The 66,782-nt window shown below is 32.8% G+C and overlaps 7 protein-coding genes across 14 annotated transcripts; 4 read left to right on the top strand and 3 right to left on the bottom strand.

Annotated features, from left to right (window-relative positions):
- Positions 1-6,978: 6,978 nt before the first annotated feature.
- Positions 6,979-12,907, top strand: LOC18056038. Of its 3 annotated transcripts, none has more exons than XM_006453224.2 (11): positions 6,980-7,495; positions 7,994-8,502; positions 9,258-9,356; positions 10,506-10,606; positions 10,708-10,779; positions 10,958-11,048; positions 11,188-11,268; positions 11,806-11,865; positions 11,951-12,073; positions 12,231-12,269; positions 12,363-12,907. In XM_006453224.2, the coding sequence occupies exons 2-11, from the start codon at positions 8,122-8,124 to the stop codon at positions 12,489-12,491; spliced, it is 1,176 nt and encodes a 391-aa protein (XP_006453287.1). In that variant the 5' UTR covers positions 6,980-7,495; positions 7,994-8,121; the 3' UTR covers positions 12,492-12,907. The 3 variants fall into 3 exon arrangements, with proteins under 3 accessions (XP_006453285.1, XP_006453287.1, XP_006453286.1); XM_006453223.2 differs by having other exon boundaries at positions 6,980-7,795; XM_006453222.2 differs by lacking the exon at positions 10,708-10,779 and having other exon boundaries at positions 6,979-7,795.
- A 1,242-nt stretch (positions 12,908-14,149) lies between these two features.
- LOC18056037 lies at positions 14,150-19,707 on the top strand. The gene is made up of 8 exons (XM_024177924.1): positions 14,150-14,154; positions 14,237-14,471; positions 14,766-14,870; positions 15,237-15,337; positions 15,436-15,507; positions 15,615-15,705; positions 19,340-19,462; positions 19,531-19,707. Exons 1-8 carry the CDS (start codon positions 14,150-14,152, stop codon positions 19,705-19,707), a joined length of 909 nt encoding a protein of 302 aa, XP_024033692.1.
- A 4,651-nt stretch (positions 19,708-24,358) lies between these two features.
- On the top strand, positions 24,359-25,767 carry LOC18056036. The gene is made up of 5 exons (XM_024178404.1): positions 24,359-24,436; positions 24,565-24,639; positions 24,815-24,937; positions 25,499-25,537; positions 25,638-25,767. Exons 1-5 carry the CDS (start codon positions 24,365-24,367, stop codon positions 25,764-25,766), a joined length of 438 nt encoding a protein of 145 aa, XP_024034172.1. The 5' UTR covers positions 24,359-24,364; the 3' UTR covers position 25,767.
- A 4,432-nt stretch (positions 25,768-30,199) lies between these two features.
- Positions 30,200-34,514, top strand: LOC18056035 (uncharacterized protein At4g15970). Of its 3 annotated transcripts, none has more exons than XR_002903881.1 (5): positions 30,200-30,925; positions 31,335-31,706; positions 32,627-33,105; positions 33,610-33,753; positions 34,443-34,514. XR_002903881.1 is itself a non-coding variant. In XM_024177539.1 (5 exons), exons 2-5 carry the CDS (start codon positions 30,914-30,916, stop codon positions 33,698-33,700), a joined length of 954 nt encoding a protein of 317 aa, XP_024033307.1. In that variant the 5' UTR covers positions 30,204-30,702; positions 30,891-30,913; the 3' UTR covers positions 33,701-33,919. The 3 variants fall into 3 exon arrangements, 2 of the variants coding, with proteins under 2 accessions (XP_006453280.1, XP_024033307.1); XM_024177539.1 differs by lacking the exon at positions 34,443-34,514 and having other exon boundaries at positions 30,204-30,702; positions 30,891-30,925; positions 33,610-33,919; XM_006453217.2 differs by lacking the exon at positions 34,443-34,514 and having other exon boundaries at positions 33,610-33,919.
- A 520-nt stretch (positions 34,515-35,034) lies between these two features.
- LOC18056033 (pentatricopeptide repeat-containing protein At5g57250, mitochondrial) lies at positions 35,035-39,609 on the bottom strand. Of its 4 annotated transcripts, none has more exons than XM_024177538.1 (4): positions 36,246-39,609; positions 36,079-36,170; positions 35,756-35,988; positions 35,035-35,121 (listed from the first exon to the last, which is right to left on the bottom strand). In XM_024177538.1, exon 1 carries the CDS (start codon positions 39,552-39,554, stop codon positions 36,330-36,332), a length of 3,225 nt encoding a protein of 1,074 aa, XP_024033306.1. In that variant the 5' UTR covers positions 39,555-39,609; the 3' UTR covers positions 35,035-35,121; positions 35,756-35,988; positions 36,079-36,170; positions 36,246-36,329. The 4 variants fall into 4 exon arrangements, with proteins under 4 accessions (XP_024033306.1, XP_024033305.1, XP_024033304.1 ...); XM_024177537.1 differs by having other exon boundaries at positions 36,079-36,145; XM_024177536.1 differs by having other exon boundaries at positions 36,079-39,609.
- Positions 39,610-63,261: 23,652 nt separating this feature from the next.
- Positions 63,262-63,948, bottom strand: LOC112095777 (protein FAR1-RELATED SEQUENCE 1-like). The gene has a single exon (XM_024177923.1). The coding sequence runs from the start codon at positions 63,946-63,948 to the stop codon at positions 63,262-63,264; it is 687 nt and encodes a 228-aa protein (XP_024033691.1).
- A 54-nt stretch (positions 63,949-64,002) lies between these two features.
- Positions 64,003-64,902, bottom strand: LOC112095776 (protein FAR1-RELATED SEQUENCE 5-like). The gene has a single exon (XM_024177922.1). It carries the CDS (start codon positions 64,900-64,902, stop codon positions 64,003-64,005), a length of 900 nt encoding a protein of 299 aa, XP_024033690.1.
- Positions 64,903-66,782: the final 1,880 nt, after the last annotated feature.

Here is a 66,782-nt window from a genome sequence, read left to right as displayed (position 1 = left end):
GAATGTTGAAAAAATTGTTTGAGTTTGGCTTAGAAGTCTAATTGAGGTGATAGATAAAAGTTTTAACAATAATATTTAAAGTGAGACTCACAAGTTTTTTCCCGTGAAACATGAGACTAAAATTAGTGAAAATATTAGTAGGATTTGTTTTTTCCACTTTATATAATGGCATATTTGACAAAATAAAAAATTGAAAAGCAACACGCAACTACTGCAACACTGAGATTAATGAACGGAAGTAAAATTGTTGAAATAAAAAACCTAGCCATTTTATTGAATTTCTCTGAACTTGTTTTCGATTTTGATACTTCAGAAGTAGAAATTTAATTCAAATTTGCAAGTTAACAAAAGGAAGGTCAATGCAGATTTTATATACAAAAGGAGAAACAAAATATAGCAAAGAATATATATTATTTTGATTTTTAAGACACGAATTGGGTTAAATAAATTTAATTAGAATTCAGCGATGATGAAGTAAAATATGATTTAGTTAGAAGTAAAATAAATTGTGACATAAAAGGAATTGGGTTAAATAAATTTAATTAGAATTCAGTGATGAAGAAGTAAAATCTCTCTGCAAATCAATATTTACGATTCTAAAATATGATTTAGTAAATATAATCTCATTTTTATTTTCCTTAATTTCAATTGATTTCAAGAAATAAGACAAAATCCCACTTGTTACATTTTAACCTCACGCAATAGAATATATTAAAAGCAACCCGAATAGGAATGTGTGCTTAACTACGGGCCCGGGTCCAGCCCCATACCCAGAGACGACATCTTTGCGCTGTCATTTATTTTATTTTATTTCATTTTGTTGAATATTCATTTGATTTAAATTTAAAGTTGACCATTTATTCCAAATGAGTGGCCGACTTTCGACAATTCCAAGGCCTGACTAAAATATTTAATTAAAAGTCTTGTTGTTAATTCTTAGAAAAGAGACAGCAAATTAAAAATTTTAATTAACTTTTATTCGGACTTATTTATTTTAATTTTCAATGGAGATGGTAACATATTAGCTCCTAAAAAATTATGCTCAGTGATTAAAAATATACCTAAGAATTAAACCTATAAATGTTTATCTTTTTTTTTTTTTAACGTTGTTTGTAACGAGAAAAGTGATGTTGATGGTGATAATAATAGTGACAATAATAATTGTCAGGGAGTCGGCATATGGTTTAGCTTGAGGATTGGGAACAAAATCACGTTGGAATCAATTTTATTTTATCTTAATCACATGCTAAGTTAATAAATTATCTTTGCCAATGATGATATGTTCATTGGTTGACTATAAAATTATTTGTATTAATAGTGGTTGATGCATATTAATTAAGCTGATGATCCACATAGTAATTAATTTTTAATAATTTATTGAATATTGTATGGGGAAACAAGAATGGAAGTAATAGCCTAACTTTGGTTGGAAGTATGATTGATTCACAACTAGATAATGGTTGGTGAGAGAAATAATAAAAGCATGTACAATACGGTGTAGTATATTTGACTTTCCACTATTACGTTCGTTTTTTTAATGTACACCTTCAACTATAAATTGATATCATAAAAGTTAAAACTAATGTTACTACTAGGTAGTAGCTAGCCAAATCTTTTAGAATTTTGATTGTTAGAAGCCACTCATTAGTAAAAATTACTTTTATTTTCACATATGTGAAAAATGAGTTTAAGTTCTTTCATATACATATGTAAAGAAGAATTTTATATACTTCAAACGTATCATTCCTCAAAAAGTGATGACACTTCTAATTAGTTGATTTGTTGAGTTTTAATGTGTATCGAGCATGTTTTTTCTTTCTCTGATAGTTGATTTCTTGATAGATTTCAACTGTGATATATCGAGGTAAGTTTCAACAGACTTCTCCTACATAAATTGAACCGAATTTTAACCTATAAGACAATATAATTTTAAAAAAATAATAGTAATATCAGACTTTCTCCTGCAGCAATGGATGAGTTAAAAACAGGCCGGCTAAGCTTTTCATTTTTGGTTTTTAAGGAGTTTTATGATCTGATCGTGATATAAATAATTGTATAAAATAACTATAAACGCCTAGAGTGATGCAGGCATTTTGAAGGGCAAGTTGCTTGTCAACAACGAAGCAAATTTGTTAATTAATTAAACAATTAACATGGATATGGGATATATTCAATGACTCAATTGTCACTTAGTTTTATGATTTTGGTGACTAATATTTGTTTAAACAAAGTACCAGTTGGAGATTTAATTAAATACAAGGCCATGAAAGTTTTGCCACCTACTCTGTTGCAGAGTCAAGCTTTGCCTCTAATTATTTTAAGACGTTATATTAATTGAAAAGGGTTAATAAAACTGTGAGTATTCCACGAATTTTTTTTTTTTTTGTTGCCACGAGTTGCTCAAATGAAAGTAAAAAAATTTAACGTGTTTAATTTAGTACCAACTACATTAGACTATTTCATTGAGTATGAAAGACGACTGGGGGCTTAAAATGTGTCGTTTCAAGTTACCTTTTTAAAGTCAAAATAGTTTAATTAAAAAAAAAGTTAGGAGCTAAAATTACTTTAGTCAAATAATGACTATAATATTATTATTTGTTTGGCATATATGCACGTCACACAAAAACATAGACAAGTATACTTTTCTTCTTTTTGTTTTTTTCTTCCTTAAAATGATAAGTAAATATAAAAATAGACTAGAATGTTGAATTGGAAGGCTGAGACCCACTGTATTTCGAATGTATTAGTGACATTTGGAAAGAGATATACTTAGTTCTTAAAATGATTAGAACACTTTTGAAGTTTTGGCAAATTAGTCAATTTTTTTTTAATGTTTCGAAACCGATTAATATTGTTTAAATTGTGTTAATTTTTAATTTATTATTTTATTCTTATTGTGCTGAATTCCACCATTGATTACTAACAAACGCGTAGATTAGTGAGTACGGGATTGTTCTATCTTAATCAATGTCTTCGATTCGAAGAATATGAATGTATCTACGTTAAATATTTGTTAGGAGAGATTTACCGATTTAATAGTCTTACTCGATTTGAATATGAATTAGTCGGAGTTTAATGTAATATTCGAATAATGATTTAATAAATAAAAAAAATCCCACACCATTGATCAATAAAAATCTATAATAATCTATAATGATAAAACAGTAAAAGCACAGAAATTAGAAGTTAACAACTTTTTAAAGTTGTAGGGGTTTGATTTGAAACACAAAGGGAGAGAGACAGAGTTTTGACAAACAACAATAGATATTGACCTTTGATCATTGTCTCTAGTCATTTGTCAAAATTTTATTAAACTGATTTTGAGTTTTCAAAATCAAATTTAATTAACTAATAAAATTTTAATTGAAAACACTAAACAAGCATATTTTCAGTCTTCTAGGTGAGCAATAAAGCAATATTGAGGAAAATGTTCTAATCTTCTGATGTGCATATGTAGGAAAACAATATATATAATTAAAAAGTTGATCCAACAAACTTATAATCGAATATTAAAATTATAATAGAATTTAGGATCTTTTTGTAATTCTAATTGCAATATCACATAACGAGATGATGTAATAGCTTGTCTTAAAACAAAAGCACAAAACAAATCTACTTTTTTTTTTCCCTTTTTTTTTTATAAACTATTTTTTTTCCCTTTAGATTTGAATTAAAAAATCATCTTAGTTCAGGTCAGCAACTCACCTCCCACGTGAATTCGTGAATTTATTTTTTTGCCTACGTGGACCACGACATTAGCCGCTTGTGCATTTCCATGCCAGATTGTAAAATGGCAACCAAAAAATAATAATAATTTTCCGGGAACTTTCTGTTCAGACAATGTGATTGGACCAACTCATCAGCAAAACAATATTTCTTAGAAAATGAACCGGTAATATTGAGGAGGGTATATATGTAATTGAGATTCTTATTATCTCCCACTCTCATGAAAGAGATGGGCAGTCTCGTAATTAACGAAAATTTTAAAATTCTTATTTGTTGATTATAGTATTTAATTATTTAATTATTTTTCTGTTGGTAGCCTACACGCCTACCAAATGGCCGATGGCCATTGGCCAGTTGGGAGTGTGTTGACCAAGACCATAAAGAGAAGAAGAGTCAATAACTAGATGTGATACGCTAAAACCGTAGGTATACGTCGTATCGACCCCGAAAGCTTGAGATCACGCGCGTTTTCGCGCGTGATAGACTAACAGTTAGACAGTTAGTGGATGAACTCGAATATTCTTCTGTATGGTTGTATTCCATTTTCAGACAAATTTTATCTTCCTCAAGAAATTGTAAATATAAATCCACTTTGCATGAAATTCCAATATTTAAAATTTAACATGGATAACTAATTTAATATGGTTAATAATTAACCTCATCATTATTAGTTATATTGACCATAATTTAACTATTAATCTCTTCTTAAGTGTTAATGTGATTTCGGTTTGAATTGCAGTTTAATCAGTAAGATTTCTTATAATGTTATAAGAATTTTATGATTCAAATGTATTCACATAAGTGAGGACAAAATTTAATTATCATTATGCTATCCAATAAAAATAGTGGCTTTATTATGTATTCTAAGGGTTTTTAACAAAAATAAATAGATTATAAGTATCTATAAAATTTACTTTCAATAATGAGCGTAAATATTTAAAAAAAATCTCTCTCTCTCTCTCTCTTTTTCTTTTTTACTACTGCTCTCGTTATGTTATTATATATACATATCCAATGTACATTGCTCATCATTTGTAATGTGCTTTGTGTCTCTCTCTCTCTCTCTCTCTATATATATATATATATATTCGCACACCGTAACTCAACCAACACTTCATATGCAAACACTAATTTAATAACTTTCCCTTATAAGATTATTGCAAGATCCAAATCAATTGGACTATCTTGTTTTGAATTCCTAAGATATTTAACTAGATCTTTATTCTTAATCCTAAAATAAGGGGGGGCCTAAATTACAAATTCTATTACTAACAGATCTGTTGGTGGACAAAAATCCTACATCTGTAAAATAAAAAGAATAAAAAATTAAAAAAAAGATAATGATACTGGTAAACAGTGGATGGTGTAGGGGCGAAAATTTTTTTGTTACTAACAGATCCGGTAACATAACAAGGTCCCTAAAATAAAGTATCATTACCACTAAATAACTTTGATCCATCATATATTTTTTTTTTTTTTAAAAAGATGCAAAGACTTGCTCTTTTATGGTCAACTTCCAAATAATTCAGCCTGCAATATTAGTCGTTGCCGGTCGTTTTTGGCACATTTGTACTTGAGCTTGCATAATAAATTTTAATCCAACAAATTCTTACGTGCAATATTGAAAAATAAACACAAACAATACATGCGTTGTAATTCCCTTATTGACCAAACAATTGAGTAGAGCCGTCAATGTTGTTTCCTTGTTAGCCTTGCCGTGTGTGTAGGAACAAGTCATGGGAGTGGCCAAGCTAGCCTTTCGTACCATGCCTACACAGCATTAATTTATTGTCCAAACCCAACTATAAAAAAATAAAGGGAAAATGACATTCAATCCCCCAACGTTTAGGAAAAGAAATAAAAAATCCTTCAACATTTCAAAAAGGACTTATAATCCCATTTTCGTTAACAAACACCGTTTGTTTTAACAGTAAATTTATTTTTAATTTTTAATTACTATTATACCCTTATAATAAATTAATTAATATATTAATTTGAGATATATCACAATTAATAATTTTTTAAAACTAAAAATTGAGATACAATTATTTTTTTATCTCTCACTATAAGTGTCGCCGTCAAGTCAATCTAGTGTAATGGTTTTGATTCCTCAAAGAAAATGGTTTAATCAAATTTCATTTTATTAGTAATAATCACATATGAAAGGTTTGATCATTAGAAAGGTATAATTTATAGCAAATCATTTGGGCAAAAATGTAATTGTATCTCAATTTTAAGCTTTTAAAAAATTATTAATTGTGATATATCTCAGATTAATATATTAATTTATTTATTATAAGGGTATAATAGTAATTAAAAATTAAAAATAAATTTACTGTTAAAACAAACGGTATTTGTTAACAGAAAGGGAGTTATAAGTATTTTTTGAAACGTTGAGGGATTTTTTGTCCCTTTTCCTAAACGTTGAGGGGTTGAATGTCCTTTTCCCAAAAATAAAGGCTTTAAATTAATTGACATTATCAACGACGGAAAATTAGGTTGGGATATTTTATGCAACATTTCGATTCATGACCAAAAATTTCATCTTTTTCCTTTAAATATACGTAAGGTCCATTCCTTGAAGTACAAATAGCGGATCACTCAAATTATAATAAATCTAAAGTAAGATGGTCTTTAAATAAAATACTAATATATTTATAATTATAAATAGAGTAATGATATATTTTTATGTGATATAAAGTCTCTATCTTATCTAATGTGATCACAAATCCATTGTTGTTATGAAATCATTTGATAAATGATGCTACCAAGATCACTAATTCATCCCATAATTTATGAAACAAATTTTAAATCTTAAATTTTGTAAAGATACAATTATTATACTAATAATTTATATATATAAAATCATTATTATATTTTTTTTGTAAAGAGAAAATCTCTTGTACATCATAACCAAACAATTTACATTAATTTAGTTCCCATATAGAATTAACAATAAAGAAGAGCTGTTTAAGAAATATATGTTGTCTCGAAAATAATAAATTAATAAATAAAAGGTGAGTTGAAATGCACCATTGGCCAATTGGCATAAACAATAGGATAAATGAAAACTAGTGTCATTCCACGAGTTTTGAGAAAACTATTGGTACAGAAAACGCGCTTAGAATGCGCTTAGCTCTTCCTTTTATTATCCACAGCCAAATTTATATATAAAAACTAAACTTCAACGATTATTATTTTTTCTTATTTTATTTTTTTAAAATTATTATTCTTGAATAAATAAAATAAATAAATAAAAATAAATAAATGTCGCCGGCAACAACTTGTAGTTCTTACATCCGTTTTTGTACAGGGCCAACATAACCACTCCCTTCGTTCTTCTTTCTTCCCTCGCTCCTCTTTCCCTCTTGGAAAACAAAATTATTTTTGTTTTAATAATTAATTTATTTTCTCTTGATTAACCAATAGAATAAAGAGAGAGAAACAAATCTTCCACTAACAAACACGAAAACGAATCGTCTAAGGAATCATCAAAATCATCAGCAAAACGTAATTTAAAAATATTTATTTCAAATTTCAGGAATATTAAAACATAAAATAAATTTCAACTTTCTCTCTCTTTCCCTCTTTGGTTTCTTGGTCTTTCTATTTCTATATGAGCCCTAGATCTTGAAAACAATCCTAGTTGGAAAACAAAAGCTCTCTCAGATTTAAGATCTTCCAATTTATTAAAGTCCTTTTTTTTTTTTTTTTTGGTTTGACGAAAAGATCTTTCTTTTAGAGCTCCTTTTTCAGCTCATTCTCTCAGGTATAATTTTTCTTTTTTTCTTTTTTCTTTTTTAATTTTCCTGGTGATTTTCGCGGGAAACTTAAGAGGAAAATGTCGCAACATTAAAGACTTTGACTAAGACACGCAATTTGATTGTGCATTTTGAATCGGTCTTTTTTTTCTTTTACCTAGACTTTGACTTTTATTGCAAGCTTCGTTTCTTTTTTCCAAAATTTTTTGTTTTCATATAAATTTTGTAGCTTTCAGTAGTTGTTGCAAATCAAGAAACCTGCATATCGAACTTCGTCTCTTTACGTTTAAATTTCTAGATTCTGTTAGGTAATTTCTTTTTCTTGCTTTTGTTTTTGTTTTTGTTTTTGTTTTTGGAATTGAATGAGGGGTTATGCGCGGAGATCTGTTTTGGAATTTGAATGTTCATGTTCTGATCCATAATCGATCCCCACTTGTTTAATTTAATTGCATTAATTATGTTTTATATGGCATGTCAATTGATTAATTAATGCTTTCCCGTTTCAGATTATTACTAGTATTATTGAATATCAGTGAATTGAAGAAGGATTATTCAATGTAAAAGAAAGAATCATCGCATCATGTGGAGATAAAAGTTTGTGATTTCAAGGTCTATAATCTTTGGTGGTGCTATAATGAAGTCGGTCAAAGCATGGCGTGTGGGCAACGTGGGAGATTTACAAATTTTACCCGGCTCTCGTCACCGGCCTCATTTGAAGAGACCGATGTGGATTATTGTGCTGGTTACGATGGTCGTTTTGTTTCTAGTTTGTGCTTATATGTATCCGCCTCACACTCGTGGTGCCTGTTATGTTTTCTCTTCGAGAGGTTGCAAATTTGAGTGGCTTCCGCCATCTCCTGTGAGGGAACTCACTGATAACGAGATCGCGTCTCGTGTTGTTATTAGAGATATTTTGAACACGCCTGCTGTTCGGTCAAAGAATTCTAAAGTTGCCTTTTTGTTCCTGACTCCTGGGCCGTTGCCTTTTGAGAAGTTGTGGGATAAGTTTTTTCATGTAAGTTCTTTTTTTTTTTTAAATCTTTTCGTCCTTAGTCTTGGTCTAATGATATTTATGTGCTTCTTTTTTTAATCCCATTGTTCATATACATGAATCATACCCTGTTTTCCAAAATTTAGCACTACAAGTTAGGTTTAGAACAGAGCAAATAAATAAGTAGATTTAGTTGGACAGAGGAGCCAAAGCTGTTGTAGAGTGCTATTTCTAGCATAAGTATTGAAGGTTAGATTGGATTGGGGTTCTCTCTCTTCTTAGAATGGACATTACAATGGTGGTTGGTGAGTGTGTCCACAAGTGATATTTGATGGATGCCATGTGGGCTATAACTTTAAGATATTATGTATGTCGTTTGCCTGTTTGCCTATATGGATTATGCCAAGTCGATTTGTTGAGAGAGTCTTGGGTGCTCCGGAGACAGGAAATTGCTTTTTGCTCGGTGAATTCGTTTGATTAATTTAATCTGGTGTTCCTTTTATTTTTCATTAGGTGGCAACGAGTTGTGATACTTTTGATATGGAATTTCAGTAATGATGAAATACTCAAATATGCATTTGACAGCTGTAGGAGCCATCTCAGTACTACGTAGCATTTTGATTTTTGTTGTTTACAATATAGATTTTTGATACGGAATGTCCATTGATATAGCATTTTGTTTTTCTCTTAGGCCAGTGATATCAGTGCTATAAAGCCTGTTTTTTTTTGTTGTTTGACTTAACTCATACTTCCATGTAACCTTTTCCCATTTCTTGCAGGGTCATGAAGGCAGATTCTCAGTGTATGTGCATGCATCAAGAGATAAACCAGTGCATTTTAGCCGTTACTTTATTAATCGGGAAATTCGCAGTGAGCAGGTTTGTAAACTCAGTTTCTAGAAAAATCTTAATTTTCATTTGCTTCTGTGGTGTCTTTTTCTCCTCCTTGTTTGTTTTTCTTCCAATGATTTTCTGCTTATATCTTTCTACACTCCAGCTGTTCTTCCTGTAGGGAAAACCTTTTACCTCATTTGTATCTTTTTGAATGTTTGTTTTTGAATTAGTTTTTCCATGAACTATGAGCCTCTGAAATCTGTAAGAAATTGCAATTCCTAAATATTCTATGTTGAACATATTCCACCTCTTGCTTGTTCTTCGTTGATGCCCTAATAGGTCATCAGTTTCTCATTTTCGATTTGCAGCAATTCATCATTTGCTGGTGATATTGCTGAATTTTGGAGATTATAATTTATTGTAGCTCACTTTCCATCTTATGTTGTGGTACTTTTATATGTTAGACGACATATGAACATAATTTTCCAAATTGGCCACAACTGTTCTCTTCTCATCCCATGCAAGAGCTCTTGGCTGTCTGACGTTAGATTCTAGGTGACATTCTTCATAGAAAGATAAAAGCTCAGTTTATTAGGTTTGAAACAATAATTGGTGGATTTTTTTATTTATTCTTCTTTCCCTTTTCTCAATTGCATGCTGTGTTGGTACATGTTCTTTCATGGGTTCAATAATAATGTCACCTGAAGAGAAAATGTTTAAAGAATGTTTATTAGTTATGACTCATTTGAGGGCAAATGACCATCCTTTCAGTTCACAGCTTTTATAATTTAAGCTTGTACAATTTCTGTAACACATTACCAATTTACTTATCTTTTGTCAGTCATTCATAGAGATGATGTGCAGAGGTTAATGTCCATGCACAAGTGAAAGCGTTATAAGAATACCCTCAACATGAGAAGAATCACATTAGCGATCTCAAGTTTAGATTAGTCATCATGTCATTTGTTTTTAATACAAACATATATTTTTTCTTACACATACCAACTCAAATGTTAAGGCAGTTGATGTCATATATATTAATGAAATATCACTGCCTTTCCATGTGTTACCAGTTGTGTGCACTAAATTTGTGTTCAGTAATAATCTGTTCTTTTCTGGCTCTTTGTTGTTTCCACTGGTACAAGACATATCCTGAGCTGCTAAATCAGACTGCTTCATTGATTATATATGCAGGTTGTTTGGGGAAGAATTTCGATGGTGGATGCAGAGAGACGGTTATTAGCAAATGCTTTAAAAGATCCTGATAATCAGCACTTTGTTTTACTTTCTGATAGGTGACCAGATTATCAAGTTTCTTGGAGCTCTGTCTCTATTTCTTGAACTGGACCTTTACTAATATCAGTTTATGAATCAACCTTCCTTCCTGGCATTGCAGTTGCGTACCATTGCATGATTTTGACTATGTCTACAACTATCTGATGTATTCCAATATGAGCTTCATTGACTGGTAGCGTGATCTAACATGGCATAATTCAAGTCTTTATTTACTTTTCTTGTGTGTGCATTTTATTTTATTTTACCAATTGATTCTAAATTTTGTCTGCCTGGATGGTGAACGATCCAACCAAATGTTGGCCTTGTTTATTACCTGTTTTCCCTTACAGATGCCCACTTTTTCTTTCCAGTTTTGAGGATCCTGGTCCACATGGAAACGGCAGGTATTCTGAACACATGTTGCCAGAAGTTGAGCTAAAGGACTTTAGAAAGGGTGCACAGGTATATTTTCAAGATAAAAATTACTCAAATAGAAGTGATAGAAGGGCTATTGGTTTATATATATCAGCACACAGCATCGTTAATGTGAATCTTTCTGCTCCCGTATTGTGGTGAGTTCAATGCGTGATTTTTTTTGCAGTGGTTCACTATGAAGCGCCAGCATGCTCTGATAGTTATGGCTGACAGTCTTTACTACTCGAAATTCCGAGATTACTGCAAGGTAATTCGAGCTTAAATTTGGTTACTTTATGTTATTATCTGTCCTTTTTTGCTGTTTAAAGTTTTTATATTTTGTTTTAAGTTTAACTTAAATTTTTCAAGTTGTTATCATTATTGATACTTTACGATGTATGGCTTCATGTTATGGCTTGTTTAAACTTCTAACATCATTATAGGAATACAGTGGAATATCTCATCTTTCTTTCCTCTGTTCAGAGATATTCTTTTGCAAGCTTAAATTCTTAGCATATGGCTAATCGGGAATGTTGTAGCATCATTGAGGGACGCATGGACTTATTTTATGTTGGTCTCTAAATTGGTTGACCTGGCTATAATTTGGTTTTGCTTGATATCTAGCATGTTGTCCACGACATTTTGATCTTCATTGAAAAACTTTCGTGTCATATTGCATATACTTTGAAAAGCTGGCATGCAAAGTACATACAATTTCATATGTCAGTTAGATCATAGAAATAGAGAATTCTCTAATGGGTTTCAGATCTCCACTTAATTGACATGGACCTTTTGATAATGGCAGCATGGTGTGGATGGGAAAAATTGCATTGCTGATGAACACTACCTACCAACCTTTTTCCATGTAAGAATCTTTTTGAAAATTATGACCTCAACTTTTTGATATTTTTTATATTCTCCTAATGAGTTCTTCTGATTGGTGCTTTCAGATGATTGATCCTGGTGGTATTGCCAACCGGTCAGTTACACATGTTGATTGGTCTGAACGGAAGTGGCATCCAAAATCATACAAGCGTTCAGATGTCTCTTATGATCTTCTGAAGAATATTACGGTATATTTATGCTTGATACATCAATTGAGACTATATTTTGCTGCATAATGCTGGACAACTGCACATCAATCATTGCATTCTTGTTAAGTAGCTTTTTTTTTTTAGTATATTGGAATTCAATTATGCAATTTTGATGATGTTATATTTACTTGTGCAGTCGGTTTATCTAAGTGAGCATGTAACAAGTGATGAGCAGGTAAACACTTTCTCGAGATATTTCTAATCCTTGATGCTATATATATAGTTAGGTAACATCTGAAGATATTTTTGTTTCCTTTGGATAATTCAGAGGACAGTGCTGATGCGGCCCTGCCTATGGAATGGTATCAGACGGCCATGTTACTTATTCGCTAGGAAATTCCGCCCGGACACACTTGATAACTTGTTGAACCTTTTCTCCAATTATACAACACTTTGAGTGAAATATTTTTGACTTTTTATATTCTTTGGTCGGATCGACAGCTGCTTTCGACCGCCTTCTTCTCTCCATCTTGGTTTCCGCATATAGATTGCAAAGTTGTAAAAATTGCAGCCACATTATTGAGGCTAGAAACTGTTCCCTTAGCAAAATTTCATAGGTGCAAGAGGCAACAACATATGGAGAGGAATTAGATTGACTTGAGTCACGAGATTGGAGGCTAAGCAGTATAGTGTTTTGCTTCCCTCTGGGGCTGGGTAATTTGTTGTCCATTATTTTTCTACCTCCCTTTGGGCTATTAATGTTGTATCTGTGGGACAGAAAATTTTTGGAGGACTTGTTTTTAGTTTCTGTAATTTATGTTGAATTTTTGTAAAAACTTAAAAATATGAAATTTTCAAACAAGGTAAAAGTTTTACTCCCCTTGTCAGAAAGAATAACGCTTGAATCTTCTCTAACTGCTCGTGATAATATTTGGTGAATTGGTGGTACTTACATTTCTTTCCTTCTCTCCTAATAATAGTTGATCTGTTTGGATCTTTCCGTAAATGAAAAATTGAAAGAGATACAGAAAAATACAGAGAAATAAGTATAAAGAAAGATATAAAATAGCAAGCTTTTTTCTCTTTTGAAGTTATAAAGAAATGCGAAAAACGAATTTGAGGGCATGAGTTACCTATTTTAATTATAAAACGTTATAGAGGTATAATCACATCAAAATTCATCAAAAAGGGGTTATAATAAAAATAATAAAATAATAGAGGTCAAAGCATAAATATTTTCTCTTAAGAGGCTAAACTATAATTAATTATTCTTGGTATATATTGGACTTGGGCGGTCATGGGCCCTGGGGCCAGACACAGCTCCGCCTCGTGCCAATCTAAGCTTAACAAAAACTTCATAATTACTTTAATAAAAAAAAAGAGTTTTAAATTATTGTTTTTTTTTATTTAATATAACTTAAATTAAAATGAATTTTACATGTAACACGTGCAAAATAAATAATAATTAAAGGAAAATAAACATACAATATGAACTTTTAAAGTAATTTGTTGGGTTGGTTTGACTTAGAATTTCTAAATAATAAATTTAAAAGACAAGCTTATTAGGTGAAGTGCTATATTCTCCTTATAAACTAAGTATCAACAATTCTCCCTCGGACGAAACCACCGCCGGACCTCGATCTTTTTGTCTGACACACCTAAATTGTTTAACCACCATATTCTAACTAGTAGGGTCTAGCTCTAATATCAAATTGTTGGGGGGACTTGGCCTATAATTTTCAAGTATTCAACCTAAAAGACTAGTCAATTTGGTGGAATGACCTATTTTTCTTATAAACCCAAGTATCCCTGTATTACTAATCAACGTGGGACAAAACTCAACATAATTTTTAGAAATACATCTATTAACTGATTGGGCAACTACCTCAATCGGTAGACAATTAAAGGAAACCTTTGTTGGTTAATTTAAATCTTTGTTGTTCCTATAACTATCAGATTCTCTCCTGAGTTTGTCCCACGAGTACCAGATTTATTGATGAATTTCAATATTCCTACCAATTTCAGATGATGATAGATAGATAGATACATATACGTAAATAGAGTGCACCCGGAAGTACTTTTGCAAAAAGTACTTCGTCGGCTTCTAAAGAAAGCATGCCGTGCAATTTATTACTCGACCTCGCCATATCTCTTGGCCAACAAGGATTATTGCTTCACTTTCTTGGGCCTGCTTGTTTCTAGTTTTTTTCATACTCAAAAATACAATTCTGGATGCTACATATTTTTTACTTCCAGTGGTTGCAGAAGCGCTTTTTCTGAAGCAGCTGCTCCTGTAATTATGAGAGAAAATAAACAAATGGCTTATCGACTTGTAATAAAGGAGACATCGAATCCTGTTCAATCCAAGAATCCAAAAATTGCTTCCATGTTTTTGACTCAAGGTTCCCTGCCTTTCGAATTGCTATGGGATAAATTTTCAATGTACGTAATTTATATATATTTTTTATTTTCTTTTCCTGTTTATTTAATTTATGTTTCATTAATAAGTTTTACAAAAAGTTAATAAGAGGAGATGGGGAATTATTTTTTGCCTCTGGAAATTCAGTGGAGTAATTAATATAATCTTTTGTTCTTTTCTATTTTCATTAGGTGGCAACAAGTTGACATAGCATTTTGTTTTTCTCATAGCTCGATGATATCATTGCTATAAAGCCTGTTTTATTGTTGATTGACTCAGGTCATACCTGTAAATGGAACCTTTTGCCATTTGTGGCGGGGTCATGAAGGCAGATTTTCAGTGTATGTACATGCATTAAGGGATAAACCAGTGCATCTTAGCCGTTACTTCATTGATCGGGATATTTGCAGTGACCAGGTTTGTAAATTCAATTTCTAGATCTAGAAATCATCTCAAGTTGCATTTGTTTGTGCGAGTGTATGCCACCTATTTTTTTTTTCATCTTCTTGTTTAGTTTTGCCACGAACTACGATCTTCTGCAAGTCTGTAAGAAATTGCAATTTTCGAATATCCTATGCTGAACATATTCCACCTCTTGCTCGTGCTTTGTTGATGCCCTAATAGGACATTAGTTGCCCATTTTTTATTTGCAGCAATTCATTATTGGCTGGTGATATCGATGAACGTTAATTGGAGACTATAATTTAGTCTATACGACTTTCCATCAGCTAGGAGTAATTATTTGGGCAGATAAATCAGATTGCTCCGTCGATTAATTTGCAGGTTATTTGGGGAAGAATTTCAATGGTGAATGCAGAGAGACGGTTATTGGCAAATGCTTTAAAAGATCCTGATAACCAGCACTTTGTTTTACTTTCTGATAGGTAACCAGATTATCAAGTTACTTTGAGCTCTGTCTCTATTTCTTGAACTGGACCTTTACTAGTATCAATTTTCTGAATCACCCTTCCTGGCATTGCAGTTGTGTACCGTTGCATATTTTTGACTATGTCTACAATTATCTGATGTATTCAAATGTGAGCTTTGTTGATTGGTATTGTGTTCTAACATTCATGATCTGGTGAACCATCCAACCAAATGTTGGCCTTGTTTGGATCCCCCATTTTCCCCTCACGGATGCACACTTCTTTTTCTTTCCAGTTACAAGTATCCTGGTCTGCATGGAAACGGCAGGTACTCTGAAAGCATGTTGCCGGAAGCAGAGCTAAAGGACTTGAGAAAGGGTGTACAGGTATGTTCTCAACATAAATTGCTCAAATAGTAGTGACAGAAAGGTTCTTGATTTATTTATATTTATATCAACTAAGAGCATCATAAATACGAATCTTTCTGCTCTTATATTGTGGAAGTTTGATGTGTGGATTTATTTATTTATTTACTTATTTACTTATTTTTGCAGTGGTTCACTAGGAAGCGACACAGCACGCTTTGGTGACAGTCATTACTACTTAAAATTTTGACATTACTGCAAGGTAATTCAAATTTAAATGTGGAGTATCTCATAGCTTAAATTCTTAGCGTATGGATATATTGTCAAACTCTTGGGCGGTGCCAAACCATGGGGAGAATGTCAAAGTCTTGGGCGGTGCCAAATCATGAAAAATCCACCCAAATTAAAGTCCAAGTAGATGCCGCCCAAGGAAAGAAAAAAAAGGGAAACTTTGACAAAGAAAAAAGAGGAAGAAAAATAGGTGCCGCCCAAAGAAAACAAGAAAAAAATATTAAAATAATAGACAATTTTGGCTATATAAAGGAAGCCCACCATTTTGGTTTCTGCATTCAATTTGTGAGAGAGAAAAAAAAAACCAGAGAGTTTTGTAGAGCTTAAAAAAAAAAAAAACTCTTGTGTTTAGTGATTTGAGAGTTTGGGTGTATTGGGGTTTTGGGTAGTGAGCTAAAATACTACAGTACTTGTAACTCATTTTCACTAGTATAATATTTTTCTTCTATCTTCGCTCGTGGACGTAGGCTAAAAGCCGAACCACGTAATTTCTGGTGTCCATTTTTTGTGCTTGTTCTTTATTTTCTTACAATTTCATTTTAGCTGCGTGTCTATTTCACTCATCAATTTTCTAACAGCAGTATCAGAGCTATTGGTTGTATTTTTTAGAGTCGGGCACTGTTCACGTATACGGTTCTATTCACGTATACGGTACTATTCACGTATACGGTACTATTCACGTATACGGTACTGTTCATGAGAAACAGTGGGAGCGATCCAAGAATTTTATAGTGCAAAGCAAGGAATAGTGGTGTGAGTAAAACAACTGTGTGGTTTTGTACATGTTTAGGAAAGTTCTGTCACAAAGGCGATAAGAGCTTCAGGAGTCTGGGTTTTAAGTGGGACCATTGTGACCCCTCCAGTCTTTCCTATGAACTTTCCTGGTGTGCATTCTCACACATACTCACAACTATTCAAGGTGGTACACTAGCTTGTGTGCGGTATTTATCAATAAAATGGCGGCAAAGTATGAAATTGAGAAATTTAACAGAAATGTGGACTGGAAAGCCAGTTGATTACTCATACCTACATGCATTTGGATGTCTTGTGTACGTGATGTACAATGCCCAAGAAAGAACAAAGCTGGATCCAAAATCTAGAAGATGTATCTTTTTGGGATATGCTGATGAAATAAAGAGGTATCGTCTGTGGGACCCCACTGCCCACAAGATCGTCATCAGCAGAGATGTTATTTTTGTAGAAGATCAACTATAAAGGAAAGATGAAGATAATAGCACTGTAAAAGAAAAGTAAGAGATTGTGCCGGTATATGTGGAAAATAATTCAGAAGATTCAGATTCTTTTGAAGCAGCACCAGAACACGAAGAACAAGAACCAGTCGAGTCTGAGGCTCCAGAAGTTCGTCGGTCAACTCGTGAGAGACGACCGCCAACGTGGCACTCGGAGTATGTCACAGAGATTAACGTTGCATACTGTCTTCTAACAGAGGATGGAGAGCCTTTAACTTTCCATGAAGCTTTAAACAGCTCAGATGTTGCTTTGTGGATGACAACAATGCAGGAAGAAATTGAAGCTCTACACAAGAACAAGACATTGGAACTTATACCACTACCACACGAAAGAAAAGTCATTGGTAACAAATGGGTCTATAAGATCAAACGTGATGGCAATGACCAAATGGAGCGGTATCGTGCAAGACTGGTGGTGAAAGGATATGCTCAGAAAGAAGGTATTGACTTTAATGGATATTTTCTCTGGTGGTTCGACTCACAACAGTCAGAGTAGTGTTGCCGATGTGTGCTACATTTGACTTATATCTTGAGCAGTTAGATGTGAAAACTGCATTTCTTCATGGAGAACTTGAATAAGAAATATATATGCTCCAACCAGAAGGTTTTGCAGAAACATTAAAGGAAAACTTGGTTTGCAGGTTGAACAAATCTCTATACGGTCTCAAACAGACGCCGAGGTGTTGGTATAAGAGATTTGATTCCTTCATCATGAGCCTTGGATACAACAGACTCAGTTCAGACCATTGTGCATATTACAAAAGGTTTGAAGATAATGATTTCATTATTTTGCTGTTGTATGTGGATGACATGTTGGTAGCAGGTCCCAACAAAGATCGAATCTAAGAATTGAAGGCACAATTGGTTAGGGAGTTTGAAATGAAGGACTTGGGATCAGCAAACAAGATTCTAGGGATGCAAATTCACCGAGATAGAAATAACATAAAGATTTATCTTTCACAGAAGAATTACTTGAAGAAAATCTTGCGGTGCTTCAACATGCAAGATTGTAAGTCAATCTCTATCCCAATTCCTGTTAATTTCAAATTATCCTCAAGTATGTGTCCTAGCAATGAAACAGAAAGGAATGAGATGTCTCGAGTACCATATGCATCAGCAGTGGGAAGTTTGATGTTCGTTATGATATGTAATAGACCAGACATTAGACAAGCAGTGGGAGCAGTTAGTCGATACATAGTGAATCATGGTGGAGAGCATTGGATAGATGTGAAGAGGATTTTAAGATACATCAGAGGAACCTCAGATGTTGCATTATGTTATAGAGGATTAGAGTTTATTGTCAAGGGCTATGTAGATTCAGATTTTGCAGGAGATCTTGATAAAAGGAAATCCACTACTGTCTATGTGTTTACACTTGCGGGAGCAGCTGTAAGCTGTGTTTTGAAACTGCAGACCGTTGTGGCCTTATCTGCAACAGAAGTAGAGTACATGGCAGCTACACAAGCTTGCAAGGAAGCTATTTGGATACAAAGGTTATTGGAGGAGCTCGGGCACAAACAATAGAAAATTCCTGTGTTTTGTGACAGTCAGAGTGCCTTGCATATTGCAAGGAATCCAGCCTTTCATTCTAGGACAAAGCACATAGGAGTCCAGTATCACTTCGTTCGAGAAGTAGTGGAAGATGGAAATATGGATTTACAGAAAATCCATACGAAGGAGAACCTAGCAGATATTTTGACCAAGCCGATAAATGCTGACAAGTATCTGGAGTAGATCCTTTTGTGGCCTAGCAGAAACGTAGGCAACATGATTATAGCGAAGCAGAAAGAATAGTGTGGAGATTGATTGATTTTCAATCTAATTTCCAAGTGGGAGAATGTCAAAGTCTTGGGCGGTGCCAAACTATGGGGAGAATATCAAAGTCTTGGGCGGTGCCAAACCATGAAAAATCCACCCAAATTAAAGTCCAAGTAGATGCCGCCCAAGGAAAGAAAAAAAAAAAAAAGAGAAACTTTGACAAAGAAGAAAGAGGAAGAAAAATATGTGCCGCCCAAAGAAAACAAGAAAAAAATATTAAAATAATAGCCAATTTTGGTTTCTGCATTCAATTTGTTTAATCTTCTAATATGTTTTGCTCTTATTGGTGTCTTCAGATGGTTGACCTTGGTTGTATTGCGTACTGGTCAGTTATTCATGTTGATTGGTCTGAAGGGAAGTGGCATCCAAAATCATACAGTGGTTCAGATGTCTCTTACGATCTTCTAAAGAATATCATGGTGTGTTGTTCGCTTTGTGATGAGATGGACAACTGCACTCAATCTGATGATGTTATATTTACTTGCAGTCCCTTAGACACTTTCGTGAGACATTTCTCATCGTTGATAAATGTCATATAGTTAGACAAAATCTGAAGATATTTTCGTTTCCTTTGGATAATACAGAGGACAGTGCTGATGCGGCCCTGCCAGTGGAACGGTCTCAGACGGCCATGTTACTTATTCGCCGGGAAATTCTATCCTGACGCACGTGATAACTTGTTGAACATTTTCTCCAATTATACATGTTTGAATCTTGAGCAACAGTGTTTGTCAAGCAAGAAAGCACGGGAAAACTAAGAGAAAATATAGAATAGAAACTCGTAGAAAATTCTAATTAACTAATAGAATGAATTCTGGTTACATATTTATAGAAGCTAAATGCTTCACAATAATTTGTTATACATTAATGTAGGAGGCATGTAGGATAGAATAAACTAAGAATTATAGATTTAGAGTCAATTTAATATATAATATTTTATTAGGGTTTATCTTATTTTATGCCAAGTAATGTTTCTTTCCATTGTCTTAATTTAGGCTTGCATTGACTCTAAGGCTTTTATTGATTCATGTCATATTTCTAATGAATGGTTTTGTGTTTGTTAGAGTCGCTTTATCCCCCTTGTAATTTGATCTTCAAATTGAGCATAACTTTCTCTTGAAATCATTGTTGCTGTCTTTTTTCCCCCTTCTAAAGAGAGAAACATCAAATTAACGACAAAATAAATTCCAAAAGACAATAATCTATAATATTATTGATGAAAATTTTAAAGGTGTTGCAATAAATTAGGATAACAACCATGATTAACTTAGTCCTAATTCTTCTCAAATAAGAGGAATTATCTAAAATTTTAACTAGACTAAAATTACAAATGTGATTTAAATAAGTTTAATAAAACAAGATAAATCTTAATAAAATATTAAATACTAAATAGACCCAAAATCTAGAATTCTTAATTTATTTTACCCTATATGCTTCCTACATCAGACACACACAGGTGCCTTGAGCTTCATATAAGCTGCCTTGAGCTTCATATAAGCTAAACTAACTAAACTAACTGTGCCACATCAGCTCAGAGAGCTATTCAGTATTCAACTGCTACAAGTCATACAGCACCACTGTGCTCCGCATGTATCACTAGATTCACTTACAATACAAATACAATACTTAAGTGAAATATTTTTTGGTCTTTTCTTTTTATTCTTTGGTCGGATCGACCGCATATAACTTGCAAAGTTGTAAATTGCTCGTACATTATCGAAGCTACGAAAGTTCCCTAAGCAAAATTTCATAGGTGGAAGAGGCAACAATATGTATAAGGTTGAGTCACAAGACTGAAGGCTAAGCAATACACTGTTGCTTTTTGCTTTCCTTTGGGGCGGGGTAATTTGTTGTCCATTTATTTCTCTCTCTTCTCCAATTGGGCTATCAATGTTGTATTTTTAATTTATGATGAATTTTTGTAAAGCCTTAAACGAATGAAATTTCCGAACAAGGTTGTTTACTCTTCTTGTCACAAAATATCGGGGTAGAATCTTCCCTTTTCATTTCCTTTGTAATATTGATAACTGATATAAACCTCGCGATCATATTTGGTTAATTTTGTTGTACGTGCATTTCTTTCCTTTTTCAAACAGTTTTAATGTGTTTTGATATTTTTCCTAAATGAAAAACTGGGAGAGATTCAGAAAAAATAAAGTAGAGGATGAAGATAAAATAGGATTTTTTTTTTGAGGTTTATAAAATGAAAGAATAATAAGTGTAATAGGAAAATAAAACAAAGGGGAAGAGTTGTAATTATAGAACATCATACATTGGACACAGGTACACAATCAGAAAATCAACGAAAGTCGTCAATGAAATCCGACCATTGATGGATATATGATAAAGACTTTTTGAATAAATTTTAAAAGTTTATGGACTCAATGGGTAATTAATTCAAACTACAAAGACTCAAGGATTGTCTCTACACTGTAGTTCCAGCTGAGCTCTAGAGGGAAGAAAAATGGAAATAGAAAAATATTACATAATCATTTGTAGAACCTTAAGTTGGTAAATTTAAATAACTTATCTTTCATATCACTATTAGATTCTCTCATGAGTTGTTCATATCATATCAAGATTCTCTCATTAATTTCGATATTCTTACCAATTTTAAATGATGAATTCACATAAACCAGTCCAAACTTTTCCCATTATATATATAGTATGTATGCCTGTATATGGAGGTTTACCTGGAAGTGGTTTTGCATAAAGTGCTTCATCAGCATCTGAAAAAAGGAAAAATGGTCTTGCAAATTCATCCTCGGCCTCGCCATATCTCTAGGCCAACATGGATTGTTACTTTACTTTCTTTGGCCTGCTTGTTTCTAGTTTTTTCTAATATTCAAAAATACAATTCTGGCTGCAACGTATTTAATACTTCCAGTGGTTGCAGAAGCGCTTTTTCTGAACCAGCTGCTTCTGAAATTCTGAGAGAATATGAAGAAATTGCATCCCGAGTTGTGATGAAGGAGATTTTAGATCCTGTTCGATCCAAGAATCCGAAAGTTGCCTTCATGTTTATGACTCGAGGTTCCTTGCCTTTCGAATTGCTCTGGGATAAATTTTTCAACGTACGCAAATTTAGATTTTATTAATCTCTTTCTTGTTTTTATTTAATTTCTGTTTCATTAATAAATTATTTATCAAAGAATTTAAGATGTACACTTTACTCTTTAAGTTTAGATATCAATTTTATTAGGGAGTGGAGTTTAATTATAATAAACTATTCCGAAAGGCGGAGACCATAAACTAATAGTAGGATCCGTTGCTGGTTCTGATCCAACTGACTCTGAATGGGAATAAAATAGCAATTGCAGCGACTTCTGTGCGTACCTATCTTCTCCTATTGATTAACAACCTTCAAAGAGCATATTCTACTCCCTGTGTCTGCCTATTGGTGTGGGACTAGTGCAATCATTTCCTTCCTCACAGCTCCTTCTTCTTCTTCTTCATCACTAGGAGCTGATTCAGTCGCTAAGAAGACATCTCCTCCAAGAGTCTTCTATTTCATAATACAGTTTGTATCTCAAATGAAATTCACAGCTATCCTTGATTGATTAGGTGATGATTGACTTTCTTATTCATGGTACTTTTATATTTCATAATTTTTATTACTTGTCTCTCTATATTTTTCATAATATCTCTTTATTCCCTTGATGTCAAAACTTTTATTTAAAAAAAAAAAAACTATATCAATGATAAAACAACCATTGCAATTTATTTATTTTTTGACTGAAAAATTATGAATAATGACATATGCATCTTCTTACAACATTGTTGATATTGTTCATCTCCAATTGAATTACCTCCTTTTGTTTTCTCTCAAGAGTTTAACCGAATAGCTTTCAAGTCAAGAAAGGGACAACCTAACTCTGAATCTTGGCAAGTAGGGGGGCTAGAAAATAATTTGTGCTTTGACCACGCCTGCCTTTTTTAAAATAAACGCTTAATATTGTAACAAAAATATTACGAAGTTGATGAGGGATAACTGTAAACCCAAAAAACTGGGGAAGTGTCAATCCCCCCACATTTTCATGATGCTTGTAACAAAATCTTTTATTTTGATTTTTTTTTTCCTTGCAAGCAGGGACACGAGGGAAAGTTCTCTGTGTACGTCCATGTATCTAAGGGAAAACTTATATGCATAAGCCCTCATTTTGTTAATCGCGATATACGCAGTGCCGAGGTTCAGTGATTAACTTTTTCTTGTATCTGTGAATTCAATATCATATGATAGTTCCAATGAGATCATCTAATAAAAATCATGCGATGCATTTCAAAATTTCTCTATTTGCAGGTGAGGTGGGGGAAAATTTCAATGGTTGATGCCGAAAGACGATTACTAGCAAATGCTCTTAAAGATCCTGAAAACCAACGTTTTGTGTTACTTTCAGAAAGGCAATTAAAATTAAAAACTTAACATATTACTTCAATGATCTGTTTCTCTATTTAAATAATGCCATTATGTATCAATTTCTAAATCATTTTCGGGTATTGCAGTTGTGTACCATTGTATAACTTTGACTATATCTACAACTACTTGATATATTCACATCTAAGTTTCATGGACTGGTAAGTCTAACGTCAAATTAGTATATAAAGTACTATAAGATTGGTGGTTCCTGAATTTGAAATTATAAACTTATACCAATTACTGATTACTTTTAATTGTTTCTGCTAATCACTTGTTTTCCTTTCTTTTTCTAAAGCTTTTACGATCCAGGTTTCGCCGGAAACGGTAGGTATTCAACAGGCATGTTACCCGAAATTGAAAAGAAAAATTTTAGAAAGGGATCACAGGTAATGCATATGTAGAGTTAAGAATACCATTTGATCTAAGTTTATTTAATTATGTATATATTATTATTTATTTGTAGACGGGATATATTTGACCTTTTTTTTTTAGTTATTACATCTTTAAATACATGACCATTAGAAAGCAGCTTGAATTTGTAGTGCATTAAGTCTGAATATATACATTTGTAGAGTTAAGAATCTCTTTTGATCTAAATGCATCACAGGTAATGGCCATTACATATCGATTTCTAAATGAAATATCTATCGAGTAATAGCTCAAAAATATACTTCCATAATTACTGGAGAAATATTTACCCCTATGCAAAAAAAGACTACCCTTTGAGAGCTTGAAATCTTGCACTCAATGTTGAGGGTATGAGTTATTACCGTTGGGCTCTCCCGATGAAGGATCTATTTAGCTTAGATTAGTCTTACTCTGTTTATGTATTTATCAATATATTGAGCATGTTTTTAACGGGTTTCGTTTCCCCATTTCCTTAATTTGGTGGCAGTGGTTCGCAATGAAGCGACAACATGCAGTGATAACATTGGCCGACAATCTTTACTACCCAAAATTCCGAGATGTTTGCTTGGTATATTTCTGCTTTTTAAATCAATTTCTGATAATTAATTTTCAAAACCTTCTCAAGTTTGATAGCAACAATTACATTTAATTTGATGTGTATGTTTTTTGTTTCTTTTTCTTCTTTCTCTTATAAAGATAATGCAGCTAAACCCTGAGCGCAATCGCAGTTATTGCGTTGCAGATGAACATTACTTGCCAACACTTTTCAATGTGAGAATATATATTTATCAAATTTGACCTTCTTATTTTATCATCTTCTAGTTACTTCTACATATATATATATATATATATATATATATATATATATATATATATATATATATATATATATATATATATATATATATATATATATTTTTTTTTTTTTTTTTTTTTTCACTCCCAGATTATTGATCCTGGCGGAATTTCTAATTGGTCCCTAACTCATGTCGATTGGTCTGAGAAAAAGTTTCATCCAAAAATGTACAAGGCTTCTGATGTTACCTCTGAACTTATAAAGAATATTACGGTATGTAATATTTTTTCGGGTAAATTTTAGATTATTCCTCTCATGAATTGACTATTTGAATCACTCTCTTACTTTTAAAAGTTGTAAGTTAACCTTATTTTTGTTCAAAAATTAAGAAAAAAAATGGGGTCATTTTTTTTTTCTTACCTTCTTAACAAAAATAAGGATAAATTAAGGTTTTAAAAAAATAAGGAGGTGTCAATCAATTCACGGTATAATCCAAAATTAGCCCATATTTTTTTTTAAAAGTGGTTAGACATTAATTTTTAGTAGATTGATTCTCATACGATTAAAAAAAATTACTTAAAAACATTCATGTTGCTTAATGTACCTCTTATGTTTATATTTTGATTAATTTCATAAGTGATGTAACGATATTTACCGCTTGTTAATCAGAAGTAATTAACATAAGTAACAATAAAGATGTTTTGGATCAATTTTTGATATACAAAGACTAATTAATTAAGAATTAATGTATAACTCTAAGGACTATAGAGAAATCTACTTACCCTTGTTTATCTTCACCATTAATCTAATCATTCTATGTTTATCTTTGTGTAGTCTGTTGATATAAGTGAGCACGTAACAAGTGATAATCAGGTAAAGAGTAATTAGTAAGAATTTGCTGTTCATGTTTAAAAAGTGTGATCATCCTCATAGTTTTTCTGAACTTTTCCTTGGGTTTTATTATCTGTTACAGAAGAAAAGGCTAATTCAACCTTGCCTGCGGAATGGAATCAGACGACCGTGTTATTTATTTGCGAGAAAATTTCACCCGGACACTCTTGAAAACTTGTTAAACATTTTCTCCAATTTCTCAACAATTTGAGTCATGAGTTTTTTTTTGAATTTAAATTATTGGATTGGTTTCATTTCAATTCCTTCACCCGCCATTCGTGTGTAATGATTTAATGGGCGATTCGTGGCGCCATTGGTGAATTTAGCCCATAAGGGGTCCCTTTTAAACGTTGAAAAAGATGTAAATGCCCCTTCAAATCATGTAGAATTCCAAATATATCAAGTTCAATTCATAGCTATGATTTATCTCCTCTACAAAGGTAGTGCAACATTCTTTTTGATCATATCTCGATAAATGGTGGGTGTTCTTTTCAGCTTGCAAATTTTATCGAAACTTTCATGTTTAATTCACAGAAAGTTCTTCAATTATTTCTCCACTAAAAAAACAATATTGTTAGATTAACTTTATCGAGTAACAGTTGAATGATTTAATGCTTACTTGAAAAAGCAGTAATGAATCGATCATTCAAATGTTTTCAAAATATAATAATCTATTTAAGACTTTTCTTTCTTGAAAGTTTTGAATAAAACGAAAAACTTATCCATAAAAAAAAAAAAACCCTTATTTCTTATTATTAAATTAGAAGACCGCGACAGAAAGAACTTTAAGTTTAAAGACAATTAATATAAATGTGTTTACTAATAAAAAGTAATGTAAAGTTTAAGATATTTATACAATTATACCAATATTTTTGTTAAAAATTTTTAAATCTGAATTGATCATCCACGATTAAATTCTTAGCTACTGTCTGGTTAATCCACAATATCAATAATATGATCATAGGAAATTGTAAAATTATATTATAGTTGCTTACCATTTAGTTGGATGAAATTGCTGACCTGCGGAACAATTATACATACACAGACAGTCCTGAAAACTGTAATGCTTTATGTCATTTACCATCTGTTATATTTTAAATGAATGCAAATCCAACATATCCCAATGTTGATGTGAGTGAGTTTCCATCTCAAAACCCTTTTTTTAATTTTTATGGTTACAATCCATTCTACCACAATTTTTCTCAAACTAAACAATTTTCTTTGATATTGAATGGGCTGCGTACCCTCCTCCTCTCTCCCCCCCCCCCCCAAAAAAAAAAAAGAATGGGCTACGCATTTTTCTACAATTATAGAAAAACTTACCAATTTAACCTACTCTTATATTTTATTGATTGAAACAAATAAGGGGAGATGATCAGCTTCATTCTTATTGAAATTAATGTATACCACTTATTTCTTTATTGTTTTATAATAACCAATAAGCCCCTCTAGCAAAATAATTTTATAGTATTACCTTCATTTCAAATGTACTTTTATCCATATTTATTATCAATTAAATAAATGAAAATTAGGATAAAAATTTTAAGTACTAAAAATGAGAAATATATGTTTTAGTGTGAATAAACAATTAATGATAAGAATTTTTCTCATACTTTTTTTATTATTTTTCAAACATTTTTCTTATAATAAAAATATATTTTTTATTTCCAAAATAAAATATTAAGAAGTGATCCATTCATCCCTCATTTTTTCTATAAAAAAAAAATTGAATATTATGAAAATAATCAGAGAAAAGTGATCTATATTTCAATAGTAAATCTCTCAACCAACTAATTGAGCTCGTGGACTCAAGGAAAAATTGATTTTTTTTTAGAAAAGATTTGACAAGTTGAAAGCAGCCATGTGCACTAACTTTGAAGTCTTATCTTTCTTAGGGTAAAAGAATTGGGCAGCCCACAACTTCATAGGCAAAATTTATGAATGTAATTTAGTGGTTATAAGTCAAACAAGCATCAAATATTTATTAGATTGGTTTTGATAATTTAGGATATACCGGACCACTTCTTACCCAACTGAGACGAAATTTTGTCCAACATAACATTAATGAAATTGTTAAAACGGTCTATGAGCTACCATATATTGTATTTTCGGCTTTTATTTAGGTTTTTATGGGCAAAGGATTTTGGCACATTGATTACACGACACGCAAACAAATTTATAGTTAAATTTATTTTCCATGTGAAAGGCCTGGATAAATAAGGTAATGAAGCCTAATAATGGCTAAAGTGCTCTAAATTTTTAGGTTCACAAATTTTTTTGGGTTGAGGAATTGGTTTAGTCTTTTATATCCACTTATAGCAAGTTTTGGACATTTTTTTTTTCCTAGAAAGAGTAATAATTATGCTTATAAACTATGGGCAAAACTACTTTGCAACAGGGGTTTGGTACTCCTTTTTGTCTTTTTCTTAAGGTCAATTATAATAGAGTTATGTAATTTATTCTAAAAACAAAAAACAAAAAACTTTTAAATTTTCACATATTAGTCCGCACCTACAAATTTTCAGTTGCATTAATGCTTCTGGAAGCCACGATTTTCAGGACAAAAACTCAATTAAATTTATTTAAGTGTACAATTAAATTTACTCCTTTTATTTTAGAACAAAAATTCAACCAAAAATACAAAACTCATTGCTCAAACAAACAAAAATGATTTTACAAATTCATAAACTAACACTTTATTATTATTAGTAAATTAAAATATTTTTACTACATAATTAAATAATTTAGTATGTTAATTAAATATTATGTTATAAAAAAATAACAAAACATTACCTATATAGAATATGAAATTAAATTTATTTTCATATTTTGTGTATTCCATCTACTTTACATATAAAATCTCTTGTTTGAGAAAAAAAAAAAAAAAGATATGGGGTTTGAACCTTGCTCACATGGGTGAAAGGAAATTGGTTGCCGTGTTAAATTAAAAAAAATCATATTTATATTTATCAGCAATTATGGTTAGTAAATAATTTACATAGTTTAACTATGTAATAAATTAGTTAATATATTAATTAATAAGTAAATTTATTAATTTAAATAGATATTAATAAATGTAAGAATAAGTCATTTAATTGAAAACCTAGTTCAATAGAGTAAAAAAAATTAAAATATTGTGGACTTATATGTCATAATTATAAAACTTTTGATTTTTCTTATTTTGCATGAACAACAAGGGTTTTTAATGTTAATGACCCAATAATAACATCTAACCATTATACAACTCTCAAGTTAAATCCAACCGTGGATTTGAAAAAGACAAAAGAATGGGGGTACCAAACCTCAGGGGTATAGTAGCTGGACCCATAAACTATTCGTATAATTTCTTTATACATACAAAACATAGCTAAATTTATATTTTAAAACGTGTATATTGGTATTCGTATGGTATGGAAATGGCAAAACCCATAAAAGAATCTTTAGCCTCCAATCTACAATAGTACAATATACAAATAATTCTATTTAGTGTCTAACTTTTAATTCAGTCAAGATCTAAATCTAAATCTTTTATGAGTACATATTCATGCTGGTAATTGATGGCTAATAAATAAATAAAAAAGTAGTTTAGTTTTATCTACATACTTGACAACATGACATTATATGTTTAAAGGTTTAAGAGGATCATAATTCTTAACAAACTAAAATTTTCTGATGATCTAAACTTCTGCGGAATAAATATTAATATAATGATTGGTAGTTAATAAATAAAAAATAAATAATCTAATTCCTATCTAAATATTATTATTAAAAAAATATAGAATACAATGTCTTTTAAAATTTAAGAGAGAGAATTCTAATCTAAAATGAGAGAGTGGTGATATTAGAGACGTTGGCGGCTACATTTTATTAAAAATCTTGTTAGTTGAATAGTCTGAGATGTCCTTGTACAGTGATTTATCTACTTTATACAATATTATTTAATGGAGTATTAACATATGGATCCCTACCGTTTTTCCAATTACAATGATTTAGTTTAAAAGTTTTTACGACGGTTCTTATTGTCATATTCCATTGAAACTCCAAGTATTAGATATATGATTTGATCATTCTAACTCTGCAATCAGTTTAATCAAGAACTTATTTATTTCAAAGTTTTCTGAGGTATAACAGTTAAATGACTCCATATTAATAAATTATTACTTAAATAATGTTGGAAATATTCTAAAATGATATCATCTCGACCCAAATCATTTTAGAGAACTAAATTAAACCGAACCTAATCGGTTAGAATTCCTTTTTTCTTTAAATGTCATTTCTCTTTAGTTACTTTCTTAAACACTTACACGGAATCAATCCAAACCGAATTGGCAATTGAAAATTGACTCCCCAAGACGAAGCAGTTTGGAAATTATCTTCTTATTTGTTATTGTATTAAAAATCAGAGACCCAAATGTTATTATCTCTACATAGTTTACTTAATTGCTAATCCTTTAATCAAGCAGGATAGTTTACTTTGATTGATTCCAATTAAATGTTATTATCTCTTTATAATTTCCTTGCTAGTTTTTTAATCAAGCAGCTTTTGAATTTTGATTGATTCTAATTAAAAGTGCCCAACCGCCAGGACGTAAGGAAGGGAATTAAGTAGTCTAATTCATTAAAACAACTGATTGTTCCCTTCCCTAGTTGAAATTTGTTGACTTGTTCAGACAAAATGGAGACTGCAGAAAAACTCTCAGGGCCGAACGAGTTTTCAGGGCCTATATTTTCTACCCTTACAGTTTATTTTTGTCATTAAACTTTTTATTATATTCAAATTCTATACCAATTTCACTTTTCTCTGCAACTTGCTTATTATCCTTTATATTAATAATTATTATCCCAAATCATCCTAAAAGTCAATTCGAAACGCTTCAATTTCCATTTTTCTTTTTCAATTCTTTTTCCTCAAATCATTTTCCAAGCCGTTGCTTTCTCATCTGCCCTTAAAAAATTATCAGGGTCTACAAAGTATTATTGTAGACCCTGATAATTTCTGTAATTTCTTCAAGCATCTGACGGAAAAATACTTCAATTTAATTAGAATATTCACTTTGTTGTATATATTATACACGTATGTATGATACCGAAGAGGCCAAAGAGAAATTGAAGTGGTAACGAGTGGTGGAAATTCAAGAGAAAAATAGGTAGGCCATAAAAAAGAAAAAAAAAAGAATGTCAAAATCAATAGCTGCAAATCCTAGTGGAGAAGATAGCAAGGCTCCGTTGATAAATCAGAGGACTGTAATTATTACTTTATTTGTTGTAGCTGCAGTTTCATGTCTTTTTCTTTATCACTCAGCTAATCCCTTTGAGTTTTTGCCTCGTTCCTCAGCTTATGATGTTATTGCGCCATCCATGAAAGCTCAGGTCAGTTTTTTCTTTTTTTTTGGGGCATTTGTTTATTTATGACTCACTTTCCCTGATATATTTTTATGCTCTGTTTAATTAATTTTTGGTTTTGGGATCATATTTGCATGGCAGTAGCAGAATCTTTTGTTTACGGGAGCCATTAATTTTTTTTTTTTAACATAAAAAGATCACCAAAGTTAAATTCTAACAAATGGATTAATTTTTTTAAAATTTTTTTAAAAAGAAAAAGGCTTTTATTACTTTAATTTCACTAGTCTGAGTTTTTTTTTCCCCCACCGATGTGAGTTCGATCGTGAATTACGCGAAAAATATTTTAATAGCATAACGAACTAATGCGGGCAGGAACTCACAAGTGATTTGTTTCTGTCTTTTTTTTTTCTTTTTTTTTTGTCCCTTCTTATTGCAGAAAAGTAGCAATGATCCAAGCCTAGAGAAAATTCTCAAAAGAGCAGCAATGGGAGACAATACAGTGATAATAACAACATTAAATCAAGCATGGGCAGAGCCGAACTCAATATTTGATATATTTTTGGAGAGTTTCAGAACAGGAAATGGAACTGGTAAACTTTTAGATCATCTGGTGGTGGTAGCATTGGACTCAAAAGCACTTGATCATTGCTTATCAACGCATCCTCATTGTTATGCTCTCAATACTTCTGGCCTCGATTTTTCGGGCAAGGAAGCTTATTTTATGACCTCTAGTTACTTGGAAATGATGTGGATTCGAATTCGTCTTCTATCAGATGTTCTTGCAATGGGTTACAACTTTGTCTTCACGGTACGTTCTTTTTCAATTTTACAGATGTTGCATTATGATGTAGTCTTGTAACGTGTCTCTCTGCAGGTCCAATGATTATGTTAAAAGTCGACAGGTCACTGTATACTAAAAGTCGACAGGTCACTGTATACTACCAGGAGTCACAAATTTTTTAGGACATCCACACGTTTAATGTTTCAGAAGAAATTAATTGTATTATGGCAAACAAATGCCCTCCCGCCAACGTAAGAGCAGAGTTTAAACCAGTTAAGCTTATTAACACCACCACACATGATGATTGTTAATAATTAATACCACCAGCACTCTAGTTAATTTAACCTTTACCTGGTCGTATGGATTCTATGGTGATGGTTTTCTTTTTTCTTTTTAGTTGTTGAATAAAATAGATACAAAAGTATATATTAACTTCATATTACCTTTCTCATGAATTATATTTTTGAAAATCTCAATTTATTCTATTTTTGTTAAGAAAACAATTCGTTTTTTTCCTTATCTTTTGAAGAAAATAGGATAACTTTTTAAAAAATGAGGAGGAAGATTTAAAAATAGTTAATTTTTTGTTTGAAAAAAAAATAGAATAAAAAATAGTTAATTTTTTGTTTGAAAAAAATAGTGATAACTTTTTTAAAAGTAAGGACTAAGGAGAATCCTTAAAAAAAGAAGGAAAACGTTGACTTTATAAACCGAGAAGAGTGATGCAAACGTTGACTTTAAAAAAACGTGAAGAGTGATGCCGCCAAGACTGAGAAAGAGGCATACAGCGACTTATTTGTAAAAAACGTGAAAGATTTTCTCTTATTTATTTTTTTTCAGAGGACTTTTTCTCTTGTTTAAATTCTTCCTTTTTTTTTTTTTGTTTTTTGAAAGTTATTTAAATTCTCCCTTAACAATCTTGTTTTTAATTTTTTTCAAAATAGCAGGATGCGGATATTGTGTGGCTGCAGAACCCATTTCAACGTTTTGACCCAGATGCAGATTTCCAAATTGCATGCGACAGATTCTCAGGCAACTCATTTAATCTAAGAAACGAACCAAATGGAGGATTTAACTACGTAAAATCCAACAATCGAACAATCGAATTCTACAAGTTTTGGTACAACTCCAGAAAGATGTTTCCAGGTCTACATGATCAAGATGTTCTGAACGAAATCAAATTCGATCCGTATATCCAAAAAATCCAAGTAAAAATAAGATTTCTAGACACCAAATACATTGCTGGATTTTGTCAAGTTAGCCAAGATTTTAATGCAGTTTGTACCATGCATGCCAATTGCTGCTTTGGCCTCGAAGCAAAAATTACTGATCTTAGACTTGCACTTGAGGACTGGAGAAATTTTATGGAGTTGCCTCCGGATCAGAAATCACTCCCACGATCATGGACTGTGCCTAAAAAATGCAGGTATATATATATATATATATATGTGGACTAAGATCCTCTCTTGATATGAACTTCTTACAGATAAACTAAATCACATATCAATCTAGTCAGTTTTCAACACGAAGATGTACACTAAATTAAATACAGATTTGTACTATAAACATATACATACAGCATTGTATATCCTTTATGTAGTACTGCAAATGTGTTATCATAGTCCTAACATTTTGGATAAATTTTTTCAGTCTCCTTCGGTAGGGCTGTCAATAGTTTACAAACATTGATTATGTTTTATGTGAGTTGGCTTTAGGTCCCGAATTAAAATTGGGAAGAAGTTTAGGATGTTGTAAATTATTTTTTTTTTCAATATTTTACAATGTTGTAAAAGTCCATTTATAATGTCGTAAATTTGTCCCTAACTTTAATTTAAATTCTGAATTAAAAAATTTTGCTGTTTTTTATTTGACGTATTTCAATCTTTTGAGTTTAAAATCTGTTGCTAATTATTTTTTTGGTCGAAAATAGAGAGACACCCTTTCATCCTCCTGACGAGTCGCCTAACAGTCTTCCGCCTGCTGCGCCGAAGATTAGTGCTCAAGAGGGCAATAATCAATGACACGTGTTTTAGGGTCTCTTTGGACTTTTGGATTGATTGATTAATAAACAAAGGTAAATTGTAAATCGTGTTTTAGTCTTCCTTTTTTACTCAACTGTTGTAAAGCAACGCATAGTTTTGTTTCTATGACGTTGAACGTCATTGTTTTGTTCAATGTTTGCTTAAATGCCCTATCAAAGGCCATAATCTTATTTGAATCGTTTGGCTATTGTGCAATAACTTGAATGCTTTTATTACAATTATAATCTTAACGAAATTAATATATATATATATATATATATATATAATACGTAATATCGACGTGGTATCCTTTGAAAACATTCAATTTGAGGTCATTTTCTATTTTTAAAGATTCTAGATAAAATTATGGTGATTTGGAGACCACGAGTCTGATCCTGATCCTCCACACAATCAATTATAGTTGTGGAAAATAATACAATTGCTGGAGGTCATTTTCTTGACATATATGGAATCTATAATCCAAAATCCAACATGAATAATTTTGTGGCTGTCTTTAATGCTGCGAGATGTATTTGTTTGCCGTCTTGATACATGTATTAAATAAAATATGATACGTGTTTCAATCTTCTTTGCATGTAAGATACATCCCTCTCACATGAATAATGTATAAATCCCACACATGCACTATTCATGTGAGGAGAATGTATCTTACATGCATGTAAGATAGGGATTGCCATTTCATATATCCACATTAGCACCATGATTATTGATTTTCATTTAGGTCGTGACCGCAGAAGAACCAGCAACAAATATAAACATGGTGATATGTACTCCTACGAAAGAGAAAAGACAGTAATGCTCTAAGCAAGCTAATTACTCCATTGTAAATTGCTCTATATACTATATTTGAAAAGGAAAAAAAAGGCAAAGAATCATACCTAGCAGAGATTGAACCATTAAGCTAAGAGCCAACAAGGCAAAGCCGTGACATGTGGCAGCAAGCATGTGGGCAAGGACACCCTCGAAGAAAATGCAGGGTTGCTATTGGAAGTTCAAAGAAGATAAGTCCCAGTTCAAAGAAACTTAAGATTTACGATAGCAGGGAATGGGTTGAATAAATGATTGCAAATACTGTATCAAAGTAATAATCATCGCCATCCGGCACCACTCTACTAATTCCCTGTGACGTAGAATGGGAAGACAATTATTATATAAAGTTCGCCAGGGAAAACAACTTTTTGTTGCTGCTATATGCGTTATGGTCCTCTTATTAATATTGATCATAATATCTCTTCCCAAAGGTTATCATATCACAGGAAACAGTTACAACGATGGAAACTCACAGGACAACCCAATCCCAGCTAAGAATTTTCTATTGCCATGGGCTATATGATACCAATGTTTTTGCAAAAGAGAATCCATTTCCACTGCTTCTGCAACAAATACATTGCTTTGACAGCCTGCAAGAAGTGTAGCATTAAAAGGGTTAAAAAATTCGGTTATGGTGGTTGCTGGAGGATTGTTTTGCCCTATAGAGAGGCTGAATATATCTACTCCATCCTGAACAGCCTGATAAAATTGGTTTCCTAGAATTAAAATTAAAATTAATGCTCAAAGATATAGCCACCAATTAAAATGAGAATAAGAGACTTATTGGCAAAGATGTATGAGTTCATATCATATTCATAGCAGGAAATGAAGACTTCATTACCAATCAACCTAGAGCCTTGTCTTTTCTTCCCTATTTTTTCTTTTTTTTTTAATCAATATTAAAGCAAGACAGAAGAAAGACATGAGCTAAAAGAAATTTCCCCATGGGAGTCAAACAATAAAAATACAGGATGATTTGCCTAGGTAATGTAGAAAACCTAGATTACAGAGAAATTATCTAAGCTAGAAACTATCAATTGTTAACATGTTGCCCATCAAAAGATCCAAATGTATTTTGAAGCTGTTAATGGTATGAAGGAAAGGAATATGGTTGAGCTATACACCCACCCCACAAACAATGGTTTATATCACAGCAAAAACTGAAATAACAATGGTAGCATTTACCAATTCTTTATTTGCTGCCTGCTATGAAAAGTAACACACCTGATCAATTGCAGCTACCGCATCTGCTACAGAGCCTCCAAAAGCCTGTAAGGTGTCTCATAAACAGCAAAGCCATCACTTAAAATAGAAAAGATAATACAATTGCATTATCGCCATTATAAGACTAATGCTCCCTTCTGGCATGGGAAGCCAATCTACTTGCTTTCCAAGGTTCATGGCCATGCATTCTCACAGGAATACCATTATTTCCAGCAGCAAAAGCTGCTGTATGACTGTCACCAAAAGGCACAAACAGAAGTGTAAAAGAGACAAGAAATTTGACATAGATCAATATAAAGAGAATAAAGCCTCAAGTCTCATACTTCATTTAGAAGTCCCGTTAAGAGACTCTTTATACTTATAGCAGCCAGGAACAGGAAGAGCCTCATACTACAGCAAATGATCCCAGGTAAGACTGTTAATAGAGTATGAGGCATATGAAAATTGAAGGATCAGGAAAAAAGTTTTAAAAGATACAAATAATATTTACCATCAGGATATAAGCAATTAGATTCTTTTCCACTACGCAAGGAATAGGAAGCCCGTGTAGCAGCAGCAGCCAATAAATTTGTATCTAGGAATCTTCTTTGAAACTAGAAAGCATTTCCTTCATTAACTTATTTGCCTTCTGCAGCTCTCCCTTTGAACAGAATGACGCAACTTTGGAGTAACAAAAGTTAAAGTCATGAAATTTAGATATTTTTTCCACATTATGGTAGTTGGACCTCCCCAACACATCTGAATCAGTTTGTTGATTGGAAAGTGAAGCTACTGAGGCAACTGCATTGAGAGATTCACATTCATCAAGCTTGTTTTGAGTTTCTATTGCACGATCGGTGCCAAATCTCTGAGTAGGGAAAAGCATGTATCCAATTTCATCAAGGATAGCAATAGCTTCTAGTATACTTCCTTGCTCACATAAAGAGATAAGAAAGTTTAAAACTGACTCTGATTCAACTTCGATATCAACTCTGTTTATCAGTTCAAGAACAGATTTTGACTGCAGCATTTCTCTTAAGATGCTTCTAGCCTCTTCAATCCTTCCCTTCGTACAAAGACCTTTAACCAAATACAGAAAACCCAAGAAATCAGGTGATACACCTTTCATATTGAAATCCAAAAAGAATCCAAGAGCCCCTTCCATGTCGCCCTTCTGGCAAAAACCATTTATGACTGAACTAACTGTGAATTTGTCAGGCTCAAGGCAGTTTATCTTCAAATCATGCAGAAATTTGAAGGCTTCTTCCAATTGACCAAACTTGCAATAACCATCTATAAATGAGTTATAAATACGTGTACTAGGTTTAAAGCCTTTGAGGACCATCCTATCAAACAATTTCTTGGCATCTAGCAATTGTCCTTCTTTACATAAATTGTAAATCAATATGGCATATGAGACTTCGGAAGGAACCATATCGATTCTTTCTAACGAATCAAATAGCCGAAATGCTTCCACAAAACATCCCTGGCGGCATAAGCTGTGTATAACTGTATTATAAGTGACAATGTTAAGAGTGATCCCCTTATTTCTAGCAAAAGCACAGAGATCTAACGCCTTATTGACATATCCTTCCCTGCAGAGTGCAGCAACTATGGTTGAATAATCAACAACATCCATACAAGGTAAACTATCTTCAGCTCCCATGACAAGTTTATACACATCCAACACTCTACCAGCCTTAATAAGTTTCTTGAGAACATTGACAGGAATAGTGACAGTTGAAGAAATCTCTTTCATATTCTTGATAAACAGCAGGGCATTAGTCACATCATTCAGACACAAGTATTGTACTAAATACTTGCTGATCATTGGTTCGACTAGGCCATTTTCTTTCACAAACATACTTAATAAAGGCCCAATCAGCCACTTTTTGCCTCCATTATCAAGTCCCTTCAATATAGAATAATAAGACTGATCTGTCACAAACGACCCTCTCTTCCTCATAAACATGTATAATTCACTAGCAACTTCAGAGGAACCTCTCTTGCACAGGAAACTAATCACGTCATTACATATAATATCGTATATTTCCGATCTTAAGTTCTCAATTCTGTAAACAAAATTCAAGACTCCTCCCACTCCTCCTTTTGCGAAGGTTGCCTGTAGTATTATCTTATGCATACCTACATACAAAGACAATCCTTTCTCATTGAGCTCAATAAATACCTCAGTTGCCATATCCACCATTCCACTCTTGCATAGACCATTAATAATGCAGTTGTAGCATGCAACAGAAGAAATTGACATCCTCCTCAATTCATCAAATATCTCAAGTGCCTCCTCAATTCTACCTAATTTACAGTAGCCATCAATCATTGTACTAAAGGTAACAGAATTTGCAACCAAATTCATTTCTGGCATTGCCTGGTAAAGAGCACGAGCATCCTCCAGTGCACCCACCATGAACAGTGCTTTGATAAGTATGTTACACATGACAATATCCATTTGAATCCCCGCTTCTTCCAATCTCTGTTTTGTTTCCAAAATCCCATTCACATTGTCTTCTTCAATATACCCATGTAACAATGTACTGTATGTGACAACATCTCCAAGAATCCCTTTTGAGACTTCCTCCGCGTCTGATGTCCTACCAACCTTGCACAATCCATTAATAATAGTATTATAAGTAACAATGCTTGGCTTAATTCCCTTCTTCTCCATGTCTTCCAGAAGACGAAATGCACAATCTAAATCTCCTCTCCTACAAACGCCATCAATCAAAGTAGCATAAACAAACTCATCTGCTACAAGTCCTAAATCTTCAACTTTCTTGAACACAGTGAATGCCTCCTCCAATTTCCCTTTCTTGCAAAAACCAAATATGATTGCAGTATAAGTAATCAAATTTGGTCTCAACCTGTCTTCTATCATCTTATTCAGAATTCCGACTGCCTTTTCAATAGTTCCTTCCTTTGAAAACCCATCTAGAAGTATGGTATAGCTAACAGTATCAGGTTTTATTCCTTTATCCACCATTTGTCTATGCTTACAAAATGCCTCCAACAACATCCCTTCCCTAAAGTACCCACAAATCCAACAACTATAGAAAACGACATCAAATTTCAATCCTTCACTCTCCATCCTCACAAACAACTCATTAACCTCATTAACTCTACCCAACATGCAGAGAGCGATGACAAGTGAAGTGTAACTGACAACATTAGGCTTTAAAGCTCCCAAACTTATAGCATTCTCAAAAAACCCAATAGCAAGCTCAGGTTTACCAATCTTACAAAAACCAGAAACCACTGAGCTACAAACAAAATTATCAAAAGGGTACTTAACATTCTCATCACTCATCAATTCCAAAACCTCGACTGCCCTACTCATATTACCTTGAGAGCAAAAGCTATATACCAATGAACAAAACGTAAAAGAAGAGGGCAATGTGCCGTGATTCCTCAAGCAGTCTTTCAAGACGAGCAATGCCTTTTCTGGGTCATTTCTTTTGATAAAAAAACCTTGAATTAGAGAATCAAAAAAGCGACTTTGGTGGGGAAACGAAGTCTTTGTCACCTGGGTATACAAAAAATGATATGCTTCTTCAAATTTATGCAATTTGAGGAGAGCCCAAGCGAAGGTTGAGTGAGTTTGAGAGTTGGGCTTGATATGGTTGGAGTTTAGTTGGGAGAAGAAGTGAATTACAAAATTGAATCTTTTGTTTTGAGAGAGCCAGAGAAGGAACTTGTTGATGGAATTGAGAGTGGGAGTGAAGCCTCTTTTGATTAATGTTTGAAACGATGATGTTTTGGGATGATTACAAGGAGAAGACGATGAGAAAGAACGAGTCATAAACATGGCAGTGGCCGAGTCTCATTGAGAACAGAACAGTTGAGCAGGTGCTGTAGCTCGAGCTCCCATCTGCGGATCTGCCTATTTATTTATTTATTATTATTATTATTATTATTATTTTGGCTTTTGTTTTTTGTTCTTTTTGTTTTTCGTTGCGTTTACCTAAAAGCACCTCACTATATGCTGATTACGCCCCTTTAATGAACAAGCAATTATATTTTTGCTTGACTGTGGGATTTTAAGAATTAAATGGGGTGTATTTAAACTCACATAGTTCGGTCCATCAGTGATCTCTAATGGGCCTATCACTTGACAACTTTTACAATCTCGAAAATATTCATTCCACAATTTCTACAACATAACCCAAAAACTTTTTTTTTTCAAATGCTGATTACGCCCCTTTAATGATCGAGCAATTATATTATTGCTTCTATGTGGGTTTTTAAGAATTAATGGGGTGTATTTAGATAAACATAGTTCGGTCCATCAATGACCTCTAATGGGCCTAGAACTTGACAACTTTTGCAATCTTGAAAATATTCATGCCACAATTTCCAGTTTTCCACAACATAACCCAAAAACTTCTTTGAGGAGTGCTACCGGAATATCTTCATCCTCTCCCTCCCTCCAACTGTTTTTCTTCTTTTTCTCCTCTATACCTACTGCAACTTCTTCTTCAATTTTTCATCAAATTCTTTTCTAACCTACGGAAATGAGGATAGTGATGGATGATTTAGTAGAGGATTTTGCATTAGGCTCACCGGAAATTCAATCTTCAGTTGGGTGAAAAATGATTGTCAATTTGGAAGATTTCAAATTGAAGATTTCAAACGAAATTTGGAAGATTTAAAAAAAAAAAATCGTTTTTTTTTTCCAGAATATGAAGTCCCCATATTTTAAATTTGGAAGATTTCAAACGGAAAAAAAAAAACGATTTTTGCATTAGTCAGCAATAGCCGTAGAGGATGTTGAAAAATGCAAACTCTTATTATATTATTATTATTATCAATTTTTTTTTCTTTTTACACTTTACACATGCATGATTTCTTATTATAAAATCAAATTTTATTAATCTAAACTTACATGTGGCCCTCTGGTTAATTTGGTCAATAAATAGCTGAAACATTAGTGTACCCAAGGGATACTATATAAAATTCATAAAAATAAAATTTTGCAGCACACCAGTAATAAACTTTAAATTCGGAATACTCTCTCTCTCTCTCTTTTTTTGGGCAATACACCTCTTGAACAACCCCCAGCCCCCAACCCCACCAAAAAGAGAAGAAATAGATTTTATATATATATATATTATAATAATTGAAAGTTCAGTTGGGAAGTGTAAATAAACAAATAGACGATACAAATGAAAATGAAATTACCGTAATTTGTGAGACTTTCAAATTTCAATTTCGGGATACCCAATGACAAAGAGAAGTGCTCTCTCTCTATCTTATAGGATCCATCAGCCAATCAAAACAAAGCCAAGCCTTCGGACACGTCATGATCATATTGACTTATTTAGCTCTTTGGCCATCCATATCTCTTGAGCTGTTTGTTTAGTGGCCAACCAATGCAAACGGTGTGCACTTGACGTTCCTGTTTGCTTCGCAAGCTAAAGCTAAGTTGATGGTGCCATGGTGGAGAGCCACCAACTTCCATTTCTATATCAATTTTCTATTTTCTATTATTTTACATGAATTGTTTATCATTTACCAAAGGTGGGTGAAGAAAGAAAATTTGATTAAAAAACAAAAAAAACTCAACTTGCTGAATCAGTCACATGCAGCTGACCGACGACAGGAAAACAAGCAAACAAAATACAAATCTCAAAATACGACAACTAAAATATCAAGCACATCTTGCAAAGCAACTTGTAACCATTAAAAAGAAAAAAAAAAAACGCAATTGTAAAAACTTAAGATTGAAAGGATTGATTGGAGAAATTAACATCGTCAAATTCATGTGAATCCAATTATACGTTGAAATTAAAAGCTCTTCTTTTCGCACTATTTCAGATATGACATTAACATAAAAAATTGGATTCAATTGCAAAAGGTGCAATACTGAAATCTACATAATTATATTTACAGGTTCATTAATTACATTGCTATGAAAATCAGATTCAAAAGAAAAAAACAAAAGCAATCAAAATTGAGGTTCATGATCTCATATATGAATTTCTCATAGTTCTGCAGATTCACTCCTTCTGAAGGAAATCTCTCTAATGGTGTCCAAAATCGGCTTCCAAGATCGTTTTCCAGGCAGTCTTTCGACGGCCTCGAAAGTACTTCTCGCCCGTGACCTGACTTCAGGATTTTTGGATTTTGCTTTTGCCGTCAGCTTTTTAACTATAATAGCCAAGTCAAGAGGAGAAACATCAGCCATCTGGAATGCTGAGGAGGGCAGTAAAAAATAAAGACGGCCTGGTTCCAGGAGGGTTTCAGGTTTCAGTGGCTTTAAGACAGCGGTCAGAAGCTGAGCTGCCGTGAATACAAATTGCTTCGGCTGCTTCCCCGTAACTTGGCTGACCGATACAGGATGATCAAACTCCTCTACATGGCCATTTAGATCAACAACTCGTACACTATTGATTGTTGTTGATGAAGATAATGATGATGAACTGCGAAATAAGATCATCCAACAAGCCATCTCTCCCTTGAATGTACGTGTTGACTTAGGTATTGAGTTGGGCTATACTCTGCTTGCCAATTTATATTACTTATGAATTTATATAGAAATTTGTAAATTTATATATATATGTAACGTGATGATGAAATTAAATATGAGAAATAAAATAATCAGTCATTGAGAAACAACAATTCCAATAAATAATAAACTTCACTTGCTATGGGTTATTTAAAAAGGTGCTTTTTAATCAAAAGCAACCCATAAAACATTTTTCCTAGCTAGAGCTTAATTATTTATTCACCATGCGCTCAATCATGGAAAACCACTAATCTAATTTTGAATATTAAAGTCAAAATTGTTATTTCTACTATGAGATCGAACTCTTCGTAGAAATTATCCTAGCAAGGTTAGATTATTATACTATATTCCACCCCCCCCCCCCCCCCTTTTTTTATTTCAATAAATAAATAATAAGCCTGTACCCCATCCGCTCCTCTAAATTCATATCATATCCCACTAGCCACTTGATGTAAGGGACATACAATCCGAAGCCCTCTTGTATAATATCGCCTTAACAAATTATCACTTAGCAACAACACTTGTTGGTGTCTGTTTTGAGACATATGGAAATTTAACAAGCTTATGCACCTAATTATTTCGCTACTTAAAAAGCAGAACTATGTAAATTCATAAAACCATCTATATAAGCAGTGTAAATCTATTAAAATTGGAGTTATTGAAACACAAGTGTCATATATTATACTTATTTCCTTAATGTGCACTTATTGTTACCTAATCCTGAAACAACAATTGCACCCTCAATTGGTTTGCAATTAAATATTTAATTTTCCCGAGCACCGGCATTTCTTTTTGAATCGTTGACAAACTCTCCCACTTGATTCAATTACGAGCTACAAATTGACAATTTTTCACATAGTTTAAGAATATTCTAATTAAGTACAAAAGCAAGTTGTATGATCAAAAACTTTTGGTAAGACATTATTTGCTCTTCAATGCCTAGTGGAATTATCTTAAATTTTATTCATCCAAAGTCTTCTCTAATTAAGTACAAAAGCAAGTTATAACCACAAAAAATTTATCTAAGTTCATCATATACTTAACCCTAAGTTTATTTAATAATTTTATAGTCCATATCATGATTTTTATTCTTCATTTTCCTCGTGTCAGATTTGAGTCCAATTACCAATATTATTGAGCAAGCTTAGGTAGCTCAGACTCAAATGCTCCTGTTTGATTACTTACAGATTCTAATTTCATTCAAAATGATAGAAAATGATAGAACCAATTTAGATTACATTCCGACGCCTACGTGGGTAATCGAGACCATCTACAGTAATAATTGGGTAATTTAAATAAAGAAAAGGAGAAATAAGAGAATAAAAGAATATTTAATTAAAATATGGGAAATAATTATAACTATATTTAAGTTACGGAACCACACTTTCTTATTTTGTACAAAAAATTAAAGTTTCTAATATATCTTGTTTACATTAGGACATATTATTGCATGAGGGTCTTTGGACTTAAAACCCATCACATTTTTGTTTGGATCGAATTAAGAAAAAAATTTGGATGCAACAAAATCATTGAAAATAATTTACTTTTTCTTTAAAGATTGTTCTAATCTTAAACTAAAATATTGCCAGACGATTCACGGCATATATATGTCCGATAATTCAAGGCTTTCTATATGAAACATGTGTGACAATTCAAGGCTTATAAACTGACGTGTGGCCCTTTGCTTTATATTGGATCATATCCTCCATTTCTCATGAACACAGGCTGGCAGGTCACTTATTAGAGACGATTATTACTAGCACATTAATAATTTTGAGCACACTTATCAAAGTGGCATGAACCTTCACAAAGCACATGCAATATTTGAAAGTTGTCAAAGAGCTGAAGCCATAGGCCACAATGAGGGTGGGCCGTGGGATTTGGTACAATTTACACTGTTAAGATAGTCAGTGAGCTGGTTGAGCTTGTTGCACGTGTGAGTTACTTAAGTTTGTTAGAGGTGCTGACGTGGAAGCTGAGTTTGCAAGTTAGTTAAGTTTGTTAAGAATCTCTTTGTAAAAGGTTTAGATTCAGCTAATGTGTATAGCATATGTGTACAACATTCTAGAATTCTTTAGATTTGAGTATATATACATGTAATCAACGAACATAAACAATAATATAGTTACAATTCACTCTTCAACTTCTCTCAATTATCATTTCACATTTTCTCTCTATTTCTCATACTTTCTAGGCATCCAAATGCTATAACCTCAATTTGTCACTTAGTATAAGAGTTTATCTAAGTTGCCACAGCTTCTTAAAACAAAAATTTAAGCACAATTAGTTTGATTCATCTTTTACCTTTACAAATCTAATTAAACTGGATAAATCTAATTATACGATCTGACAATCTCAAAAGCTTTCTTCAATTCGTGCTAACGGACTTCAAGTTCTTCTTGATGAAACCAAAATTTATCCAGATCAGTTTCTTGTTTAAGAAGTTAAAAAATTTAATGATGAGTCGCGAGAGAATCTAGCCTTTGTTGCTTGGACAAGGCATGATTAGTTGCTGTTGAGCTACCTTATATCCTTGATCAGTATTAGGGTCTTTTAGCCTTGTGGTAAATTCTAACTCCTCTTATGAACTTTGTACTAATATTCAAAAACAATTTGGATAAGAAATTATGGCTAAGAAAGTACACTTGAAAAATGATGTTAAGTAATCTTAAATAGGGATCAATGACAATAATTGAGTATTTTTACAAGCTTAAAGTTGTAAGAGATGAACTTGCTTGAGTTGGAAGCCCTATTTCTAATCTATACATTATTACTCATTTGATTTCGGGATGAGGCCAGCCATACTATCCTGTTGTTGTGTATATTGAAGCTAATGTGATAAAAATGTCTGCTAATTAAGCATATTCTATGCTTTTAACTCATGAAGCAAGAATTAAAGCTAATCAATTGAGTGCTAACGAAAAAGCAAAGTTGAATTACGCAGCTAACATAGCTCAGACTGAGCCAAATAATGAGAAATTTGGTGGTTAAACTAATTACTATCAGGGAAATCAAGGTAACTAGAATAAAAAAGCTAACTGGTATGGTAATAACGGAGGAAAATGTGGCTTTGATAAGAGTTTTTTCGACAAAGAAGGGGTAATTAGAATAATGGTGGTCACCAGAACAATGGATCTTAGAATGGTGGTGTGTATGGGCCTTTTGAAGGTAGAGAAAGCTATAATGGCTTTGGTAATGGTTGTGGTATTTTTGGTAGAAATAGTGGCTTTAACAATGGGAAAGATGTGTTGGATTCTTCTATTGTTGTTATACTTTGTCAAATCTGCTTTGAGCTAAAGCATACAGCTGCTGAATGCAGAAACAATACAACAAATTCTTTGTTCATTTTTTCCACCATCGAATTACGACTCTTATCAAATCTTCACTCCAAATGTGCCTATCTTAAAGCATCTAAAGGTGAATTGGCTGATTATGGATGGTACTTAGATAGTGGTGCTATTCATCACCTCATCAACAATTTATAAAACTTGAATTTTGGAAGGAAATACTTAGGTAATCAACTTTTGCATGTTGGTAATGGTTAAGGACAAAATATATTTCATATTGGATATACATGCTTTCATACATCATGTAATTTAAAGCTGTAGCTCATTGACATATTGTGTGTGCATGCCATAACAAAAAGTTCTATAGTTATTTCAAAGCTTTTAGAAGAAATGACATAGCCATTGAATTTGTTGCCAATCTTCATTTTATTAAGGACAAGAAGAAGACAATGCATCTCACTTAAAGGATTATTAGAGGTGGACTATATCAGTTGACATTAAAGAATGACTTTCTTTCTAATTCGTGTTGTCTAGTCTATATGACTAGTTCAATGCTTTCTGTTTTCAATAATTCAGCTTGAACTTCTATTATAATTGAGAACAAAACTTGTACTATGTCTGTTGATGCTCAATGTCATGTAAACACTACCCAGGCAATTGTTTCTAGAAATTTGTTACATAAAATACTTGGTCATCGAAGTAGACATCCTATGAAATGTCTTTTACCTCATCTATCTTTTAATTCTTCCATAGCTTTGCCTGATTTTTGTGATGGTTGTCAATATGAGAAAATGTATCAACTTTCCTTCTGTTCAACAAGAATAAAAAGGTCAACTCATGTAGAACTTATTGATACCGACCTCTGGAGATAAGCTCCTATGTTTTCTTCTTTGTATGACTATAAGTATTATGTTAGTTTTTTGGATGACTACACTAGGTATTGTTGGATATTTCCTTTAATTCTCAAATCTGATGCCTTAGACACTTTTCAATATTTTAAGATCTTAGTTAAAAAAAAAGTTTAGTCTTGCTTTAAAAACACTTTGATCATATTGAAAGGGTGAACATAGGAGCTTTGAAACCTATCTTTAATAAAAATAGATATTCTTTAGACATAATTGTCCTCGCACTTACCATTAAAATTGTTTAATAGAAAGAAAACACAAATATATTATTGAAACAGTGTTGAGTGTTAGAAAATGCATATTTATAAAGGAGAAAACCGTCATTTTACATTTCAAGTTTTACTAACAACCCTTACTTTTATGTATTTAACCTACTTGTGATTTAATTACATATGTTTTATTTTAATTAAGTATTTTATGTATTTTAGGGGCATTATAGTCATTTCACAATAAACGAGAAATCAGATGGCAAAACAGACATCACTTTTGAACTCAGGACGGTCGAAAACCTTAGGAGGAGCATAAAAGGAAAAATGGCACTGTTCACATGTACGGTACTATTCACGTGTGGCATTGACTGATGAGGTGTCACGATCCTGTTGGACTAAAATTCTTATATACTGTTGATGGTGACGTGGCAGCATATCAGTGGACGAAAAATCTCGTATACGGTGCATGCATCACACAGGATTATTTTCAACCAAACCGCGTTACTGTTCATCCGGGTCAAACTGCGTTACTGTTCAAAGTCGGGTCAAACAGTGTTACTGTTCATCCGCGTGGTCAAACCGTGGACTGTTGACTGATGACGTGGCGCAATCCTGAGCGTCCAAACTGTTTTTAATCCGATGGCCATGATTTACTCCATGTATCTATAAAAATGGGGCCTCTCCCCCCTAATTTGATATCTCTGAATTCATTTTTGGGCTGCATTTTCTGTAATTCCCTCTCCATCTTGTATTTTCTTCGTATTTTAATAAATTTCCATTTTGCCCCTAGTTCAATTATGAGTGGCTAATTTTCTTTTAAGCTTGGGTTGAAGGTGAAGTCTCAACATGTGTCATGGGCTTTATTTGGTAAATTTATTTTCTCTTCCCCTCTAATTTTTGTGGATGATTTGACTTTTCGTCAACAAATAATAATAGTCTTGTCTAGATACCGCCTTGGTTACACCGGCTCTTTAGTATAATGTTATTATTATTTGGCACGATAAGCCCTTAGCACCATATTAATTAGAGTGTGGTTCATGAGGTGTGGATTCCCCTCTCATGATTTAATTGGCATTAATACGGATTATTTAGCCCATGATGCATGTTGATACGGATCCAGATACCTAAGTATGTCATTTCAATAGATTTCGCTTCAATTTATTCTCGCCATTGCAATTCCAATTTTAGAATTTATTATCGCCATCTCAATTCCAATTTTAGGATAATTTAAATCACTTCCACCACAATTTCAACCACCCATTTACAAAATTAATTCTACATATAATTAAAATCCACCTCCTCGTGGGATCAACACTCGTCACCATTGATCTATACTACAATAGATTCGTGCGCTTGCGAGTACATTAAAATTTGCACAACAAACAGGACTGAGCCTAATTGCACAATCACAAATGCCTTTTTCCTTTCTAGTAAGAATCCTTTCATACATCATCCTTCCTTATCAATAGGTTGCCAAACTATTTTGAACAATATTTCGTCTTTTAAAAAGATTCATGGTAGAAAACAAGATTATCAGTTTTTTAAAACTTTTGGCTGTTCTTATTTTCCTTTACTAAGACCTTACAATAAACACAAACTAGAGTTTCATACACAAAACTGTCTAATGATAGGTTATAGTCTCATTCACAAAGGTTATAAATGTTTGGATCTAACTTGAATGACCTACAATGCAAAGTGTGTATAGTTTAATGAAACTGAATTTCTATTCATTCAATTTTTTCCTTCCTATAAATCTGTTCTTTCTATATCTTATATTCAATAATCTTCTAGTCACTTCACAGTTGTTTCTAACATATCAATCATTCAAAACAACAGTTTTGCATATCCCTTTGTAAATATTCTTGTTTCAGTTGCAAGTTCTGATTCAAATGTCCAACACTCCCCTTTTGCTCTTGATCTCCAATATACATCCTTTGTCCAACACTCGCCAAATACCTCCTCCACAGCATCACATCATTCTATACTAGACCAATTACTTCAAATAGGTTTAGAATGTTCATTCAATAGTTAGAAGGTCTAAAGTTGGTGTCTTCAAACAGAAGTTCTATCTAGCTATGTCACAAGATCTTGAACCAGCTTCTGTCAAGATGGTTTTGACTGATCCTAAATGGAGATAAGTAATACAGGCTAAATTTGATGCTTTCTAAGAAAATGACACCTAGTTATTAGTTCCTAAAAAAGCTACACAAAAGATTGTTGGCAATAAATGAGTGTTTAAAATCAAGTGTGACCTTGATGGCAACATATCTAAGTATAAAAACTAGATTTGTTGCAAAAGGTTTTCATCGGACTCCAGGTATGGATTTCTTTGAAACCTTTAGTCCAATTGTTAAGCAAGCACCATCAGAGTAATTTTGAGGCTTACAGCCATACATCACTAGTCTATCAGGCATCTTGATGTTAATAATGCTTTCTAAATGACATTCTCACTAAAGATGTGTTCATGCCTGGAACTGAACGATTTCTCCATCCTCAGTAAGCTTCTTATGTGTGCAAACTCGTAAAGGCTCTTTATCAACTTAAACAAGCACTAAGGGCATAATCTAATAGGTTAAAAAGTTCTATGTTATAGTGGAGTTTTCACACTTCCAGATTAGATACTTCACTGTTTATTAGCATGTGGTAGGGGAATTAGTTATGGTTGTGATATATGTTGATGACATATTAGTAACTAGTTCAAGCATCAAGCTTGTTGAAAAAGTTGTTTAACAACCGGGGTAAGAATATGTTTTGAAAGATCTTGGTGAATTTAATTACTTCATAAGTCTTGAAGTCACACCCTCACATGAAGGATTTCATCTTTCTCAAACAAAGTATATTGGAAATCTACTTAAAAAAGCTTAGATGCTGAAAATTAAAGGTTATCAAACTCCCATGAGTTCAAGTGAAAAATTAGTCAAAGATAAAGGTGTTGTTTTTTTTTTTTAATCCTTCTCTATACAGAAGTATAGTTGGATCCTTACAATATGTGACCTTAACAAGACCTGAAATTGCTTTCTCAGTCAATAAGCTTAGTAATTTCTTGCTACAACTTCTATGCTTCATTAGCAAGCCTACAAATGAGTTTTGAGATATCTCCAATACACAGCCAATTGTGGATTACAATTTTACAACACATGAACTCTCTCATTCACAACATTTTCGGATGTAGATTGGGGATCATGTTTGGATGACAAAAAGTCAGTGGGAGGCTATTCTATTTACTTAAGAAACAATCTTATATCATGGTCATCCAAAAAACAACACAGTTTCCAAGAGTACAACACAGGCTAAACATAAAGCCTTGACTTTGGCTATCTTTGAAGTGCTTTGGATAACATACTTGCTTAAAGAATTACAAATACAATTGCTGCAAACACTAGTGCTTAATTGTGATAACAAGAGTGTAGAAACATTGCCAACAATCTAAAATATCACTCCAAAACCAAATATATTGAAATTGATTTGCATTTTTTTAGAGAATACATAGCATAGAAAGCGCTCCAAATTCATCATGGCTAATGAGATCTACCTATACTTTTATAAATAACTCCAAGGAAAAAAAAAAAGAAAAGAAAAAGTCCCTGCAAATTTCAAAATCGAACTCATAACTCTAGTTACCACTCAGCCAATGGTTGGCGGCTAAAAAAATGTTGAGGATAAATGAAGTTACATTTATGGATAGGCAGGTGAAGAAAGCAAATGAATTCATTAAGTTATTTCAATTTATTCTTTAATCCCGATCAATTGTCTTAATCGTAAAAACATAAAATAAAAAACGGAGCTTGCTATGTTACAGATTCTGTATGTAACATAGCCAATGAGCAGCTTACACGCTGCTGCTGGGAAGAGGAAAAGCCGCTGGGACTTGGCTGATGCAAGGCCATAAAGGACTTAGCTGTTAATTGCAGATGCTGCGACTTAGCTGTTAGTTGCAGATGCTGCGACTTAGCTGAGTCCGATAAAAAAACTTGAAATGAATGCAAAGTCAACTTTTGAAGGCTGAACGCTTGTAGGCCCACAACCATTTATTAATTGTATTATTTTTCCAAAAATAGTGTTATCAGCCACGTGAAAGAACTTTGATTATTAAGAAGAAAAGAGAAAAAATGCGTTTAATCCAACCCTGGCCTACACATAATAAATATCGATGTTCAAAATTTCTTAGAAACGATCGAGGAAGAGTTTGAGTACATTTATTATTCCATCTAATTTATTTGACGTGTGTAAACTCAAATCCTAACCTCTCTTGGTCGATTGAAATTATCGCCTTGTTGATTTAACATTATCACAATTCACAAATATTTTTTTTCCCTTTGTTGAAGTCTACAGTTTTTTTGCAAGAGAAACAAAATGAAAAATAGAAAGGAAGAAGGACAATTGGGTCCCAAATTTTTTTTCCATTGCCCATTATATCTTTAACATTAAAATTATAATGTCTGAGATGTAATGAGTACTTATGAATTGATTTAGAACCTAAATGAAAAATACAAAATATTAGAGACTTAAGATATCATTCTTCAAAAAAGAGTAAAATAAAAAAAAATACTAATCCACAATATGGTTTTGTACAAGAAAATAGCATGGGAGCTAGAGATATCTCAAGATCAAAACTATCAACGATCACTTCTTGTCATTTGTAAGATTTAAGCAATACACGTATAAAAATTAGTAAATCGATAAAAAAACAATACTACTAAAGCACTAATATAACATTAAATTTCAGTTATTAATTATAAGACTTCAAACATTATCTATAAATTCGGGGCATATTTTGCCGCGCTATACTTTGCATAACATATTATTGCATTCAAAACGATACTGAAATTCGCAATAATTTACAAATGACAAACATACCGATCAATGATCAAGATATGACATCGAATTCCGGTTACTCACAATTACAAGACTTCAAGCTTCAACTATAAAAGTCAAAACGGTACAAAAATCCGCATAATTTACGAAATACAAGCACATACTACAGGACATTCCGTGGGACAAAAACCAAAACTTTCTTTATTCTGGTAAATCTGAATGACTCCTTTTAGATGACACCTCTGTAATAGTGTCCAAAATTGGCCTCCAATTTCGTTTCTCCAACAACTTCTCAAGGCCACCGTTTTTCATCCGATTAGGGCTCACTTTATCTGGCGAGTTATTCCATTCCGGGCTTGAAGAGCCAGGGCCGTACTGTTGACACCGTGATAACGGACTTTTTTTCCCCTCAGATTTGCTAACGGACTTGGCTTTGGCCGTCAGCTTTTTTACTATACTAGCCAAGTCAAGAGGAGAAACTTCGTGCCCAAATGCCGAGGATGGAAGTAGAAAATAAATACACCCAGGTTCCAGGATAGTTTCGGGTTTCAGTGGCTTCAAGCTCGCTACCGACAAAAGCTGAGCTGACGTGAACACAAAATGCTTTTGCGGCCGCTTGGAGACTTGGCTCACCGTTACAGGATAATCAAACTCCTCTACATACCCATTGAGATCAACAACTCTTACGTTATTGATTATTGTTGATGATGCTGAGGATGAGGAAGAAGAATTGCGAAATAAGATGCAACAAGCCATTTAATTTTTGTGAAATTTATTTCTGAAAATGAATTTACGGAAAGTGCAGGCTTAGTAGTAACTAGTTATATGTAGACGTGTGCCGTTGGAAATTGTCTTCTTATCCAGCCAGTAGGTGTTTGTTTGTTTTTTTTAATTAAGCTGTTAATCATAAAATTAGCTTTCAATTAGTTAATTTTAAATTAATTTGATTGCTTATTTTTATTTACTGATGTAGTATTGGGACAAAGAGATTTGATTGTCCTCCACTCCACGTTTCATTTGATCTCTATCAAATTCACGTCATTTTTTGGTGTCTGATTTCACATCAATCCTTAAGATGGCGTGTTTAATTTATATAATATTTTAAAGATTTTGCGACACGTAATCATTTATAATTTAATAAATTCGTTTATTGCCATTTTATAAGTGATCGAGATCTATTTTTGGGCTTATATCTCTTATATTAGTTACTATTATTTACTTACTAAAAGCTCGAATTAACAGGAGATTCTAATCCCATTGTTAATTTGTTTTCCAGTAAGTTTCGGAAAAATTCATATGAAAGATGATTTGCAATTTTATCTTTAAATCTTTGTTAAATTTTCCATTGAGATATTATCATCTTACCATAAAATATTTTTTGACATACCATTTTACTACCAATTTTTTTTAATAAATTTTTTCCCACCTAATATTTCAGCTTTTATCATTTTAATCACCAAATAGTTAACTCCATTAATAAGTTTCTAATATCATAGTGGCATTTAAGAAATTCCAGTATTTTAGAAATTTTACAAGGTATAATATTTACAATTTTATTGATTAATTATATAATATTTACAATTTTATTGATTAATTATGTTAGATATATAAAATAATCAATTGATAAAAATTATTTTTTATCTGCATATAATTAATTTTGTATTTTTCTAATTAGAGGGTTAAATTACACTTACACAGCGTTGGAGGTAAAATAGATTTCTACTATAATTTTTGTTAGAAATTCTGTTAACTTTAACAATTTAATGATAAAATGATAAAAAACTGAAACATTAAGTAGGAAAAATAATTGTCATAAAATTTTAGTAATAAAATTATATGTCATAAAACATTAGATTGTAAAATGATAATATTATTTTCCATTATTAGCTTCGCTGACACTTGCAATTTATTTTTGCCCGCATATTACTTAAGACGAAAGCTAGTCAGACGGCTGCAAAAATTAACTTTTTTTACTCAAAGAAAAATTAAAATAAAGAAATAAAAGTTGATTATATGAGAATAATCCATTTGATTCGTACACGTGTCACACTTTGCATGGAGCCAAACCGTTGGACGAACCAAAAACTAAGTGGGAAGTAGATTGGGTTTGCCATCTTGAGGAATCTTTGTGATCTTCGTTTCATTAATTTTTTTTCATGGGATGAAGACTAATCACAGTTGATGGTGGGCATGGCGATAATTACTAATCAATCGGATACTTGATAATTAAAATATATTAATATCAATGGAATGAAATCAAACGGAATGAACCGTAGAGGAAATTTTTTATATTTAAGGCCCCATTATTGAAGCATTATAAGTAATTTATTTTTTAAGTATTGACAAAAATAATGTTTGGTAAATTTTTTCAAAACAACTTATTTCATAATTTTTTTCATTTTGATAACAACTTTTAAAAATAATTAAGAGGTTGATTTTTATAATTATTAATAAGTTATCCCACCTTTTTAAAGTTCTTATTATAATTTTAGTATTTTAATAAGAGGACAATTACATCTTACTTCTCTATAAAACCTATTATACAAATAAAAATAATTTAAATTTATGTTTATTTTTATCATCATATAATAAAATAATACTTTATAATAAAATTTACCAAATACAAATACTTTATTTTTTAAATCACAGCAATCACAATCACGAATTTTACCAAGTACTGAACTACTTTTTCTATCAATAATTTATTTCATCTGCTACTATAATCTTAAATGGACCCTTAAGTCTTACATAAGAATATTTACATAATAATAATGTCGACCACACATATTACCAAATAGGCCCTAACTATCACTAGTTCACTTTTTTGATAAAGGAAAATGTTAAGTTTATTATGTCTTTAATAAAGAGAGCTCAAGAGTTTATAAATTATGCAAAAGAAATTTATAGCTTAATTGATGTCTGCTAAGAATTTAAAATTTTCTATCAACAAAACTATAAAATAAAATTGATTAGAAAGCTTGCATAACTGAAGATACAATCTTATCAATATTAAATTTCATAAAAACACATATTCATCAGTAATAACGTATAGTTGATTAATTGTTGTTATCTATGTGCGGTCGACATCTGTTTCTTTTTGACATTTCTTTAACTTATTTATTAATTATAATTCTATATTTGCTCGGTTAAAAGCTCAAATTGACGCAGTCGAGTCGACGTATCTTGAAGAGTATGCCTAACACGAGTTTCAAGTGATTTGGGAAACTCCAGGAACATTCAGTTCTGTCTCTGGCTAGCAACCTGTCACCATGTGAATTCTTTTTCAATAATGTCGTCTCTGTGGGGCTACTCTGGGGAGACTGTTAGCAGATTTGCATGTTGACAAACATTTCAGACATGTTTGTCAACATGCATGATCTGCCAGTACAGAGAAAAATATCACCACAACCGAGAAAGAGAGATTGTTTACCAAAAGCCTGTGCTCTCATTAGATGGAGCAACAGACCCTTTTCACCATCATTCGTCATCCCACCACCACTTAATTAATAGTTACATTCCAATAGATACAATATAAGAGGACCTTGTAACATACAACCACCCAAAAATTAGTTTCTTTACACTTTTAAGTGTTGTTACTTAAACAATTCAGGTAGGGGTGGGCGTTCGGTTCGGATTAACTTAGCAGAAAATTAGTTGTGGAAAATTAATTTTGGCCTTTTGAGTGAATCTGTAAGTTACATAATCTGTAACTTAGCAGCTTCCCAATATACGATTTTAATAGAACTTCTTTTTTTTTGTGGGTGGGTGGGTGGGTGGGCGGTGGGAAACAAAAATAAATAAATAAATAAATTCTTATTATCTATTATCATTAATAAATACATAACACAAAAGAATTTAAATCATGGGAATATCCTAATTCTTATGTGGGCATCTCAATCGCTCGTCGCTACTGAAAAAAATTAGGTGAAGAAAGTAGATTAATTAGATCAATTATTTTATCCTTATCCCTTATCTTCATCGTGAGAACATAATATTAAAAAGCAATCGCTGTAAAGACAAGTTTTGTTTGTTGTAGACTTGTGACCCTACACCCATTAATATATAAAAAGGTACCCAACTCCTCCCGCCAACTGAAAAACATCCCTAAAATTTTCATTATGGATCAGTCACGTAAGAAAAAGTCATGGGTATCGCATACATAAATAAACTAATCATGATAATATTTACACATACGTGATAAGCATTGACGAACAATATGGTGAGAAATAACCAAAGATTCTAAAAAATCAAAATGATTCCCATACGAAATAACTTTAGTTATTGAAAAAGAAAAGAAAATAAAAAGTAATTATGTTTAAATAGAGCTGATGAAATTATAATTAAACAAAGTTTTTAGCAGAAAAATAGCTATGGGAACATGAGACATCTTGAGACTGAAATGATTAACGATCAAGAGAGAACACCGAGCTCATCTAAAGCTAATTATTCATTGACTTCTGTAGAATTCGAATTAATCCAGTGATTACAAATTACAATACTCCAAACCTAAATAACAAAGTAAGAGCATGCATGTTTGTTACAAACAGAAGTACATGGGACGTTACATGGTCTTCGAATCTTGCAATACGAGGACTTCTTGTAAATCTGAATGACTCCTCCTGAAAGACATCTCTCTAATCGTGTCCAAAATAGGCCTCCAAGATCGTTTCCGGGAGACCTTCTCAACGCCGTCGGCCATCCGATTTGGGCTTCTGGTCGGCAAGTTCCAAGTCGGGCTTGATGAGCTACGGCTGTACGGATTTGGTGACAGAGTTTTTCTTCTGGGTGAATTATTAGCCTCAGATTTGCCAGCGGATTTGGCTTGCGCTGTGAGCTTTTTCACAATACCTGCCAAGTCAATAGGAGAAAATTCATTTCCGAATGTTGAGGCTGGCAGTACAAAATAAATACGCCCTGGTTCCAGGAGAGTTTCAGCTGTCAATGGCTTTAAGCTAGCTGCAGACAGAAGCTGAGCTGCCGTGAATACAAAATGCTTTGGCGGCCGGCCCGTGACTTGGCTCACTGGTACAGGATAATCAAACTCCTCCACGTAGCCATTCAGATCAACAACTCGTACTTTATTTATTACAGTTGATGAAGCTGATGATGAACTTCTGAATAGGCAACAAACCATTTTTTCCCCTCTGAGTTGTTTGGTTGTTTATCCAAGATCTTTTGTGTAAATATTTTTAACGATACAAAGGTTTTTGTAACCATTTCACCAAAGAATGCGGTGTTCAGTGTCCCTATCATTTTCTTTTCTTTTTATTTATATTAATATCACATCAATCATTTTATTAAAGTTAAATTGAATTATTATTTTTTTCTAAAGATAAGAAATTAGATTTTTGGATCTTTTATAGATCTAAAGACACGTATTTATTAGTTATATAAGGTATAGTAAATTATTGTTATCTATGATTGAAATTGATTTATATTTTATCTACCTAATTATTTCTTTAAGAGTGTTGTGTATGCGCACACACACATAGACAAATATATATATATATATGTGTGTGTGTGTGTGTATTCTTACCTAGCTATATATTTTCATCACTGATTATAATCCATTAACGCACGGAAATTTTTGGAAATTCAATATAAAAGATAATTTATAACAGTTTAACATGCATCGAGACATCGACAGTAGTCCAATTGATTCACATCCTTCACAAAAAAAAGTTCCCTTTCATTAAACCAGACGATCTATTTTATATTTTTGTCTGTCTCTGCATCAATACAAAGAAAAATATCATCAAAATCCAGAAGAGACTGGGTCTTGTTTCCCGTGCCCTCATTATTGTCCCTATGAAATTTTTAATTGCAATTATAGTACTATTCATAAAATAATTGACACTCGAAACCGTTGCTATATTGTAACGCATCTCAAATCGCTATCTTTAATTTTATGCTGAATTATGTATGTTATAAGTGGGTTATACGTTCAATTTGTAAATCTAATTGTTTAACTTAAAAGATTAAATCGAATAATTCTCAATCAACTTGTAATTTGAACGCTAAGATTTGAAACAAAAAACATTTAGACTTACAAATTGACTTTGCCATATAAACGGGTATGTGTTCTTTCAATTCCTTTCATTTGAATCAAATATGCAATTTGTTCTTATATTTGTAAAAATTACCTAAAAAATTCTGATTATATTAAAATCTATGTAAGTATCATCTATTATTCACAGCTTCTAGAGTTTCTAAGATAGTTGCCTCGAAGTCTCAGAGTCCATGGTTCTCAAGACGGAACTGTGACGTTTTAGCAGTGCCAAGATTTATTCTGGCGAGGGCATGCTCTGACAGTCACGTACAGGAAACAGCACAAGAAGGAAATTGCAGCTGATGCTGAAAAGAAGAAGCGCAGTGCCTTGAAGTCATACAGAAGAGGACGACTGAAAAGCCGGAAATTCGAAATGCTGCTCGTGAGGCCGCACTTCGTGAAATTTAGAAGAGGATCAAGAAGATCAAAGATGAACAGAAGGCCAAGAAAGCTGAATTGGTGGCCAAGTCAGAGACTCAAAGCAAGGGTAGCATGCCCAAGGCCAAGGGCAATGGTGCCGCTCAAAGGCCAGATCATTGCGTGGATGCTAATTAACTTTATTTTTACTTAAATCTAAGTTTTCCAAAGAAAAGAAAAATATATTTATTTTTCACTTGTTGCATATTATATTTACTTAGATTTTATATTATCTTTACAACTTAGATCAAACAACTACAAAAGAAACAATGTAGATGTTTTGGCTGATTTTGAAAATATAAGGACGAGGGGAATATAATTAGAATTTTAGGGAATAAGGAGCAATTACCTCACTAAAATTGTTAAACTTAAATCATATTTTATTATATATATACAATGGGTTACACTGCCGGTTGAGATGAGTTGCGCTGTATTAAGTTTATCTCAATTCATGAAAACTAAATGAATTTAGTGCCAACCCAACAAATGTCCTGACAAGAGCTCAAATCAATTAAATGAATCTTAATTTTTGAGTCCCATAATGTGGCATTGACGGTTACATAATTTTAAAAGTTATGAAATTTATTAACTAATAGATAAGTGACATATTACATTGGATACTCAAATTAATATTAGAAACCTTTATATTTAGATACTAATATTTTTATCTTATCATTTGTGTTGGAGGGGAGGGGAAAAGAAGATGGATATTTAATTTTATCACTTTGAACAAGTTTATTGGGGTTTATTTAATAGGTACCACAAAAAATTAAAAAAAAATTGAAACCAAAACTATTAAAATAAAAAAAAAGAAAGGGATTGTGAATTCAGGAATAAATACATTTAAATTTTTAATTCACAATGGTTGGAGTCATTTTTTAGCCATGCAACTAGATGAATATAAAACAAAGTGTTAATTTGGGTGTTGCGATCTCGTTCATCAATTATTCGACTGTTCTGGTCTTTGTTGATAGTGAAAGCCGAAAGGCTCACGTCGTCACTTTTGCTTTAGGTGAGGGAACGATTGGTTAATTTGGTTTCATTGAATTTTTTTTTAAATCTTTTTTTTTTTTAGTTAGAAGTTTGTAGAAATAAGCTGTAAACCCAGAAAAAATTAAAACAAAATTATGAAAACTCTGACGCTGGAGGTGCCGACAGCCACGGTTATACGATGTGGCAAGCATTGAAGCAATATTATTTAAAAAAAAAAATAGTGGCGTGATGTAAAAATTTATTTTAATAATAATGACCTAAAAAAGTAATTTTTGAGGAAATGAGGTTGCCCTACGGATTAATGCTCGAGCTGCTAAAAACATAACATTGATATTTGAACTAACGCCTAACAAAAAGATAATAAAAACACGGATCCACACTTAAAACAACGTCGTTTTGAGTGAATTTTTTTTTTTGGAAAAAACAAATTCAAAATGACATTGTTTTAAATATGTTTTCACCAACTTTTTGTCAGACTTTAATTCCTTTTATCATTTAAAAAAAAAAGAGTGAGATAGGTAGAATGAGCCCACTATGTTATTTATATATATTCACTTATTTAAAACGGTTGGTTATGATGAAAGAAATAATTTTAAAACGAAAATGATACTTGCCCCAACTTAAGCCCCGAATAAAATCCCGGAACAAAATGCACCGTTTAAGTAATCCCAAAACGCACCGTTTGGCATCAAATCCCTTTTCCCTTTCACAGCCATCGATCGCACCGTTTGGCTTTGGCATCAAATCCCTTGACCTTCTTTCCTTCCTTCTTTTCCTTCTTCTTTCCTTATTCCCTTTCACAGCCACCATCGAAAGCACCGTTTGCCCAGCCACGGCCACAGCTTTCTTGAACTTCTTTCCTTCTTCTTCTTCTCTAAATATAGGCGACTATTTGATGTGGCTAGCTGCAGCTATCAGAAGTTCAAGAAATATGTGGGAAGGAATGGCAAATAACGGCTTAATTTCTCCTTTCATCTATTAGACTATTACAAGCAAGGTGAATTATTGCTTAATTTCTTCTTCTATTATTAATACGAGCAAGGTGAATATATTTTATTCTCTCTTCTCTATGAATTTCGCAAGAATTTCAATCCATGTTATTTAATTGAATTGGAAGCCGAAGATGACAGCACCTTACCTTACTCAAATCCTCTGTCAAGAAATCTTCGTAGCCACTATAAACCCGAAGTTCAAATGTTGAAACTCATCTTTATTTAAGCTTTTGCTTTATCTAAGCCAAATCCTATCGTTTGGAAGGAAGATAACAGTTTAGGGATCCTGCAGTTGGGTTCTATCGTTGGGGTTCTGTGGTGAAACAGAAATTTAAAGAGAAAGCCAGTCGAAGAAAATTCGAAGTGTTGTAATACAAATCACAAAACGGGGTCGTTTTACATGATGGGGAGGAAAAAAAAAAGGTTCACAAAACGACGTCGTTTCTATTAATTTTCGGGGCTTGACCCAGGGTTTGACCCGGGGTAAATAGCAGCACTCTTTAATAAAAGTATAAAGGAAAATGATGCTTGCCCCAGGTCAAACCCCGAAAATGATATAAACGGGCGTCGTTTTGATTATTATTTTTTTTCTTTTGGAAAACTCTAAAACAACGACGTTTTGTGATGATATTTTGAGAAGAATAAAATCTATCTTCCTCTTCGTTTTTGTTTCTTCGTTTCACCTGTGAAAGCAATAGAGCAACAGATATCCCAACTTGGTCTTGTTCCGTTATCTCTTCATCTCTTCATTTCTTCGTTTCTTCATTTCTTCGTTTCTTTACTTTCCTTCCTCTCCCGAGGTCCAGGCATTCGGGATCCACGACGACCGACTGACAGCCACGATCATCATCAACGCTGGTAACGCTGGTACTCGAAGCTTGTTCGGGAAATTGAACTCACGAAGTGGCAAAGTTCACAGCCCGAGGTAATGCTTCGTTTTTTCCTCTTTAGGTTATGGCAAAATAGGGACGATTTGGTTTATCTAGTTCACAGCCCGAGGTAATGCTTCGTTTTTTCCTCTTTAGGTTATGGCAAAATAGGGACGATTTGGTTTATCTAGGTTAGGCTGCCCTATTGAATTTTGTTCCACTTGAAAGCTCTATTTGCTAAATTTTGTTCCTCTTTAATTTAATTTAATTTTTGAAGACCACACTTTTAATTTTTGAGTTCTAATTAGTTAGGCATCCGACCCACAATCATGGCATCAGGGTCTCTGACTTAATTTTTGTAACAACAATTACAAATTAGTTAGGCATCCGACCCACAATCATGGCATCAGGGTCTCTGACTTAATTTTTGTAACAACAATTACAAAACTATGAGTTAATCTCTTTGAATTATTATTGTTGCTAAAGTGTACACTCAATGGAATAAGTTGGTCTTGGTGGGAATTTTTCTAATTACAGTGGTTAATTGTTAAGCACAAGAAGGGTTTGTAATGGAACAAATCGATAGAAGCGGGAATTGTAAAGTGAAACAGCAAAACTTAGCCATGACAGAGAGTATTAAGTAGGGCAAATCCAAATCAGATATTCCTTATTTGAATCAATTGCAGCTGTTCTCTTTCTGTATTTTATGTTATTTTTTGAATTAATGTAACCGAGTGATGAGGATTAATATTATTGATGGAGGGTTGTGTGTGTATAGATTGTGTGCATTTTGGCTTGGGTTCTTTGATAGCCTTTCTGGCATGTTGCTTCTAGTTTTCATAGCTACTAGGTGGTTGCTGGGTGGTATTTTGGTATTAGCTGGGTGGTATTTTCTGGCATGTTGCTTCTAGTTTGGATATTAGTTGTTGGCTTTCTGGCATTTTGGTATTAGTTGCTGGCATGTGGCTTGGGTTGTTGGTGGTATTTTTTGGCATGTTGCTGCTAGTTTGTTTTTGGCATTTTGGTATTAGCTGCTGGCATGTGGCTTGGGTTCTGGGTGGTATTTTCTGGCATGTTGCTGGGTGGTTCAGGCAGTAATCATGTTGTTCATATGTTCCAGTTTTCTTTTCTTTTAAGTCTAACTAACTGTAATTGCAATTAAAATTTGATTTGGGTAATTTCTTTGGCATTATTAACTGTAATTGTTTCCGTTTTTGGGCAGTTTATTCCCAAGGGACTATTAACCACAAATAATGTCATCCGAGCTAAGTGAGAATCGGAGCTCATTGCAAATGTGTAATAGATGCGGTAATCATATGGAGTTGTTAACGTCACGCACAACAAAAAATCCAAATCGAAAATTTTGGATTTGTAGAGGATGTAAGAACTTTCAATGGGCAGAAGATCGTAAACCTACCGAAGAGAAAATAGACTTGTTAGCGGATGAAATTACGAAGTTAGGCTTAGAGATCGAGTGTTTGTCCGTTAAATTTCAATTATTGCATAAAGAACTTGAGCATATGCGAGAACGTGAAGTGCAGAGGCGATTATTGGACGACGAACTTCGAAAAAGAGAGGCACCACGATATGATTTTATTAAAATACTGATGATTGTTGTATTATGTTTTCTCTTAAAGTATTATTTTTAAGTTGTTTCAAGTTAAAGACTTGTAGACATATGTAATAGCATTTTCATATTAAATATAAGTTTCCGAGTAGTTTGACTCTCTGGATTTAATTCACAGTATTATGAAATTATAATTTGGCCCTAAAAATTATTCTCAAAATTATACTATGACCCAAATCATTCTAATATTTTCGAAATTAATCCAATTCTAAACTTTTGAAAATAAAGTTATTAATTCATAGTATTATGAAATTATAATTTGGCCCCAAAAATTATTCTCAAAATTATATTATGGCCCAAATCATTCTAATATTTTCCAAATTAATCCATTTATAGAATTTTGAAAATAGACTTAAGAACTCCATAATTTAAAAAATGTCGAAATACACATACACCAAATTACATTAGTTCATTAGTTGAATAGTACATAAAACATAAGCATAACCTAACTTTGATTACATGCTTGGTTCATTAGTTGAAAACTCCCCTTGATTGGCCTCCTCGAAATTTTGTTGCGGTGCATGTTGCAAGTGCACATGATGAGCTGGACCGTAATTCATCCAATACTGATAGTAAGGGGGGGAAAATGCATGTTGTGGGGGGTGCTTGTTGTGGTTGCTATTGTACTAAAAAAAAAAAGTTAAACACAAATTATCAAACATATGACAATGAAAGGAAATAGCAAATAAAAAAATATTATCATAGCCATATTGCTCTCTTGTATTGGGATTGTAGTGGCCACCTGAGAAGATAAATCATGTATCTCCGCGTCCTAGGAGTGCAGTCAACACACATTTAAAGTATATATTAAATTAATTTAAAATGAATGTATTAAAGTATTAAATTAATCTAAAGTATATACAATTACCTCTATAGTTGTGTTTATCGAAACGTTTTTCGATTTCTGTTTTGGCCGCTTAAATTGCTTTTGCTTTCTTTGACTAGGTGGACGACCTTTACGTCGACTTACCACTGGATCTTGTATGTTACTACTGGATCCACCATCAATGGTTGTATCGTCGCCGTCACATCGAACATTTAGAGAAACATCCTTCATAGCTTTCTCAATCCAACCCATAATGTTTTTATGACTTTCTTCATTTTTGGAAGCTACCTCAGCAACATCATAAAAAGCAGTGCACTCCTCTCTATATCGCTGATGTTCAATGCTCGAACTCCGTGCATCATAACTGACTTTGACTTTACTAGAGAACCTCCGCACATCTTTCCTCCATCTTCGTAGGATATACTTTTCAGGCAGTAATTGCACACGATTACGTGACAACACTGCGATAGTGTGTTTGCAAAGAGTGCCCTTGTATTCAAACATTGAGCACACACAACGAATTTCACCTTCATCTTTTTCAAAAATGACTCTAAAAGTCTTTTCTCTACTCTTTTCATCGTTTTCAATAACTTCATATTCTGACCCCCCACAACTGAAAACCTCACAATATATCTTATTTACCAGCTCTTGATGAAATTCCTGAAACTTGGAAATAGTGTACACTTCTTCAACTTGCTTTTCCATGGCAAAACAGGTACGGCATGGCAACCGTTGGCTAAAACTTCGTGCATCTGCTTGCTATTCTTTCTCAATTTTACTTTCCATTGCTTTCTCATATTTCTCCACAAATTGCTTCAAAGTTGTCTTCGAGTTAACATACCCATCAAAGAAAGCATTCATACTCTCACTACGCTGAGTGGTTGACATTCCAACCCAAAAAGTAGTTTTCAAGAATGCTGGAACCCAACGATTTCTTTCTACATACAAATCATTCAACCACTGATTATTTCTAAGATCATATCTATCTAACATGTCATGCCAAGCTTCCTCGAATTCAACAGGAGTATGTAAGTCATAAACAACAGAAAGTAATGAAACTCTAATGGCATGATATTCTGTATACCTTCCCAACTTCTCAGGCACCTTTTTCAATAAATGCCACAAACACCATCGATGCCTAGTGTCTGGAAAAACAATCTGAATTGCCATTTTCATCGCTTTATCTTGATCTGTAATGATTCCAAGGGGAGGACACCCAGACATACATGATAGCCATGTGTCAAATAACCACGTAAATGTTTCTATGTCCTCATGCGAAATCAATCCACATCCTAACAAAATTGATTGACCATGATGATTAACTCCTACAAAATGAGCAAATGACATGTCATACTTGTTTGTTAGGTATGTGGTATCAAATGTGACAATATCCCCAAAGTCCTTATAGGTTGCCCTGCTCCTTAGATCCGCCCAAAATACATTTTTTAACCGACCCTCCTCATCTAGGTCAATACTGAAGTAAAACCCATCATTTTCTGTTTGCATTTTCTGAAAATACCTCTGAATTGCAATAGCATCCCCTTCTCCGAGTCTTAATCGCCTCACCTTGTCAACATGATTTCTAGCATCTCTTTCTAAAAATGACACATTTTCAAACCCACCAGCGTCAACAACAATCGACTTAAAACTTTGAGTCATTTTAATTCCACCTTCTTCATTTATTTCAAGCTGCTTTTTAACAAAAGGACTAATGGAACGGTTGCATCGATAATACCTACTCTTGCTCAAACTCACGGCATGATTGTGTTCAAGGATCAAATTTCCAATTACTCATTTTCCACTAACAATATCCAAACGTCCTCCAATTTTAGCATTGCATCCAATCTTTTGGTTTGGTTGAAGCCGCAAAACATTAGTGGCTTTGGCTTTTGACTTGCCGTTTCTCCCACAAGTAAACGTCACATATCTCAAACTCCCATCATCCCCTTTTCTACAAGATCTCCGCATCACTGGAAACCCCTCTTGTAGGCCATAAGTTTTATAATATTCAAACATTTCATCAGGACTATCAAAAGATATCCCAACCGTAGGCTCAACAACATTTTCCACCACCAATTCCTCATTGTTTTCTTCCAATCAGACCCCTGTAAATCCTGCAATTCCCCAACTTCATCAACCTCCTCCACTTGTTCGAAATTATCCATTAACTACTACAAATTAAAATAATTCAATATCTTATTAGTTATTTATCGCAAATTCATTAAATTTAAAAACAAAATTTCAAAAGCAAAATGAAACAACTCAGATGGTAATTACATCTTCTCACATTGCTTTTTCTGTAGCCCCTGTATTAATTGCAGATGAAGAAACACAATAATATGATCAACTAGTCTTGAAATAAATTGAGCCATGTATGTAGAAACTCAAATCGATTGATATTGATCATAATTCCTTTCTTCAGAATAATAATATTAATTCTCTTGCCTTTAAAAAAACAATTCCATTATACCCAATTTAATTACATACATAATTATAAAAAAACAGAGCCCAGGTCATTACTCTACCTCCCTTCGCAAACAATTTTTTAAATTGATTTTGAATCCTACGAAGCTACAACCCAATTTCACAAACAACATCATTTCTACATTAAAAATATATTAACATCACCATCAATTTAGCTTCAAACAACTCTGTTTTTTTTTTTTCGTAGTGATGCTAACAGCTAATGTATGGAAACTATTACAATGTTACTGAAGAAATAAATTCAAGAACATGAGAACTAAAGAAATAAATTCACAGGGAAAAATTTAAAATTAAATTAAAAAACAAAATGCTACAAAGAAGACAGTACCGAAAAAAAAATTCAAGCTTCCAAAATTCAATCTTTCAGGCACAATGTTATCTTCCTCTGCCGAAACCAATCTTGCCGAAACCAATCTTGCTCGCAGCCGAAACCCAACCAAAACTCAGCTGCTGTTGGTCTTGTTCTTCACTAAATGCAAGGGCTGTAGATCTCGTTCAGCTTAAGATGAAGAGGATGGAGCAAGGGCTGTGCAAGGGCTTTGGTCTTGTTCTTCACTAAATGCAAGGGCTGTGGATCTCGTTCAGCTGCTGTTACAAGGGCTGTGGATCTCGTTCAGCTGCTGTTGCAAGGGCTGTGGATCTCGTTCAGCTTAAGACGAAGAAACGAAAAAGAAATGAAGAAAGGATGGAAGAAACGAAAGAAATGAAGAAAGCCTGGAAGAAACGAAAAAGAAAAAAATAAAGAAAACGATGCAAATAAGAAGCCGCGAAGTAAAAAAAAAATTAAAAACAAAACGACGTCGTTTTGTATTTTTCAGGGTTTGACCCGGGGTTTGACCTAACGCCTAACAAAAAGATAATAAAAACACGGATCCACACTTAAAAAAGCGTCGTTTTGAGTGAATTTTTTTTTTGGAAAAAACAAATTCAAAATGACATTGTTTTAAATATGTTTTCACCAACTTTTTGTCAGACTTTAATTCCTTTTATCATTTAAAAAAAAAAAGAGCGAGATAGGTAGAATGAGCCCACTATGTTATTTATATATTCACTTA

Source organism: Citrus clementina, unplaced genomic scaffold (assembly GCF_000493195.1).
Source record: "Citrus clementina cultivar Clemenules unplaced genomic scaffold, Citrus_clementina_v1.0 scaffold_1, whole genome shotgun sequence".
Classification (NCBI taxonomy): Eukaryota; Viridiplantae; Streptophyta; class Magnoliopsida; order Sapindales; family Rutaceae; genus Citrus; species Citrus x clementina.
Note: the sequence above shows the minus strand (reverse complement) of the source record. Positions and strands in the feature narration are given on the sequence as shown.

Bases quoted from the DNA above. Each gene is read 5' to 3' on its own strand.
- LOC18056035 (XM_006453217.2), top strand. From the start codon at position 30,731: ATGTCAAAATCAATAGCTGCAAATCCTAGTGGAGAAGATAGCAAGGCT. The intron at 30,926-31,334 runs GTCAGTTTTTTC...TTCTTATTGCAG, and splicing joins CGCCATCCATGAAAGCTCAG to AAAAGTAGCAATGATCCAAG. The intron at 33,106-33,609 runs GTATATATATAT...GGTCGAAAATAG, and splicing joins ACTGTGCCTAAAAAATGCAG to AGAGACACCCTTTCATCCTC.
- LOC18056036 (XM_024178404.1), top strand. From the start codon at position 24,365: ATGAAGCGACAACATGCAGTGATAACATTGGCCGACAATCTTTACTAC. The intron at 24,640-24,814 runs GTGAGAATATAT...TTTCACTCCCAG, and splicing joins ACTTGCCAACACTTTTCAAT to ATTATTGATCCTGGCGGAAT. The intron at 24,938-25,498 runs GTATGTAATATT...ATCTTTGTGTAG, and splicing joins AACTTATAAAGAATATTACG to TCTGTTGATATAAGTGAGCA.
- LOC18056037 (XM_024177924.1), top strand. The intron at 14,871-15,236 runs GTTTGTAAATTC...ATTAATTTGCAG, and splicing joins GGGATATTTGCAGTGACCAG to GTTATTTGGGGAAGAATTTC. The intron at 15,508-15,614 runs GTATTGTGTTCT...TTTTCTTTCCAG, and splicing joins AATGTGAGCTTTGTTGATTG to TTACAAGTATCCTGGTCTGC.
- LOC18056033 (XM_024177536.1), bottom strand. From the start codon at position 39,554: ATGTTTATGACTCGTTCTTTCTCATCGTCTTCTCCTTGTAATCATCCC.
- LOC112095777 (XM_024177923.1), bottom strand. From the start codon at position 63,948: ATGGAAAAGCAAGTTGAAGAAGTGTACACTATTTCCAAGTTTCAGGAA.
- LOC112095776 (XM_024177922.1), bottom strand. From the start codon at position 64,902: ATGACTCAAAGTTTTAAGTCGATTGTTGTTGACGCTGGTGGGTTTGAA.
- LOC18056038 (XM_006453224.2), top strand. From the start codon at position 8,122: ATGAAGTCGGTCAAAGCATGGCGTGTGGGCAACGTGGGAGATTTACAA. The intron at 10,607-10,707 runs GTGACCAGATTA...CTGGCATTGCAG, and splicing joins TTTGTTTTACTTTCTGATAG to TTGCGTACCATTGCATGATT. The intron at 12,074-12,230 runs GTATATTTATGC...TTACTTGTGCAG, and splicing joins ATCTTCTGAAGAATATTACG to TCGGTTTATCTAAGTGAGCA.